We start from the raw sequence: 72,089 nt of genomic DNA, 5'->3' as shown, positions 1-72,089 counted from the left end.
TTTAAATTAAAAAAAAAAAAAAACACGTGATCAGGAAGCACGGCAAATGGCAAAGCAGGCCACGAGATCATACATTAGAGCAATCTGGCATTGAAATCAAAAATATATTATGAGAGCGACGTTGTAAATTTTTAAAATAAAAAATAAAAAATTAGTTAATAAATTATTTAAAAAGAAAAAACACAGCCCCCAATTCTCTGCCGTCCGCGTTAAAAGTTAAAATTGCAGCTCCCAACTTCAAAATTCTTGCCAAATAATACTCCAAATCTTCCACCAATCCAATAACATTGTGTTCTAAATATCTAAGACAATGATGTTTGTCAATATTTTCACTCCCGACATTTATTAAACTAATTAATTTGGAATTTAATCATGAGAAATAAAGTCTATAATGATAATATCAATCTCCACTGCGATACATCTAAAACCATTTGCATAGAAACTATATGCAAATTTTGCATTTGGATGGAAATTAGAAACTCTACTCTACTATTAAGAGTTTTCTAGTTTGGTGGCATTACACGATCTCCTTTATATCCTTATAAGAAGAAATATGTTTGAATTCTTCCTACAAAACTTATTATTATAACAATTGAATTGTAAAAAACAAGTTCAACTTCAATAATCTATAGGCATAATACTGTCCAAGTGCAAAAAGAAAAAGAATTAAAAAGTGAATTGAATTGAATTTTTCAATGACAATCGAGATTCTAATTTTTTTGTTAGAAAGACACCAATAGATCCCAATTTCAGAACTCAAAATTAGAAAGAACAGAGTATATCAATGATCAAATATATATATATATATATATATATATATATATGTGTGTGTGTGTGTGTGTGTGTGTGTGTGTGTGTGATGCAAAATTGATTTTTTTTTTTTTTTGAGAAACAAACACACACACACATATATATAGAAGAAGGGGATGAGATAAGGGAATACACTAACACGTCAAAACCAAAACTGCATGCAATGCAAAATTGATTTTTCTAAAAAACATAGAACTAAATTAAAGAATCATTTAATAACAATCCGATCTGTGAAATGGAGGAAATAGATAATTTGAAATGGATAGGACAAGAGGGTTTATTGTACATTCCTTCCAAAAAAAGGTTTTTGAAAACAGTGATGACATAGATAAAATGTTGTTAACAAAGAAGTTTCACAATTATTAAGTTAATAGACTGTGACAGGAAGATACAACTGATATTCCTGGATTCACCACTGTAAGTGATGGAATGTACAATAAAAACCCTCTTGTCCTCTCTATTTGAAAATTACTGACAAGAAAAGAATGGATACAGGCAACTCAGTATGTTCTCTCTTTAAGTAAGTCAAATAGAAAACATACATGATATCTTGAAACTGATCTGGGACTAGGAGCAAGAGGCACGGATTGGCAAAATAAAGATGAAGGCTTAACCCAGTTTAAGAAGAAGATTTCTTTGTAATATAAAATATGAATTTTGATAATTATGATAGTAATTAATAGATATTTATTATAATTGTACTTTTATGGATATTTATTATGATATATTTATGGTAATCATTATTAGATATTTATTGTGATTGTACTTATATATGGAACTATCTATTCTATTAATTAAAGAAAAAAAAATGATGTGGCAGGATTGAAATTTTTGGTTATATTTAGAAATTTTAACTTTTTAAAAGATAATAAATAAATTAATTTTTCTATTAGGGGTAATTATTGAGTACTCTCCCCTCTCATATAACTGTGAGTCTCACTAATTAAATTTATGGTAGGACACACAATTCATATGAAAGGGGAGAGTACGCATTTATGGTACTCTTAGAATATTCAATAATTTTCCGTCTATTAGATAAAAATGTACAAATTTTCAAAACTTTCCTTATTAATTTAAGCAATAGAGAAAGAATGGTATTGACTTTTTTTTTTTAAATAAAGTAAAGGTAAGATAAAATTTTATTTATTAATTTTAGAAAGAGAACTTCATTTTGTGACATACCAAAATTGAATAGAGGGCCAACAATTTGGATAGAGGGAGTAGAATATAGATTAATTTTGAGGACCCAAAAACTTAGGTGGCAAAATATTATAAGGTCAACCAAATGTAGATATTTATTATGATTTTATTTGTATACTGAACTATCTATCTTATTAATTAAAGAAAATATAATGTAACAAGATTCTAATTGAGAGTTTTTTTTTTTTTTTGGAACCGATTCTAATTGAGAGTTTAAATGTAGAATAAAATTTAAACTCAATTAATTAGAATATTGATGTGTTTCGTTGTGAGGCTTCAAAAACTTAGGTAGCAAAATGCTATATGGTTAACCAAAAGTCAAATATATTTGGTTTTAAGATAATTATTATTAGAAATTTATTTTAATTGTGTTTGTATATGAAATATAAAATATGAAATTTGATAATAATGGTAGTTATTGATAGGTATTTATTATGATTGTGCTTTTATAGACATTTATTAATGGGTAACGCTACAGGCAAAAAATATTTTATAACATTTTTACAAACCGTTAATGTAACTAACTTTTTATTGGTTCTCATTTGGACCTACCAGTAATGTCACTTTTTCATTGATTAATAACTACTCACCACATCAGTAGTTTGTAAAAAATTTCGTAATAGATTGAGTTTGTATCTCTAGCATTTTTCTTTATTAATTATGATAATTATTATTAATAGATATTTATCATAATAATTATTAGGTATTTATTATAGGATATTTATATGTTAATTATTAATAGATATTTATTATCACTATACTTGTATATGGAATTATCTATTTTATTAATTAAAGAAAGAGTAATGTTACAGACAAAAACTATTTTACAATATTTTTATAAATGGTTGATGTGACTATTATGAACCCAGTGGTTCCTAATGGGATGGGTAGGAATTATAGGGAAATTTCAAGGAAATTGACTTAATTCAAGGTAGTCACCCTCTATAGAGAAAGAAATAGATTAGAAGAGAAACATGCATTAATGCACTAAGCAATTGGTTTATTCTTCAATATGCAAAATGCTTTGGATTACAAGTAGAGGTGGCAAACTAAGCCCAAACCCATTTTCCCACCTAAACCCACCCACTCTAATTGAACCCAAACCCACCCAATTATTAGTTGGGTTAAATGGGCATCAACCCAATTAGACCGAACAATTATTGGGTTTCAACTAAAAACCCATTTAACCCAAAAACAATATACCCAAATTCAAACCAGCCCTTTCCATTTAAAAAAAAAAAAAAACCCTCAACCGTTTCACCGTTTCAGGGTTTTCATTTTCCTTCATTTTCTCTGCCTCCAAACACTTCTCTCCCTCGCTTGAAACAAATAAAAAAATAGAACCAAGCAATCGAAAATTTCATATAAATTTGAACAGCCCTGATCTGCCCGATGCAACTCCTCGAAGATAACGACGACTACGAGATTATCGATGGTGGCGATCCTGACTATATCTCTGAGCTGCCTGATGAGTGCTTGGCTTGTATATTTCAGTCTCTGAGCTCCGGTGAACAGAAACGCTGCTTTCTGGTTTGTCACTAGTGGTTTCAAATTGAAGGTCAGAGTCGCCACCGACTTTCTCTCAATGCACAATCGAATCTCTACCCGCTAATAGATTCTCTGTTTTCACGGTTCGATTCTATGATGAAGCTCGCTTTGAAATGCAATCGTAGATCTGCGAGTATTTGCGACGAGGCGCTTGTACTGATCTCGTTCAGGTGCCGGAACCTCACGCGTCTTAAGCTCCGCGTGTGTCGCAAATTGACCAACGTGGGGATGGAAGCCTTTGCGAAGAACGGCAAGGGCTTGAAGAAGCTCTTGTGTGATCGGGGATCTTTTCAAAGATCTTGTCCATTAGCAACACCGGCTAGCGCGCATGGTCCGCCATGGATTTCTGCCACACTAGAGAGATAGCTCTCTCTCCTTTCATTTTCCTTCATTGTCCTTGAAGAGTTCCTATTTGTTTCAAGGACAGTTACTTTAGAAATTCTAGGAAAGAGCTTGAAATGACATTTCTTTGTGTTTGTTGCATTGTTTGGTTGCCAAGAAAGTGAGAGAAAATAGAAAAGAAAATAATTTTTTATTTAGTTTTTTAATATAATTGCTGATATGGATGTACTTATTTGGAATTTTTAATCCCAAGAATGGAGACTAGAGAGAGTGGAAAAGGGAGTCCAAGAAAGTGTTGGGGTTTTCACTTTAATGGCATTTAGGTAATTTTGATAATTAAGTAATTGGGTAAGTTGGGGTTTACCCATATTAATTGGGTTGGGTTGAATTTGGGTTAGAAGCAATTAGTTAAATGGGTTTTAATGGGTAAATGAGTTTTATATACCCAACGCAATTATGTCCACCCCAAACTCACCCAAACCCACCCATTTGACACCCCTAATTACATTTATACAAGTTGCTTAACCAAATAATTAACTAACAACTTGTAACTAACTTGCCTCAACTTGTTGCAATTCTACAATTAACTAACTAGCTAAATGCAACATTACAACAATGATTATCTATATGCCTGTAGGGTTTCTAACGGTGGCAAATTTTTATTGGGTCTTATCTAAGTCCACCACTAATATCACTTTTTTACATATCAATAACTATTCACGACATCAATTGTCACGACCCAAATCCATGGAACATGAATTTAGATGCATGACTAATTTGTTGATCTTACATAACTCAATAAAAATAATTAATTTAAAATTTAAATAAAACTCCAAATAAACAATGCTCTTAATAAACCTCTTACAATATCTAAAATCTACAATTTAGAATAATCTCCAAAAGCTACAAAATCTAAAGTGAAATAAAAATAACTAAAAATCCTTAAAAGCTTCAAGCATTGTTGACGTTGCCTAAACTGCCTTGCTCTACCTTGCACCTTATGAAGTAATCCAAAGGTTCTGTTTGTCAACTAAACTTTAATCTGAAAATTATAATTGATGGGGTGAGCCACACATCTAGTAAGAAATTATATACAATACACAGCAAAATAGAGTCAAGCAAAATACGAGTATCTTAATTTCACAAACTCACTCAATAATATCATATATAGTTTTTTCAAAGCATATAATGAACCACTTAACACATATGTTATCAAATCTTAAATCCATTTGAAAACACATACAAATAATTGATTAGAGCACAATGTCACATATACATATATCACATATTCTCACATACAATCCTGTGAGTGGATACCAACATCTTACCCCTGTTGATAAAAGATCAACACTTATTCTCACATACAACCCTGTAAGCGGGTGTTTACACATACACCTGATCAATTCTAAAAACACTTTATTTGAGTCACATATCACAAAAGCAAAGTTTATACAAAATAGAATAATTTTCTCAATATTAAAAATTATTCCAAATATAGAGACATACTGAATATCACAATATTGAATTGAAACATAAATTAAAAGATGCTTGACTCTCTTAGGGAATGAATAAGAACTGAGGGGAATATATGGATATTTTACAATTCTTGAGTAAGTTTGGAAGCTCAATTTGCTAAAAGAAACGTTTTAAATACCATTTGGACAAATAAGAATATGACTTTGAAATAACTTGGTTTTAAACAAATTTAATAAACAAGAACCTTTTAGAAAACTTATTTTGAAACTCAATTATGTTCTGAAAATAGTTTAGTTTAGAACTCATCTTTTAAATGAGATTCGGACGTTCAAAACGTTATTTAGAATTCAAAGTTTCTCTTTAAAACATTATCTAAAGGTCAATGTTTCTCTTTCAATGATATAAAAATGTTTTTGATAAACTTTAGTAAACGTAAGCTTAAAACATAACTTTTGATAACCTTTGACATCTAAGAACCTAATAAATAAAATTGTGCATATTATGCATAATTACTTACAGCACTTGAATTACTCTGAAAGTCTAGCTGAAACACCTTTCAGATAGTCTCAAAATACTCTTAAATATGACCTATATTCAATCATGGAAATTACTTAATATCCTCCACAAAATATAAAGCTTATTGAACTATACAAATTGTTTCAAGAGACTTGTACTTTGATGAACCAATTAATAACATTGATGCAGGGAATCTCTGCCCAAAAAATGTTTCCTTGAATTTATCAAACCTTAAAGGCAGTAACCAATATATTGTAAACTCAGGATTTGATATATGCCCCAACAGAAAGTAAACCCTTATACATGATTTAAGCTTTATAATCTTGAATTTTGTTCTAGAATACAAGTTGTAGGGACCTTAGGATTTAATATATATATAACCCAAAGAAAACATAAAAGCCATGTACATAATCAAAATTTGTAATCTTTGGACTTATAGTTCCAAAGTAAAAAAAACGTTAAGCCCATCTAATCTATATAACCACCTGGAAACGTAAAAGCCATGTTTTTTCTTGAATTAGGATTTGCAATCTAGGAATTAATATGTATATAACCCAAAGAATAATGTAAAAGCATCTACACGAACTAAGGTTTAAAACCACGACTTTTGTCCTTGAATACCAATTATAGGCAACTTAACATTAGTGTAAACAATCCCTTTTTAAACAATCTACCCATCACTACCAATTCCATGATAAGTGTATAACCTTTTAATTCTTCGATTCTAACAAATGAGAAATCATACCTGGAATTCTTTGGTTGCCTCTTTAATTAACTCCAAGGAAAAATATACCTCCTAGCCTCCTTAATTAGTGATGAAACCCTTCTTATGGAAACCTTAATTTATTTTTTCCTCTACCTTATATTTAACACATCAGAGATGTGGGCTTAGTGGGGTAGTAGGCTGTAATTACTAACAAAAAGTACTTATGGCCCATCAACTATGTATATATATATAAATTTATATATAATAACCTCAAATAAAGATATGCCCTCATTACATCAAAAGTTTGTAAAATATTTTATAAAATAATTTGTGTATATAGCATTTTCCTTAAAGAAAATATAAAAATAAATATGATGTGGCAAGATTCTAATTGAGGATTTAAATATGGAATATCCTAAAGGTACTCCAAGTTTTACTACATACAACTTACAAACTATACAAACTAGTTAATGTATGTGGTTGGTGACCATCACTGTATGCAACTATCATGGTTTATGGAAAAATAGGCTAGTGCTTTCGTGGCATTATTTGTTTTTGGATAATCAAAATCAACATTCCAAGGACCACCACCTTGGAGAGTTTAATGTCCTCCATGATATGGGCATTAGTCCAATGCTCCCCACACTTCAAAATAACAATTTAATTGCTAACCTCTGCAACATTTACATGAAAGCGAGGTAGATGGTAAATTATTATGTCATCTATGGGAGAGAAAAAGAAGATGAAGACGTGAAAAACGGAGAGTAAGACTATGGACTTGTTTGGATAAGCTGGTTCAAAAGGTGCGTTTTAAAAACTAGCGTTCTTAAAACGTGCGTTTTAAAAACTCCATTTTAAAAACCACAGATAAGTGTTCGGTAAAAATGTGAAAATATGCATTTTCTATTTTTAAAGCCATATTAAGAGTTTAGATAAGTTGTTTAAAAATAGCTGTTTTGAGAGTAAATTCCAAAAAAGGGCTTAACTATTTTTTGAATGTTATATTGTCATTTTTCCTGTGATCAATGTTTTATTATTATTGAAAATATGTAATTAAGCTTAACAATTACATCAATAATAACAACAATAATGATGTTTTTGTTGTTGAAATTCATGGAGACAAGTTTATCAAATTTAAAATATTAAAAATAACTCATTACGAAAAAGATATTAAAATAGTTAGAAAAATAATTATATTAAAATGTTAGTTGCCAACAATATCAATACTAGACAATCCATTATAATAATAAAAAAGTTCTTATCCAAAAAATTAAAACCAAAACACCAAAACATAAATAATAAAAATATTGTTTACAACCCACAAATGGATCGAGCTATTTTGTGACGAACAAATTTCATCTCCACATCTTGTATATTTTCAACATTTTCCTGTCTACTACTACCTTCTCCTCTACTATTGTTTCTTGGTCTGTCCAAGTCATGTTCATCCCAATTGAATCCCTCATCTTCCCTATCATGTTTTCTGATAAAATTATGCAAAACACAAGTAGCAACTATAATGTTTCTTTGGTGCTTACTTTCATAAGGTGGCATTTGCTTCAAAATTTTCCATTTATTCTTCCACGCTCCAAAAGTTCGTTCAATTGCACTTCTAAGTGATGAGTGGACATAATTAAATCTCTCTTCTATGTGATTTCCTCGACTAGCTTGTCGAAAATCTAAAAGATGATACCTTTGTCCCTTATAAGGTGGCAAATATCCTTTCCTTAAGGGGTATTCAGCATCAACTAAATAATATTTTCCTAGTAAAAGAAAAAAATGTAAGATGTACATAAATAATATCCTTCATACATATTTAATATATAAAAATTTTATATACCTGGCGGTGGTTTTGGAAAGTTGACAGATTGTCGATGGATAGCATCTAAGAAAAAACGTGTATCATGTGCTGCACCCTCCCATCCAACCATAACAAATGTGAAAAATAAATCAAAATCGCATGCTGCCAACACATTAAAAGATGTCACACATTCTCTATTATAATATGGAGCTTTCTTGTTGTCTCCAACAACAACTTGGATATGAGTACCATCAATGGCACCAATGCAGTCCTAAAATAGAATATAAATTTTAGTTACTTAGGATATAATCCTAACAAATATTAGAAACAAATTAGAATGTATGAAATGAATATCTGAAAGTGTGGCATGTACAATGGATTCTTCTGTATATGTCTTGGAACTGCATTAAATGTAGGGTCAGAAGGCTTGAAGATATCCATTAACATTATGTTAAGGCATTTCAGAACTCTGAAAATTTCTGTGTATAGTCTCACCAGAATGTTAGAATCTTTCTTGAACCATCCTATAACAAGCCCCTTGTCCAAGAATTATTAAACATATACCTTCTGACTCTTCAAGCCTAATATGCCTTGTGTGCTGAAGTCCATATGTATGTTGTAAAACATTACAAAATTGAAGGAAAATATGTGGCTTCATTCTAAACATTTCGCTTCATTACGCGTCAAACAATCCATCAACCACATATAGCCAGTTTGTTCAGAATCTCTACAAGGTTGTTTATCAATATATTTCATATAATATATCACTACAACATGACATCTAGCAACAGCAAGATCATATAATTCATCATCATCATATTCATTGTTTTCCACATCATAAGAATGATCTTCATCACTATTATCAATATGATCATTGTAATCCATAGGAATATCACCTAAAATATTATAGCAACAAATTAGATAAATCACAATAAAGAAAATGAGTAAACATTTAAAATTATGTAACTGGATAAATTAGATAATTTTCATACATTTGTCTTTGTATTTGTGTTATTGTGGACTTGAAATGGCAAGGATTACTTACCATCACGTCAATTACCATCATGACTCACTGTGATCATGACACATGTTTATTTTTGGATACGTGTCATGATTGCAATGGATTTAGTGCACTAGAAGCATTGGACAAAAACCAAGCCCCCCTAATATATACATAACATTTATATTTCAAATTATATTCTTCATTATAACTGTTAAATTGTCCACACAAAAATATACTTGCTATTGTTTATATATTAAAAAGAAAAAGTCATTTCACTTTCCTTCAAATTTAGATCTCTTATTTAATGATAATTAATTTTATAATTTAACCAATATCTACCCAACTTATTCTTATTGGACTTTAAAAAAAATTAGAATACTCTAATGGTTTGAATGTAATTTCTTTTATGAACATTTGAATGTAATATGTTTTCTTTTATATATATATATATATGGGAGTGGTCAAGTAAACTAACTCGTGTTCGTATAGATCAATTTGAATAAATGGTTTTGCAAGTATGATAATAAGCCAATAGAAATTGTAAACACATCACCAACAAGCTCACCAAACCATGCACAAAATCAACACTGAAACAAAGAAAAAGCCAATGATTGGAACCTACCCACACCTTTTGAACTTATTACTCATCAATATACAGCTCCGTATCTAAAAAAAGCAAATCAAGAAAGCAAAGAAAGCCCAAACATGTTCTGTTTCATAATTTCTGACAGTATTTTGTTGGCACTTTTACCATCTGTTTGAATGAGCTTATTTTCAAGGGTTTATTTGTTTAAAAAATAAGTTGCATAAAAGTACAGCTATATCTTAAAAAATGAGGCTTAAAAAGTTGTTCCTAGCCAAATAAACAAAATAAGCAAAAACACAAGAGACCCTTGAATTGCAGAACGACCCTGAAATAGTGCTTTTTACATAATTGCCAAATTGGTGCTTATGTGCAACGCACTATTGTCTAATGAGGCCCAAAAGTGATTTTGGGAAAGGGTTACCAAATGCATGCTTGCACACACCAGCAGGTCTGTGCACTTAAGTACGCTTGACACTTCTACCAACACTGGGATAAAGGTGGCAAGAGAAGCAAGCCAAGCGACTATAATAGGGGGATAAGGTGGAAAAAGAAACAAGTCAAGAAACTATGGTAGTAGGAAATACTATATTTTCCTAAACCAATTTTTTTACTTCCCTTTTTTTTGTGGATTGGTAACCTTTTTGCTCCCCTTCTGTCCTTCACCTTAACAAATTTAAAATTAAATCAGAAAAAGCAAGGAGAGATTGGGGGGTGGGGGAGGACTGCTTCCTTTTCCTTCTCTTCTATCATTTCCTTTCACCCTCTTTCAGTTTGCATTAACAAAATAGAGTGTAAACAAAGCAGTTTTAGATCTCATTGCAACTTGGGGTACAACAATGACTAGCAAACAGTAGGCAGGTAAAAACAATGAACATAACTACTTTCATTCTTGTTCTTGTCAAAGCAAATTTCCTAATCGCACTAAGCTTTCTATCTAAATTGTTCACCCAGCTTTGAATAGCCCACCTACTGTGATTATTTCTAGCCCTCCAATTATCATACTTAGAGATGGAATACAGACTAAGACATCACAAATTGAGATGGAAAACCAGCACACCACTATAAGGGTCACGCATTTTATAACTTTATAATAGCCCAATCACCTCCATTTAAGAATGGATTTAATGAAATATTCTTTTCAACTGTAAATGTTAAGAACATTTCATCACTGAAAGTACCTATCCTTCAAACCAATAGAAAACTAATACTGCTGTCAATATCATATAACCTAGGGTCAGACTCATTGGAGGGACTTTAGGCAACTTATCTGATTCCCACTCATATTAGTCTCTGAAATGCATTCCTACACATATCAAAACAAGTGCACTAAACATGGACTGAAGTAAAAGAATGAAGTAGTTAATTTGTTCCTAGTAATAAGAGCCACAGAGGACTACTGCAGGCCTAGTACAATGCAAATATGTGAAAATTTGAAGTCTGACAAAGGAAGCAATAATTTGTGGTAACTTCTAGCCCAACGCCGAAATACCACTTGACCATTACTAAACTTACCAGTCCAAGCCCTTAAAGAGACCTTCACCCTTTGTAGCAGAAGTTTTAAAAATAGCCCATTGGCGGGTTTTTTATCTTGTGCAACTTTAAAGCCTCAGTAACAGCAGCAACTATCAACCTGAATGTTATATGGACTTTCCACGGTACAAATGTGACTGATTCATGCATTAAACAATCAAACATATTAGATAACCTCAGAACCTTTAAACAAATTCAGAAATTTCCATAAGATTCACTACAAAAGCACCATATAAAAAATTACCCTCCATGTAATACTCTATCTTCGTAATTCAAATACCCTAACAGCCCAACAAGTTAAAACACCCTAACAACAACATTATTCAAAGGATAAAACAACAATAGAATGAAAAATATCTTTCTTCCATAAAACATTATTCAAAGGATAAAACATAAAACACCCTAAGTGCCAAAGTAGTGCCCTCCTAACAATCTTGCCTCCTCTTGCAGAAACTGAAGTTGTAAATATGGTTCTTCCATCATGACAAACAATTCTCTCTTCTCTCGTTTCTGAAAAATAAGTGTTGCCATGAGGTAGAGCTCGGAACCCTTCTCAATGACATCTAAGGCGCACACGCGTTCCGTGACATTACGAATAGTACAACTTGGCTCCACTAAAAAAGTTGAGTTCCTTAACTCTACAACATCATAGATACGACTAAGCTGTTGTGTCAACTGTAATGTCGTTGCTCCTTTCTTCCCTTTGCTCTGTGTGGATGATGGTAAAACTCACTTCTTTCCTTTGTTTTGTGTTGGGTTAGGTGGTTGTGTGAGGTTAGGAGTCTCATCTTCATGAACGTCATCATCATCATTTGGAGAAGATGAGACATCAAAAGTATCACCTAACCCCTCCTTAGGTGTCTCAAGATCATCTAGTAACACACCTGAAGTGGGGGCCCATGCTAAATCTCCTATAGCCACAATGTCCTTAAACATAATGTCTAATAAGTCAACATTCTCCAAACCTTTCTCTCAAAATTTTGCAGCTTCAGGAACCTCCTACAATTTTGAATATTTTCATTAACAACTCAAATAGCATGGTTTATCTACTAATATAAAATATGTACAATGGGTTATACAAAACATACCATTAGTTTCCTCTCCCACCACTCATCAGTTGCAACTATTGTTCCTTTGGCTGCATCCCATTCCAATCCAGTTTCACTTCCCTTCAACTTATTCCAAAGTACCCCATCTTTCTTCAAACTATCCTATTTATGCTTATGCTTATACTTCGCCCTAGGATATTCCTTTCCAGTTTTCTTTTCAAAAGTTGCTATAATATTTGCCCAACCTTTTTTACTATAGTGGCTATTAGGTCGATTACCCTTAAATACCTCATCCACACAAGTTTCGCAAAACATAGTCATTACTCTTGATGGCCATTGAACTCTAACATTTGAGCTATTTTGGGATTGTTTGGTGTTGGGATTTGAAGTCTCCTTGTTCTTAACCATCTAAACAAAATATAGGTTTATTAATAACAATGTTCAACCAAATATGTAAAAATTCCAATGCTCTTAAAAACAATACTCTGTTATAGGTAAAACAATTTCACACGTAATAAACTAGTAATACATTTTAGTTAAAAATTAGTAACTGACAGAACTAGCAATAGAATAAGTCGGTGGTTGGAAACTTCTATTAAGTAAGAATATATAAATAAATTTTTTGGGTCAGAAATAAGATGATCTGAAGCTTCATAACTCATGACTGACCGGTGCTGCATGTGTTTGAGAACCATCTTGTTGTTTCTCATTGTTTTTGTAGATGGGCATGTGTGAACCAATCTTTGTTTTTTATTCTTTTTTTGGTTGAATCATAAAATTGAAAAGAAACAACAACACAATAAACTAGCTGCCCAAAGAAAAAGGCAAAAACAATGAGAAGGATTCCATAGACCAAAAAAAAAAAAAACTATTGAGAATTTACCCCACTTAGCAAGCGTGTGAGCATTCCCCTGCCTATTCATCATAGAAAGCTAAATTCTAATCTCGCCGCATTCTAAGTTCAGCTTAAGTGTAGGTTCAATTTAAAAGGCAACAAGAACAAATTGGATGAAACAAATGCCTAAATTTTTTAATGAATCATAAATTTAATTGATGATAGTAAAAAAAAAAACACATAAAAGCACTACAAACCACTCTTAAACTGCAAAAGCACATCATAACAACAACCTAAAATTTTCCATCAACCCCATCTATCTGAATATTTTTTTTTAAACACTTCACAACCAGTAAAGAAACAACAGCAGCAACAACAAATCACTTAGTCACGTAAGTTCTAATATTTTGCGTTTATTCAATCATTTAAACAAACATGCAAAAGCCCAAATCAATATAATTATTTCAGATATGGGTAATGGAGAATGTTTACCTGGAAATTGTGATGCAGAACAACAACAACAATCGGAGAGAGCAACTGAGCAATAACAAAGAAGAAATCAGTGAATATCGTGAAATTAATGAGGAGAGAACCAAGACTAATGAGATATGAGAATGTTTACCTAGAAATCGTGATACAGAACAACGATGGCAATCGGAGAGAGCAATTGAGCAATAACAGAGAAGAAAGAAGTGAATATCGTGAAATTGATGAGGAGAGAACCAAGACTGATTAGACATATATATATATATATATATATATATATATATATATATATATATATATATATATATATATATATGGAGAAGGGATAGGCTAGGATTTTGGTAAAATTTCCTGAACCGCACGAAGCAATTAGCGGAAACCCAATCGTCTCAACTGCGCAATGCTGAAAATGCAGTAGAAAATTTCATTTTCGGAATTGCGAAAATCTACAGAATTGAAAACGCAATCCCGCAGATATCGCCTAGCCAAACACAATCTCAGAATTGCGATTTGCGAAACGGCCATTCTATGCAATGTAAACGCCTAAAAGAAGGGCCCTATATATATATTCCATTTTCCCCTTTAATTAAAAGAGTTTTTAGGGAACTTTAATAAAAAAAAATTAATGCATTAAATTACTAATTTTTAGAGAATAATAATGACTTAACCATGAATGTTTTTTCAATTTTAGATCTAATACAAATCAATGTATGCTAGGTCAACAGGTTGAAAGCATTATGCAAAAATTAAAAAAAAATTAAAAAAAAAAAAACCAAGTTGAAAGGCTCATTTGGGTAAAATATGAGTATGTGTTCAAGTTTCACCTTAGGTGACCTTAAACAATGATATTCCATTCAATATTTTTATAGTTGAATGTGAATTTTTACAAAATTTAGAATATATTATAGTTTTATATTCTTCATGTTTACCAAATTTCAGGTTGATCAAAGATCAATAGCTCAATGTCATTAATCTTTTTTTTTTTTCTTTTTGAGAAATGCAATGTCATTAATCAATTGTTTAAGTTTAAGTTTTTATAATTTAATATAATGCATAAAAGATGAATTTATGAATCGAATGGTAAATAACATTCAATTGATATGAAAATTGGCATGCATGTTAAGAATATATAAAACATGTAATCCACTGGTTAATTTTTCAAAATATGAATTCAATAACAAGTTATTGAGTAATATAATATTACTTAAGATTATACCAGATGTAACTTGAACTCATCCAATATATATATATATATATATATATATATATATATATATATATATATATATATATACACACACATACATACATAATTTAGAATTTAATTGGTTTTCGACTTTTTAGTTTTTCCACCCAATAATTCACTTGCCATAAAAGTTAAAAACTTAGATGGACACGTGACGGAAAATTAGACTCCAATTGAAATTCAGTTTAGAATCTAATTGAATTTAGACTCTTTGATTTTTATAATCAATAATTCATTTGGTACAGAATTAAAAATAAAATGAAACATGTGTCTCAAAATCTAGAATCCAATTAAAATCTAGTTTTGGCTATATATATATATACAGTTGTATATCAAAATAATTCAAAGTATTGAAAACAGCAGTTGTTTATTGAATATACATCAAAGTACTTACAGTAGTAGTAGCAACAAGATTACAGTGAAGTACTTTGATGTATATTCAATAAACAACTGCTGTTTTCAATACTTTGAATTATTTTGATATACAACTGCTTGGCTGGTTCTACCGCCTTACTTTCAATTATTATTTACTTTGAATTAATTCTGCTATCTGTTGTGCTTCCGCCTTCTGCGCTGTCTTCATTCCCCCTTTATGGTATCAGAGCCATTCCCCCTTTATGGTGTCCGGTATGTCTTTCCATAATTCTTCAGAGACATCAAGAATTCGATTATTAAAGTAACTTCTCCAACATTCAACAAGAGCATAAGGATGTTTATGGGAAACATAAGCATTGCCTTCATACCATTGGCCTTGGTGAGTATATCCATTAATAAGAACAAGATGCTTGGAAGGTTGAACATTCATCCAATTATTCTTTTCCCATTTGGGTAAAGTACTCCAACATCGGATTGAAACATAAGGGGTTCTTTGCAACATACGCAGACCTTTTGGATAATATTAGGGAATTGGTTAATTTGATTATGACTCGTTAATTTGATGAGTGCGACAAAACCAAATTCAAACATTTGAGAAAAGCCAAAAAGGATCATCATCGAACCATCTTCATAATTAATCAAAAGGCCGGGGAAAGGATGGGTTTTTTCATGTACTACGAGACTGCTCCCAAAGTATTTTCCCCATTTCTTTTTCAGGTAGCCTCTGTTTGGGCCATCAGGTTCAACAATGGTAGGAGCAATTGAGACAAGAGTTTTGAAATATTTTAACCAAAGATCAAGATCTTTAGTCATAGCCTTGCTTTCAAAAAATACAAGTTTGTACTTCTGGAGGCAAGTTGGCAACAACACTTTTAAGCAAAGATTGATTTTTTTAAACTCAATCTAGCAAAATCAGTACCCATTATAGTCTTTCTATCCATTGAATGGATTTCCTCTTTGCCAAAGAGTTGACTAATCATGTGTGATTCACCATGATGGTTTTGAGCGTAAATAAGGCAATTAAAAAGTTGGTCGGCAAAGGCTGCATTTTCAGTATTAGGGTCAATAATTTGGGTAGCAAGGTTAACAAGATGAATTTCAAGTGCTCTCATGGTTTTGTTGAATAGTTTGTGGTGGTCTGAAGAATAGGCAGCTTGAAGATTGTCTAGAATGAATTTAATGGAATCTGGTAATTCACTATAGATTCCATTATGGAATCAAGTACGTGTTCAATACTTCTGTAAAGTTAACATGATATCACCATTTGGAATATGTCACCTCTGTAGGGACAAATTCTGAAGGGATGTTGCATTGCGGATTTTACTCCAGAAGATGCGCCTTCATGCATTACAAAGGGTATCAGTGCCAGGAACCTTTCGTCTTGAGGAAAGTCACGAGCGAGGTGCTTTCCCTTGTCCCTCTTCTCTGCCGAAGAAGTCATAATATTCCACTTAGTAGTGGTAGTATTAAATCTTATTTTGTCCTGCCAAGTAAGGGAGAGGATGTTAAGCCAGTTGGCCGTAGTTAATAGTATAATAGAATATTTTTTTGAAAAGTGTGAGTCAATAGTATCAAGAAAATTCTTTTGAAAAGTATGTTTCAAAAGCCAAAGTTCAATATGTAATAGTTGTGCCGGACAATGAATGTTGGAATGAGCATGATTGTATTGGAGAATATTGTGGAAAGAGAGTTGGAGAATAATTTTGTAGGAAGACATCATGCTACGGAGAGTTTTGGACCAATGCAAAGACTTGGTCAAAAGTCTCATGCCAAGAAGACTTTCATGAGTTTTAGCATCCGTAGGAATTATAGGAAGACCTTTAGTGAAGATATGCCTTTCACTAGGGATTTTGTCATCATGCAAGGAGTCAATAAAAGAGATATCCATATTATTATGGTATCTATCATCCATCAGGACACTGTGGCAATCGGCAATAATTGTCGGCAACAATTGAGTAGAGCTATCCTTTTGTTTAATAAAGTTAAGATGCTTATTATGGGCTTCACACTTATCACAAAATTTGAATTTTACTTTTTGTCCAAAAGGATCAGTAGTAATTCCATCATCCTCAGTAAGGAAAGGATACAAAGAGTTAATAAAAGGCAAACCAAGAATTACTTTATCAGTCATATTCTTAACAAGTACAGAGGGGATCTTAAAGCAAACATTATCATGGCAAACATGAGCATTATTTAATTCATATTTTATTTTCATTTTAGTTCCATTAGCAGAAACTAATCTTTCAGTAGATTTTTCAAAATATTTAGAAGGAATCAGTCCTTCTTGAATACAATTAACATCAGCACCAGAATCAATCATAGCAACGACATCAAAAGCATAATCATGAGCAACAACAATTTTGACTTTAGTGTACCATTTAGGCAGCATATGTTTAACAAGAGACAATTGATTATCAATCAAATTAATCAAGGTATGATCAGAAACATTACCAGAAGGAGAAACTTGTTGATCGGATTCTTCTCCGTCTTTTTGCTCATCATCATCAGATTGATGCTTGTCCATAGTTTTATCAATTTTTAGAATTAACAATTCTTGTTTAAGATGATCATTATCATGTTTAATAGTTTTAACATCATTTTTTAATTGGATTATTTCTTGTTTAACAGTTTTTATCTCATGTTGAAGATCATTAACAGTTATCTCATTTGATTTATTTTTACTAAATCTTTTCAGAGTTTCTTCAAAACTTATCGTAGAATTAGGTCTTTTAACCTTATCTTCTTTTGTTAAGTTTTTCAAAAACTTATCAAGATAATCTTTCTGCAAATTAGGATCTTCAATCTTACTTATCATTGTTAATAGTAAATCATCATTCTCTTTACTTTTGGTTAACATTTTAACAGATTTAATCACATTACAACAAGAATCTCTACAGCCAAGTTTAATATTAGGAGATTTAGAAACATCACTACGGGAGTGGTAATCAGAATCAGATGAGGAGGAAAAATCCTCTTCAAAGGAATCGATTGAAGCAGCGATTCAAAGAATACGAAATAATTCATTTTGATCACTATTATTAATGTTCAACAAGTTCAACTTATTTTTCAACTTACCAGCTTTTGGGTAGTATTCTTGAAATGGCCAAATTTGCCACGGTTAAAGCACTTACCTTTGCACGATCTCTGTTTATCATGTTTTCGAAAAGTAGATTTGTTTTTAGCATAAAAATCATTGGGTTTAACAAAGTGGGTTACGTGTCTTTTATACTTTTTATGGGAATAACTTTTGTAAACCTTATCATGTTTACTTTTTCCTTTTTGCCTGAAAGGGGCAATAGGAGGTAAACCATATTGTTCACAGAAATTACCCATTTCATATTTAGCTTTCTTTTTATCTTTTAACTGTTGTTTTAACCATTTTTCATCATTGCACATATTAATTCCAATTTTCTTAATAGTGCTGAAAATATCACCATAGGTTAAATTATCAAAGTCAATAGAATCATTTTTACCAATTAATTCATTTTTTACCTTATGATCAAAAATAGGAGGCAGACCGTCAATAAACTTCTCTTTCCAATAAGGCTTCGTAGAGTCCTTTCTGAGCATGACTCTGGAAGTAAATACATTTTGATACCATCTGTAATCAGACATAGTAGGACATCTCAAATTATTCAAATAATTAGAAATTCGAGACGAGATATTGGAAGGAGTACCAACAAAGTGTTTAAGAATGGTGTAAACCAGAGTATTAACACCATCAGGAACACCACGGTTAATATTTTGATCAAAAATAGGCATACCATCAGTATCTCTTTTAACAGCATGTTTAATAGATTCTCTGGATTCTTCTGTGAGATGTGAATCCCACCATCATCGCAAGACCGGTAAAACCAGATGCAAGCAAATCAACAATATCGGGATGATCAAAGTCATCATGGTTATTTATGTATGCAATACCAACCATAGACATATGAGCCATTTTGTTAATAATTTCTTGTTCGGACAAACCATCAATATTCAATTCATAAAGTTTATCGGCGAAACGAAAAGCGAGTTTGAGAAGATCTTTCTTCAAAGCTTGTACATCGGAGGAGTAGGTTTAGTATACCAATTTTTTGTAAAAGATGTGGGGTTGGGTTTTCCAACAAATCTTTTAATTTACGGTAAACTTATGTCATCATCAAAAGCATTTTTGGAAGATTTTGAAGATAATGAGTCGAGAATTTGTGTCGGCATCGAAACAACTTCTTTCTCATTTCTTGAAATAGCACGACGGCGCTTCTAGAACTAGAAGTTTGCTCGGTTTTAACTTTTAAATCGGACAAGCATTTTTTCAATCTTTTCAACGAGTTGATCCTTGGGAATTAACTAAATCAAAAGTCTTACTCTGAGAAGTTTTAAAATCAATATTTTTTCTTTGACTGGGTAAATCAATCAAAGGTTTCTCAGGTTTTGAAATAGAAGGTTTTTCATCAATTTTTTCTTCAATACGGTCAAGCTGTTGACCAATAATATGTAAAGATTCATTAGTAAAATTGTTTTGTTCAATAATGGCAAAAACAGGAGTTTTATCATCAGCAATTTTGAAAGGGGAGGCTTTCACCTCAGTGCTTTCTTTATCATTTTTGCAAGTAATCAAAACAGTTTCAAGGGGTGGGTGAGTGGATTTAACAACAGTTTTATCATGTTTAACAAAAGCAGACTTTTTTATTACGTTCAAGTAATTGGTATGAACCTCATTTCTTGAAACATAATGATTCTCAAGATAATCAAAAAACAAAATATGTTGTTTTAACAAATTCATTTTTTCTCTCCATTTCCTTTTGATTCTGTCTTTCTCAGATTGAGCAAAAGTACTTTGGTAATACTTTCTTTCATCACGGTTTGCTTTAGAAAAGAATTCATTACTTAAAGCAACCATATCAATTTGAAAAGTAGGGGTTTCAACATCCATATCCATCAAATTTATCACACGCAAATGTTTAAAAGGAGGAGGAGTTTCAATAGGTGGAAAATCAGATCCAGAAGGAGCTTCAGATTTTGCATCTTCTTCTTCTTCTTGGTCATCTTTTGGAAGAAATTCTAGTTTAGTTGAATAATAAGTATTGCTAACTTGGGAATTGTTGCTAGCTACTCCTTTTAGCTTTAAATCAAGTGGTTCAAAATTCTTTTTCAAAAATTCGTCAACATCAGCATTTCTTTTAACAATACTTTCAGATCCAACAAAGGACTTTCTTCCTTCATTGATTCTCAAAGGTTTGTGAGCAGGAAAACATTTGGTATCATCAAAGAATATTTTCACAGTTCCATCAGAATATTGTGCAATTTTAGTAAGATCAAGTTCATCAAAAACAGGTTTAACAGGTGGTGCAACTTGTTCCAAAGTCCATTCTTTGGGAAGAGTAATATCTTGCCATTGAATCATTTTAGGGACTTGGATCTTAGCATCAGGTGTGGAACATTGAATCAACATAGTTTTTCCAGCAGGATCACGTTCTCTAGACCGAGGAGTTAGCTGGGAATCAAGCAATCTATAAAAAATTCGATAAATAAGAGTAAAGGGTCTACTACCATCATCCATATCATAACCAGAAGTCAATATATTCAAAGTTAAAGCTTTAATAATATTAGGATCATCAAGAGCAAGAGCAAGATCAGGATAACAATCAAAATAAACAGGACCATCATACAAAGAAGCAGTAATCATGCCAAGAATGCTATCATTAAATTTCTTAAATCTAGCATCACGTAAACACATAAGCACAGAAGCATCAATTCCTTTTCTTGTTAAAGGTTTAACAGCAACTTGGACCAAACCAATGTGTAAATATTTAAGATTTTTCTTGGACAAAAACTCGTTAATATTTTTCTTGGAAAATAAACAACATTTTTCATGAGTTCTAGAAATAGAAAAAGTTTGTTCAACGGTTCGAGCTCTATATTCGGAGAAAATACTTTTTTTCGGTCAATTAAGATCGTAAACGGATTTAGTAGAAACTTTAGGGAATATTCCATTTTCTAAAATCTAGGTACTCACTTTCTCCAACAGTGAGGTCTTCTTCATTCACAATATCAGGAGGACAACCAGTCCTAGAGCTAACAGAGGAGTCGGATCTCCACATCCTATCAATATCTAACTTAGTTATAACACTCAATTATTATGTTTTTCTCACAACCGTTGCATTTCGTAACACATACCGGACATCAACCCTATTCCTCTCACGCCCTCACGCTCTCCTGGCTTCACGGGCCTTACTGTTCAGATCTGGAACTTTTTACAATGGCGGTGGCGCCAACGACGGTGAGATCGACAAAACAACGAAGTATCACAAGGTCAGGTAGACACGGACAGAAGATGAAAGACACAACAACACTATCGGCCAAGGAAAGAATGGCTCTGATACCATAAAGGGGGAAGGACGACAGCGCAGAAGGCGGAAGCACAACAGATAGCAGGATTAATTCAAAGTAAATAATAATTGAAAGTAAGGCGATAGAACCAGCCAAGCAGTTGTATAATTCTTTCCATAATCATGCCAAGAATCTTTTTCTAGGATTTCCCTTAGAACTCTCTCTAGGACCTCCTTAGATCAAGATATCTCACTACAAAGCTTGTAACTAGGAACCAGGACTAGCTTTCAAGCCTTGTACTATTTACCCAACCTGTTGATCACTGTAATCTTGTTGCTACTACTACTGTAAGTACTTTGATGTATATTCAATAAACAACTGCTGTTTTCAATATTTTGAATTATTTTGATATACAACTGCTTGGCTGGTTCTACCGCCTTACTTTCTACCAAGTTTGGCCGGTCGAAGTTGTAAGTTACATTTTATTTAATCAATCAAGTTGGTCGGCACTGCCGCCATAGTTATCCAATTATTTTGAGCATTATAACTATTTTGAATTATTTTTCATGGATATATCTCTCATTCCCCATATTTTGTTTTACATCCATTTCATGATAACTCTTCCATTTCCATTCATTTATTTCTTCACTTGTTACTATTTCATTATCTTCTTTTATCTCTATCATTGGTAGGTTGAGCCTCCTTCTTAACCATTCTGTTTATTATTCTGTGATCATTTGTTTAAACTAACCTTTACATCCCAGTTATCTACTTCTTCTTGTTTACGTTTTTTGCCCCAAAGTTTGTTGCAGATGTGTACTGTTGAGACTTGTGAGTCCAGATCTATGTTGTTTGTTAGCCCATTAAGTCCCGGTATCTTCCTAGTTTTGGTTTGGTCAGCACGTGTTAGCCGTGTGTTAGGCATTTAGGGTGGTCCCCATTTTGGAAGATTGTGGCATTAAGAGGTTATGTTTGCACGAGATTAGGCAGTTGTCTTGTTTGTATACCCTGTTTTAGATCTAAGGTTAGATCCAGAAGTTTGATGATAAAGGTGATTAGGTTGTGATTGTTTGTTTAAGCTTTTAACCCAGAACAATGAATAGGTTGTTTAGAAGTTACTCTTCTACCAGTTCTAGATGTTTCCAACCATCATCCCTTCCAGAGATTCCACAAGAAGCTAGAATTATCAATTCAAAATCTTATGAGTTATCAGATGTAAATCTAGACATAGGAGATTGGAATATCCCAAAAGTCCCCACCAACCAGATCTATAAGTCCTCATGGTCTTGGAAAAAGGCTTTCAAGACAGATTACCATGTCAAGACTATAGAAAAAGTTTACGGTATAAACAAGGAGTACGAGACATGCTACTTGTTAAACCCAGCCATCATAGTTGCCCATAGGAAGTAAGGTCATAACTTCCTACATATAAGTTTAGTCCAGGTCGAAGTTAAACCTCTCATCAGAAAAGGGTTGAACAATTCAATCCTTATGGCCCTTAGAGATACTCGTCATGTTAGGTTCAATGACAACCTCTTAGGAACCATAGAAACCAGTCTTAGCAGCGGACCAGTCCATTTCAATTGTTTCCCTGATTTCACCGTTCATATCCATGATAGCAATGTCATCAATGCTCTTACACTCAATATCAAGACCTATGGAACCCTCATGATGCATGGAACTAGCCAGATAGCCTTGATATAGAAAGTTTACTACAAGTGCATGAGAACAAACATGAATGTCCAAGCACTTGACAAAAGGAAAATGGGTGAGACAACTCTCATCCAAACCATTAATTCTAGAGCCAAGATTCAGGTTCCCAGAACCCTGCAATGGTTCGAGGTCACATTCCCTACTAGCTGGACTTGAGAGAATGAGAATCATCCTCTACATATCCAAAACCCAGCTCAGAATCCAAATCTAGATTTTGTCTAACACCTAGCCGATGGCACGGTTGGGCTAAGTTTCGATAGAACCAGACTAAGCACTCCTTTGGACTATGACTATAGAACACCTCTGGATGAATCATGGTTTAGATCCCCAATCAATTTACACCAACCCATTAGGCACTCACCTATCCTTCTTAGGGATAGACCTGCATCTCAATGTAGCTTAACCAGACCCTTGACACCATTCCCAAAGTCTAGAAGAGATTTAGGTTTAGAACTGCAGGGAGTCACAACCAAATCTCAGATTAGCACACCTTGCTACACAGCCAAACAGGATTCAGTTGTCGTTGAAGAGGACAACAGAGAACAATCCCCTTCATCTCCATTTGGGACTGACATGGAACAACCATTTCAGCAAGAACCCCGGTATCCTCCAATAGATCACCAGCTCATGGTTATCAGGAAAGAGTTCAATCTTGATCTAGTAGCCTTAGGTATCGAATTTGATTCTGAAGAAAACAAAGTCAAAAGAAAAACCTATAGAGCCAACCACACCAGAGAGCAAAAAATAGAAGTCTTGGAAGGATGGAAAGCATTCATGAAAGAGATATCTAGCAATGTCCCTTTCTTTTGAATACTTTGAAAACCATTTTGAATGGCACAAACAGTCTTGTGTCATCACCAAAGCTTGGACCAAAAAAGGACCAACAAAGTTGTCCGGCCAAGTCATCCACCCCTAGAAGCCATAACCTTTAAACACCGTAATAGTGATGTAGTAGCCTCCCCTTTCAAGGTTCCCACTGTTAAGGAAAAACTTGTCAAGAAAGTGATAGAGCAAAACAACTACACCAACTAGTGTTTAGATGTTATAGGAAAACAGCTTGATAGAATAGAAGATAGGATTGAGAACAAGGTTATCCTCCAGCCAAGAAACCCTAGCAAACCTATCCAAACCTTAGAGAAACCTCTAGTCAAGCTACCAACAACCAGGCACACAAGCCTCAGACCTAAGGACAAGACAGCCTTAAAAATTGTCGCCCGGAAACTAGAAGATCTAGTGAAGAAGGAACCAGTCACCCCTTCACCAGTTTCAACTAGTAAGAATCCCCAGGCTAATGTCTTAAGCACCATCCCTAGGAGCCCGACAGCCGTAGAAATTTTTACCCAAAAACTTGAGGAGCTAGCAAAAACGAAACCAATCATCTCTTCACCTAGAAAAACCCCACAACTCAAGGTTTTAGACATACGTGCAGCCTCTAGTAGTTATAGTCAAGCCTCCCAAGAGTCTGACAAAGAAATAGAACAACTAGAAAACCAGTTTCAGGATTTACAGGTAAAAAGACTTTACCAATCCAAAGTAAATCCAACCAGCCTAACCAAGAATTAGTATCCCAGACCAACACCCCCTAACCTCCAGTTTGAGGAAAGGAATGTTAGTAACTAGTTCTCTGTATCCTCTGGTAAACTCTATGAATGGAACATAGACATTTTATCAAAACAGGAAATCCTAAACAAGATCCAGCATATGACTATGGTAGCCAATAACTACCTGGACGAAGGTCGTCCTCACAAAGAAGTCATAGAAATGATGGCCTTAGGATTTATAGGAAAACTTTTGCAATTGTGGAATAACTGCCTAACAGAAGAATCTAACGAAGACATCAAGTGTGCAATCCAAAAAGATGAGGAAGGACTCCCTATCTTTGAAGATCCTCTAGGAAGTGGGATCCCTGATGGAGTCAATACCTTGATCTATACGATCATGAAACAATTCGTTGGAAAACCGAGCAACATCACATCTAGGATTTATGAACAATTGAGTAACCTTAGATGTAAAACCCTAAGAGACTACAGGTGGTATGAAGATGTCTTTACTACCCGAGTCATGCATAGGAGTGATTGCAACTCTCCATTTTGGAAGGAGAAGTTCATCAATGGCTTACCCACACTCTTTGGCCAGAAAGTCAAAGAAACCCTTTGCAACCCCTTAGGTGTCATAGATTATGATAACCTAACCTATGGAGATATCTCTAGCACCATTTGAAGTGAAGAAATGAAGATGTGCAGAGATTTGAAAATCCAAAGCCAAGTCAACAAAAATAAAGCCAAGTACGAAATAGGACATTTCTGTACATAGTATGGCTTACCTTCAGTTAAACCTTCCAAAAGGAAATTCAAATACAGAGGAAAGGAATCCTCCGAGAAATTCCATAGGAAGAAAACCAAATCCAAGTATTATAGAAAATAGAAGTACAAGACTGATGATTTCTATAAGAAAGGGAAATCTAAAAGAATAGGAAAACCCATTCCACAAGCATCAGGAAAATGCTTCAATTGTGGAAAAAGAGGTCATTTCAGAAAAGAGTGTAGAGTTAAGGCCAAATCCCTTATTAACACCCTTGTTAATGACCAGTCTAGTAAGAATGAGATCTTTAATTTGTTAAGACTTGCCACTCAGACAGTGAGTCATCCAATAGTTCTAATGACCAAGAAATCCAACAGTTGTACCAGACATCCTATGAAACCTCTAGAGCCTCCTCCAATACCTCTAGTGGCCCGAATGAACCTGTACCATGCAAAGATAGTTGTTGTAGGAACAAAACTATCAATGCTCTCACTAAGCAAGAAGAGCATCTTCTAAACCTTATTGAAGCAATAGAAGACCCAGTCATTAAAGCTCAGAAGCTTAGCCAATTTCACCAAACCTTAGTAAAAGAAATCAATAAACCTAAACTAAGGATCCAGCAACCCAACGTAGATTTAGAGAAAATCTACAATAAGTTCACCAAGTCCAAGAAGGAAGTTACAGTCAACGACCTTCAAAAGGAAGCTAAGGAGACAAAGTCAGAAATTAGAACCCTAAAGCAAGAACCAACCATTCTTAGGGTTGATGACTATCTCCTTAACCAAAGAGTCCAACAATTGGAAAATACTTCTCATCAAGGCAATGAGGAAGGTCCCTCATTTTAGAACCCTTCTGATGAAGAAGTAGATGAAACAGTTAACCCTACAGTTGATATGGCCCAAGAACCATCTAGTGAGAAGTTCTTAGATACCATCAGTAGGATTAACTTCTAGAAATGGCATTCCAAAGTCAGGATTGTCATTAGTAAAGATTTTGAATTCGAGGTCATAACCTTAATAGATTCAGATGCTGATCTCAACTACGTTCAAGAAGGAATCATTCCCTCTAAATACTTCAAAAAGACTACGGAGAGACTGACATTTGCAAATGGCGAAAAAATGCAAATTGAATTCAAACTCCCTAAAGCCCATATTTGTCAGGACAACATATGTTTCAAGACCACATTTGTCCTTGTCAAGAATATGACAGATAGAGTCATCTTAGGAAATCCTTTCTTGTGTATATTATATCCTTTCACAGTGGATAGTGAAGGTCTCACTACTCATCCATTTGGCCACAAGGTCAAATTTCAGTTTCTTAGAGGACCAGAACCTAGAGACATTAGCAGCCTTCAGGAAGTTTCTGTCTCCAAGACCCTGAACTTCATTAATGCCAAGACCCAACATCTTAAGCATCTCCAGGATGAGATTAGATACAAGAAAGTTGAGGAACAACTAACTTGTAAAACCTTCTAGGCTATGATCAGAAAGTTTGAAGAAAAACTTAAGCAGGAAGTCTACTCTGATCTACCCACAGCCTTTTGGCATAGAACGAGACACGAAGTCGTTCTCCCATATGTCAAAGATTTTAATGAAAATGACATCCCTGCCAAAGCTCGACCCTCCAAATGAACCAGGAACTCATGGATACTTGCAAAGCAGAGATAAGAGATCTCCTTAAGAAAGGAATCATCAGGAAATCTAGATTACCTTGGTCTTGCCCAGCCTTTTATGTCCAGAAAATCGCTGAGATTGAAAGAGGTGTTCCCAGATTAGTCATCAACTACAAGCCCCTTAACAAAGTCTTAGAATGGGTAAGGTACCTAATCCCCAAGAAAAAAGACTTAGTTAATAGGCTTAGTAGAGCAATGGTTTTCAGTAAGTTTGACATGAAGAGTGTTTTTTGGCAGATACAAATCAGAGAATCAAATAGGTATAAGATAGCCTTCACTACACCCTATGGATATTATGAATGGAATGTGATGCCATTTGGTCTAAAAAATGCACTATCTGAATTCCAAAATATCATGAATGAGATTTTCAATCCATTCTCCAACCATGCCATTGTCTACATTGATGATGTACTCCTCTTTTCATACTCCTTAGAACAACACCAGAAACATCTAAGAGCATTTCTCCATACCATCAAACTCAATGGTCTTGTTGTTTCAGCCCTAAAAGTCAAACTTTTCCAAACCAAAGTTCGATTCTTAGGTTTTAATATTCATCATGGAGTTATCAAACCCATAGATAGAGCTATCCAGTTTGCGGATAAGTTTCCAGATGAAATCCTAGATAAAACCCAGCTTCAGAGATTTCTAGGATCTCTCATTTACATTTCCAATTTCTATCAAGATCTCAGGCAGCAATGCAAACCCTTCTTTGATAGACTTCGAACAAATCCATCTCCTTGGACTCCAACCCATACAGCAATAGTCCAACAAATCAAAAAATATGTTAAGACCCTCCCTTGTTTAGGAATTCCCTCAGTCAACTCCTTCAAGATAATCCAAACAGATGCCTCTAACATAGGTTATGGTGGCATTCTCCTTCAGCGTGCTAGTTCTAATTCCCCTAAACAGATAGTTTGCTTTCATTTAGGAATATGGACTCACACCCAGATTAATTATAGTCCTATTAAGAAAGAAATATTCTCTATAGTACTATGCATCTCAAAATTTCAAAGTGATCTTTTGAATCAAAAGTTTTTAATAAGGATTGATTATAAATCTACAAAACATGTTTTGAAAAAAGATGTTCAAAATATTGCATCAAAACAAATTTTTGCGAGATGGCGAGCCATCCTTTCAGTTTTTGACTTTGACTTAGAATTCATTGAAGGTAGCCAGAACAACATCCCTAATTTCCTAACCCATGAATTTTTGCAAAGTCACAACCAGGATGTTCGGGAAGAAACCCGTACAACCCCAACCGCCAAAGTTGTCTAAGCAGCAAACCCCTAGTGGTACTAGTCAGGCAGAGAACCTTGACAAACTTGTACCAATCACCCTTAGCCAATTAGTCCCATTCTCCCCTAGTCAGGCAAAGAACCCTGGCCAATATACCCCAGCCTCACCATCAGCCATTGCCAATCATTATTTGGTTTCCACAATCCCAAAACCAAATTATGAACGGTCGCCCTATGGTCAACCCAGTTACAACTCAGCATTGGCTTCCCCAGCACCTAAGGCAATCAACCCCTACATTGTAGAAGAACCTTTTAGCCCTATCCAAACCCAAAAGCCTTCTTTCTATCCGACCAAGAAAGGACGATCTTCTTATGTTAAGAAATCTTTCGTCCAACATATCTTTTATATTGAACCCCACTTAGTTCATATATCAGATCCTCTTGCCTTAGCCATGGAAGTTCTACCACATGGATGGCATTTCTTACCAAAACATCTAGAGAAAAATATCAAGTTCTATAAGAGCATCCTCATCTAGGAAAAGTCTGTTCAAATAGAGAAAATCTTCAACAAAGGGGACCCCTCAATAGTCCTCTATCATAAGTTCATCATCACAGGTTTCATCAGCTGCAAAGATTGGGGCCAACATCCCTCCTTGTTAAAAACCCTCAAGAATTTCAAGTCTCCCACAGGTCCATAACTCCATTATAGTTATTATGACTACATGGACGCCTTTAAGAAAGTTCTCTTCTTTCAGAATCAGAACTACGACCATTCTTGGTTCTTGATGTTTAGCAAAGACTTATTTGGTTAGATTCCCTCATGGTTCCTCAAGTGGTGGGAGATGTTTGGGTCAATCCCTCAGATTTTCCCAGAACCCTTACTGAATGCCTTAAGATACTTTGGCTTAAGATATAAGGCTTCAAGTCATCGTTCCTAGTTTCCAGTAATTCTGCTTTTCTCTCAAAGGTACAAGATCCACTGGATTAGTAAGTGGGACTATAAAATTAATATCAATCTCTTGGAACGAGAATTTTTGGTAAAATGCTGGGACAGCCTTAGGATTGAACAAATCATCTATCAGGTCTATAAGGACTATCCTCCTCCAGTCCAGAAGCCCATTGCTCATAGTACAAGATCTCAGTCTAGCCTAGACTCCGTCCAGATCATTTGAAAATCTAGCAAAGAATTAAAAGATCTTGCCCAGTAACTAATTGTTCGATCAGAATAGCTAGAGTCAGAAGAAAAAGTTTCTCCTGCCTCCTCAGAAGCTTTAGTAAACCGCAATCCAATTGATCCCTTCCAGGATTCCCAGGATCCATATGACGGTTACAATTTGGATAGCGATTAAATTCTGGACAGCACCAGTCACCATCAGTAAACAATCAAAATTCCAGACAGGTTACAATTCAATGAATAGTATCGAACAAAAGTAGCCGTATAAAGACAGAAGACAGAACACTATTCATGAACAGTTCATGAAAAGTAATCGGCATCACTTTCCTGCACTACATTCCAGAATTGTTGATAGCTTTCAGTGGAAAAGATTTTCACTCATGGGTAAAAGCAATTCACCATTCTGGAATTTTAGCAAATTTCAGAAGAATCCGAAGCTCCCTTTGGCTATATAAGGCAGCCTTGTTTCCCTTCTGAAGCAGGTCTAATTTTAGGAAAAACTCCAAAATACCTCAAAAGTTCAATTGCAATCCCAATTACCTCACTCAGCTTTGCCTTCTCTTTACAACCCAGTACTTGTAATTAGATGGCACTTCACTACACTTGTATTAACCCAATTGGTTTTTACAACTGTAATCATATGGCCTTAGTCGGCCTTTTATCTTGTAATCATATGGCCTCAGTCGGCCTTTCCCATAGTCTATAACTTACCCCTTTTTTGGTATATATATATTCCTTCAAAGGAAAGGCATTTGAAAAAATTGTACAGTTGTACGACTTAAAATCGGTGGGGTATGCTGGTTATGGTTGATAATGAGACTAGATAATTACTGTATCTTAAATTTTAGTTTGTGAATATGAGCTCAGCAATTATATTTTGAGATACACTAACAACAGGCTGGGTGCTAGGAAAAATAAAGTGGGGTCCATTTTAAATTTTTTTTTTTTTAGGGTCCGATAATCAGCGTACAAAATACAGCATTACTGGAGTCATGATGTTGCCAATAAGGAAGGCAAGGTGATAATAAATATAGGGTTTCATCAATTCTGATTACTGTTGCTGACAAGGCGAATGATGCGTTTTGTTTTTATGCTTCGGTTGCAAGGAAAATATATCTTAAATGTTGAAAGGCCGCTAATATATATATATATATATATATGTGTGTGTGTGTGTGTGTGTGAAACTCACTATTAGAAACTTAAACTCCGGCATTTACCCCACACTCTACTAAAAGAGAGTAAAAGTGGTTGAATTATACTTTAGTTTTTTTTTTTTTTTTTTAAGAGAGAGTTTCAACTTATGATGTCTATTTTCAATGATAGTTTTATATCATTATGCCAAAATACTAATTGGTTTTTTGGTGTAAGTGGAGATTGAATCATAAATCTCCTATACCAAAATTCAATACATTTTAATTCTCTCTCTCTCTCTCTCTCTCTCTCTCTCTCTCTCTCTCTCTCTCTCTCTCTCTCTCTCTCTCTCAAAGCTTTTTTTTTTTTTTTTTTGAACTCGATCTCTATCAGAGATAATTTAACTATTCTACTTAAGTGCTTAGTTTTATTAGATGGTTCAAATTCCTGAATGGCGTGATTTCATTTGCAAGCATTAGAATCAACATGGTATTCAAAAGACGTACAGAGAACAAAATGACATAGTAGAAGAGAGACGCCAACAGAAAAATTAAAGGGCTAATGGATAAAGGAGAAAATGAAGAAAGACAATACAGACTGACATATTGCTGGAATTCTATGTTAATGGATATGGCTTAAGGGTTCGCAATTATTCCAAATGCGATTGTAGAAAGAACCATGGTAGCTCCATCCCGTTGCTCAAAGGGAACTGTGCTGCATCATTATCATAATAGAGGCTTTAGTCGTGGAAAAGAAAATGAATAAACAATACAAAGTCTTGAATCACAGTTATGGAAGGTATTTTTGGAGCCACATTTTTCTAGGGGGCAAATTACATATAATAAAATTCTTAAGTGAAAAAAAAAACGCTTAAAAGAAAATACTTTATTTCATAATTAATCTTTAACTCGACAAAATTGTGCTCTATTTTTTTCATGGTACTAATTAAAATCATTTCTAATTAACTATAACCTAATTTTTTGAGCAATCTCTCTCTCTCTCTCTCTCTCATATATATAGAGTCTGAATTTGATAAGGAAAAGATGTAAAATTTATATTTTACACTATCTAATAAGATATTGCCATATTAACATTTTACTTAAATTTCAATACATTTTACCACACCTAATAACATCTTAATAAATTCTCAATTTAGTTGGATTTATATATGAGTATTAGAATTGATTAGATATAGTTGTGCTTATTCTTAAATATGTGATAAGATAATATGGTATATTGAGATTGAAAGGGTAAAACATGAGTTTTACATCACATTCTTACAAAATTTAATCTCATATATATATATATATAAAACAATCACTAAAAAGATTATCTTTGGGAAGCCAAATTATACTATATTACTATTTATGATAGTATTTGAAATGCAAACTTCGAGCGGCAAGATTGCTAAATTATCCAAATTTGTGTTTCATTGAGGGCAACTGACTAGGTTGTTGGAGAACTTGGAGATGATTGGAAATGGTTCTAAAATTATATTCCTATTCATACAGCCCAGTTTCAACTGCTCAGTTAAATTTAGGGGGAAAAAGCATCTGGACCATGCATCAAACTAACTAGCCCAAATGCTTAATCAAGAGTAATTGAAACTTGTACAATATAGATTTTTGGAAGGGAAAAGTAAGTATTGATTTAATGGGAGGGAAAAGAAGCATTATCAAACAGAGAGCGGCAAACACATAAAACAGCATGCATGCATATCATCCCTCTTCCAGTCATATCCATTTGGTACTAAATAGTCGGATTTCAACAATACATGTGGAAAAAGAAAATGACATTTGAAGCCAAAGGTTCAGCTACCAATCACAGGATCTAACGACGAGCAACAACAGTCCTTGTCTACACAGACACACATCCATATCCAAAGAGAGAGAGAGAGAGAGAGAGAGATGAACTGTAATTGCTGTGAGTAACTAACTTGAAATGAAAGTTGCGTACTACTGCTACTACTGCAACCACTTTGACAAAAATCACCATTACAAACTCTCAGAGTTTGGCTCTTTGGTTAGTTGGGTTGATGTAACCGCAACCATATGCATATACAATAATACATGCATGCACATTGCACCATCCCAAAATTCAATTGATTTCTACCAGCAGCTATACACACAACCCTTTTTTCTTTTTTCTTCTTCAACAATAAAACCACGCTACCAACAGCATTATTATTTTGGCTATAATTTTTTCCTGTTTGGGCTAATTTTTATTGTTTTCATTTGAGCTTAATTTTTTTGTTTTTTTGTTTATGGGGTTAAAGATTATTTTTGGGAAGCCAAAATTATTTTTGTTGAATATGGAAGTCCGTTTATAAACCTTGAAGAGTTTTCTTTGAAAAGACACTTTCAGATTACTTTGGCTGATTCAAACGCTCGAAAATGTTGCCTTGGTTGTAAGTAGCTGTTAGGGACTAAAAAAAAAATCTTCTTTTTCCTCTTTACTCTGCAAAATTTTATAGAAGTTTTACTTTTTGCAATAGCCTCGATTGAGCAAGTATGACCTTGCTTGATTGGACTTACCATCTCTCTCCAACAGCTCTTGGTCAACAACTAAGCAACCTCTTCCAATGCTCAGCCCGAGATTTTGCCTGTATCTTGCTTGTACCTCGTTCAAGCAAATGTCGATATTTAGGAATTTTGTTTCTTGATCGTATTTTCGTACTTACACATCATATTTATCAGAGTGCCGATCACATATATTACCACCAATACCTGTATATACCTATATATAAAACAATTCCTAGGTCCACACACATCATAATAATTATCCTTTCGAACATAGAGCTACAATTAATGATGCATATAATTTGTCCTATTAGAGAGGTGCTATTTTCTTTATTTTAAGATTTTACTAACAAGGGCAAGGGACATTCAAGGGTTGAGATTCAGACTCCAAGAAAGAGTTTTACAAACATATATACTTAGATTAAGTTAAAGCAAAATTTTTATCTTGTATATAATTTTTAAAAAAAATTACTAGCAAGCAACATATGTAATGGTCTTCAATTCATATTACGGCCCATTAGAGCTGTTAGAAAAATTTTTTCTCAATAACCAAGGATAAGCAAATAATTGAGCCTTTAAGGAATTGGACATGTAGCTCATATTTATTTTGGACTCCCAATGTGGTGTGGGAGAGGCCAAAGGAATGCAGTGAATAACATATTATCCGGAGAGAAAAATGCATGGTTCTCAAATTAGACAACATAAACTTCAACACTCTAGATGGATAACCATAATCGAGGGCAATTCAATTAAGATGTGCAGAGAGAGAGAGAGAGAGTAAATATTCTGTATGACACTGTACAATAAAGAACATTATATAAACATAGTATGTGTAAAGAATAAGTAATATGATGTATTACAATATACTGGATCCAAGCCCAGTGGACAACTAACACTTTATAAATGGATGCATAAAAATAAAATAAAATAAATTAAGGCTGATTAGCCAGACTCATTTTATAAAAAAATAAAACCAAACACGTATATTGACTCTCTTCCCCTCCAAATTCTTTGTAGAACAATGATGGGATCTCAACTGCATCTCCACTTCAAACCCTACACATTTATTAATAAAATTTTAGGAAAATTCTAAACCAGAAACCAAAAGAAAAATTAAAGGGTTGATGAGGGAAAAGAGAAAATGAAGAAATGGCAATAAAGACTCACTGCTGGAATTCTATGTTGATGTATGAGGTTGAAGGTCTGGCAATCATCCTGAACGCAGTTTTAGAAAGAACAATGGTAGCACCATGCCGGGAAGGCCTAGAAACTGAACTAAGTGCACGATCAACGATCCTTATTTGAATTGTCTGTCCTGGAATGCAAGTTCTAGGGTGAGCCGCGCTTATGCACCGAACCAAATACTGCCTCCCACATGCAGCACCATTGTCCCATATCCCCTCACCGGCTGACGCGAACAGGTTGCTCGAAGGAAACTGTGTTGCATCGTTTCCATAGCAGGCCGTGGCTGTGTAAAAGAAAAAAAATTAATAAATCAAAGTTTTGAATAACAGTAATGGAAAGGAGTTACTTTTGTCCAGTGCCACTTACGTAAATATGGGGTTCTATAGTGGGCAGCTGTGCCAACATCAGCATGAGAGAATTGAGAGAGATAAACAAGCTCAAATGACAAAACTAAAAATAGGCTTTGAATGAAAAGTTGAATCTTGTACATTCCTGCAAAATAAAGAGAGAGAAAATTAAGGAAATTTGAGGAAAATCATGTCCTTTATATATAATTTGTTAATGCCAACTAGAATAGTCTCACAATTTGTTTAGAGGATGCAAAGTTAATTACTTAAAGTATTACGACCCAATAAGTCTAGAATGAGGTACGTAACTGACCCTGTGAAACCGAGTTTAATTAGAGGATTTTTATTTTTATTTTTTATTTATAATTATTGAATAAAATAGACGAATCAATAGTTTGAAATTTATTTCAGCAAAAAACTAGTTGGTACGTAGTATTTATCCAAAACAAAAGAAGTTTCCTTGATGCACGAAAAACGCGTAGTCATTACTTGCAAACAACGTCTACATAGACAAAGAAGTTTTGGGCATATAGCATTATTGTACATAAACATTCCTTTAAAGGAAAGATTTTTGAAAATTAACTGTACAAATCTACGGTTTAGATTTAGTGGAGTGTGCTGCTTATGTGGTTGATTTTATTTATTTGGTAAACAATAGGAATGAGTTAAGCAATTAAATTTTGAGATAAACAGAGGAGAGGCAGAGTGTTAGGAACAGAAATTAGGAGTTAGGACAATATTCTTTCGTACTTCTGTTACTTTCTCGAAGAGGTTCCTCCGGTATTCATTTATTTATTTCTTTATTTTTTAGTATGATAATTAGGAGTAGGAAATAGTGAAATACAACAATATTATTGGAATCATTGATGTTGCCGATAAGGAAAGAAGAGTATAAATATAGTTTTGGAATTATTTTGTTGACAATCGATTAGGCAAAGGATACGTTTTGTGTTTGATAGTTTACGCTTCGTTGCAAAAAAGATATATCTTTTTTTTTGAAAAGCAAAAAAGATATATCTTTTTTTTTGAAAAGCAAAAAAGATATATCTTAAATGTCAGCCCAAGTTGCTTTTATATATATATATATATATATATATATATATTGGGCTTTTGCCCTTATTTTGTAAAAATATTAACAATATGTTCCTATTTTTAAACTATTTAAGTCTATGTTTCTATTTTTAAAACTCAATTTTAACAAAATCAAGTTTGGTATAAAACTCGATATCCTTAAAATCAAGTTATATGTAAATTTTTAATTGAAACTCGACTTTAGCAAAGTCAAATTTCACTTAAATTTTTTTAAAAAAATTAAGTGGCAAAATATGCATAGAACTTGACATTGTTAATGTCAAATTCCACTTGTAACTCGATTTTTTTAAAAATTGAGTACTAAAAAAGGGACACAAACCTAAAGAGTTTCAAAATAAAAACATTGTGCTAAATTTTTTACAAAATAAGAGCAAAAGCCCAATATCCCCTATATATATATATATATATATATATATATATATATATATATATATATATATATATATATATATTCAAAATATGAACCGAAGTTGCTCAATATTGACATGCATAAGGGAAATAGGAATGGGTGGGTACGATATTTCTTGAAAAATTAGAGTAGCATGGGATATGATAATTATTTAATTAATATTTTTTAGATATGTGGGGAATAGAAATGTGATAAGGCTACATTGCCATGTGTCATACCCGAGGCTAAGGAGGCCACTGCAGCACCAAGGAGATCACGTCCTCGAACGGTAAGGCCACTTCAAGGGCATGTTATCAGAGGAGGTCATATTGAAGAGAAGAAGCTTCGGGGAAAAGGTTAGCCCTAATTGAAGGGACGGTGGCTACCACCACATGTAATACTTCCCACCAAATCTCCTGCCCGCATTAATGTGGAGAAGACCCCTGAACAGTGCTGCCTTGATTGCAACTTACAAAGGGTTTGGGAAGGTATTTGATAGGATAAGCACTCAAGTGGTAGCCTAGGCGACCAACAACTGGAGGGCCAAAATCATCTAAAGGGGGCTATATAATGGAAGAGACCCTCCAAAGGAAGGGGATCAAAAAATTTTATGGAGAAGACGTTGTAGCAACTAGAACGGAAATTGTTTCCCAATCTAAAAGAAATATATTTAAGAACTACACTCTTCGGATTTTAGCCGAAGAGTGATTTTTTTCGCATACAGCTTAATTTTCTTTACTTTCATACTATCCTTAATCTACTGTGTGCGTTGGTCCTTCCATTGAACCCCAACTTGTAAGCCCACTCTTTATAAATTAATTGTGCTGGGCTCTTTGGGCCCTAGTCCTGTTGCTTTTTGGGCTTAGGATCCAAAACTCACCCTTACAAGATATATTCTTAGATATTTTTTAACTTAATATTTTTATTTTATACTTTAATATTTTTTAGAGAAGTAGGTTTTAAAATTAAATAACAACAATAAAATGCTTGAAATAAACCTATCTAAAATTAATTTAAAGACAGTCATAAATAGCAAAGAAGTACAATGACGCCCATAAAATTTTGTCTAATGTACAAACACTACAAAGAAGTTGGTTTTTTTCAAAGGTCCAAATCCTTGAAAAAAAAGTATATGATTCCACATTTTTTTTATTCAGCAAAAAAAAAATGTTGGGAGATAAACATCTTAATTGGGGAGAGATTTGTTGAGTAGTTAATATAACATATAGAGACACACTTAACCGAACCCAATGGGTATGAGCTCAACTATGTTATATTAACCACTCATTCTTTTCATCATTATTCAATATGAAATTCTAGTCACATGTGCACACCCAACAATCTCTCCCTCACATGTGAGTTTCTACCTCTTTATAGGCTTCAAGACCTCTTCGTGGGCTATGAACAAGTCCTATTCGCTCCCTTTTTCCTTGTAGGCATTTTCTTCATTAATGTGTCATCCATAAGCTTACATTCACCATCCATGAGAACATTGTGTTAGCTGCAAAAGAGACCTCGATAACCTTAACTTCTTTGCCCGCACACCACCATGAGCTTTGGTACCATTTATTAGGGAGATAAATACCTTGGGGAGAGACACTTTGAATTGTTAATATAATATATAAAGACACACATAACTCAAAAGACCTAAGCCTAATAGGTATGAGCTCATTATGTTATATTAACTACTCATTCTTCTCATCATTATTTAAAAAGTGGGACTTTACTTACATGTATACACCCAACAATCTCCTTCTCATGTGTGGGTTTTTACCTTGTTGTGGGCTTCAAAAACCTCTCCATGTGCCATTAACAAATCCTACTCATTCTACCTTGACTTATGGGCTTTTTCTTTATCATCAATGCATCATCCATGGGCCTCTCATACACTATTCGTCAGAACCATGTGTCAACCTTGCAAAAGGGACCTTGATAACCTTGACCTCTTTGCTTGCACACCATCATGAGCTCTAAAAACCACATATTGGGGAGATAAGTATTTGTGGGAGAGACTCATTGGGTAGTTAATATAATATATATAGACACATACAACTAAAAAGCCTAAGCCTTATGATTATGAATTTTTTTTTTTCATCAAGAATGTGTCTTGTTTTGGTTTTTTTCCATTTACTTTATCATATTTAACATATTATATAGTTGTTAGAGTAATGAAAACTCACTAATTAGCTTTTTTGTCCACGAGGCTTGAGATGGACAAACCCTGCAACAAAGAGCTATCAAGAAGTTTTTATAGTTGTATATTTGAATGAAAGACTTTCCTGATTTTTTTTCTAATCTAACTAATGATAATGTTATTAATCCTGCATTACTTGATTCTAAGTTTATAAATGATATGGCACAGAACATTAAACTAGGATTTGAAGAAAACGGCACATCAAAATAAACAGTATCAATTATTTATTTATTTATAATCCAATAGTTACAATGGAAAAATAGAATTTGAACCATGAACAAATGTTATAAACATATTTGAAAGTGGCAATTAATTAAACTACAAAACTCTTAGTGATGATATCAAAATATTTATTTTCAATGGACAAACAGAAACGGTCGGAGTCGAATTCACAAAACATTGGTTGTTAGGCAAAGTAATAATTCAGTTAAGGAATAATCATGATATTAATATGCTTGCTGTCGGTGGATGTTCACGCGTGATGTCAGTGCAGGCGAGCTAGTAAAGCCAGAAACAAAACTCCAATAGTCGACAGTGAGCAAGTAATGAAAAGACAAACAGTCTTTACGCGGTTCGGCGGATCTCACGTTAAGCAGCTCTGCCACTGCATGCGAACGTACATGGAAATCACATGCCGCGGGAGGCCCTGCTGGTGCTGTGTTGAATGGGAATAAAAAGATTGGCAGTGGGTATCCACTGGGAGCCTATGATAAGCCCTCCCTAGCTAGTACTGCATCTTCTTCATCTTTGTAGTGAGTATTTTTACCCCAACTTAAACAATAAGCAAAAGAAGAGAAATCAATTTTCAGTTTAGGCAACTTCTATATATATATATATTGGACTAGTCTGTATAAGGCTATGAGTTTTTTTTTTTTGTTGGTTAAATCTATTATATTTAAATAGATTGTTTGGTTTTTAATTAGAGGAAATGTTAATAGAAGCCTTAAGAGGTAAGGGCATTAGTTTAGAATTATTTTTAAAAATATTTTATAGGAAAATAATAAAATAATTAATTTTTCTAACAATTTTTTATATTTTTAATAAAAATAATACTAAAATTTTCTTATAATTTATTAATAATTGTTTTGAGAGCGCCCGTTAACCTAATACCTTAATTCGCCCTTTGACCTTAGGTTACTAAGTTTATCAAGACGAATGCCAAGCCATTTGACGGCCGAGATGAACTCAAAATCTGTCAAAGACTTGATAGCCATTGACGTACCCAATCATACGCTCTTTAAACTCCTCTTCACTACTTTACAACGATATGATGTGCAGCGAAGACCGACATAGAAAAACAGACAAACAGACATTGACCTTTAACTGAAACTCACGTGACAACCCAATCAGATGTCGCCACGACATCAATTCCAATGTTGGAGGACCCCACATTTAGACCACCGCGTATTTGGGTCCCACAAAACCCGCTTTTTAGTTTTTGAACTCGCCTCTCTTGCCCTCTCAGCTTCCAAGTACCAACTCCCCCAACCCCTCTCAGTTTTTGAGTTTCTTATCTCTGTCTCCTCATTCTGTCAGAGAGAGAGAGAGACAGAGAAACAGAGAGAGAGAGAGAGAGAGAGAGAGCCATTTGAAATTGAAACCCACCCAGCTCCCCACATTGTGGTCTCTTTCTTTCTCTATCTTTCTGGGCTTTTCATGCGAGTATCCCAGGTTTGTGTACGTGTGTGTGTGTGTGTGTGTGTGAGTGTCTTGTGTATTCATTATTTACGTTCCTTTAATATGTTGTGTGTTTTAGTTTGGTTTTGTTAAATTAAAGGAACATAATGCCAATGCAAAACAGCACAGTTTTTACGTCTTTCAGAGTTTTGTTTAATGGAAACATAAAAATCTCATGGTTGTTACATTTTTCTTTTGCATTTCTTTCTTTTGAATCTGATGCAAAACAACATCTTAAGACTTCAATTTCTTTTTCTGCCGTGCTTTCCCCTCAGCATTGTGTCTTCTGTTTTTCTTATTGGTTTCTTCTCAACCAAATGCTGCATTGAAGTTCTTCTTGATGTACATTATTTGGTTTGTATGAGTTTTCTTATTATCCTTAGTAAAGCATTCATTTCCCCTTTAAAAAAAAATGTCAGCTTATATTTGGAGCCATTTTTAATAGTTTATGTATTATGTTATCATCAATCATCAATGGTAATAAAAAGGATGGCCAAGAGCCTTGTCACTTGTCACTCAACTCATATCTTATGGCGTTTTCAAAACTATTGAAGTATTAATAAATAAATAAATAAATAATGGTAATAAAAAGGGTGTGGAAAGCTTTTTGAGAGTCTGTTTGGGTTCAGAACATTTGCATGAGGATTTTTCCTCAAAATTTGTACGAGTAATATTATTGACTATTAAGCTCTAGTTTGGTTTTTTTTATATGCTATGCAATCTCTGTGCATAGTGTGAGTTTACTTTTATTAATGTAACTTTAGGACATCATCCATGATTTTTGGAATTCTTAATTATATAATGCTTTGTATTATGAACTATGGATTATGTCTCAGCTGCTAGTATTTTTGTACATATGTATTTACTTAGAAAGATCATCAATACCACTGAACAGATTTTCATTTTCATTTTCTTCTTCATTTTTTTTTTTTCTCCCGGGGGAGGGGGTTAAAAGATTGTTGTTGAAGTATAAACTTTTAATTTGTTCTTAGTTTCTTTTACAGTTGGATCATGAAGATCTCACAGGGGATGTTGGTTTATTAACCTCTCCCCTTTCCCCCTTTGTTAGTCTGTTTGCAACTAATTGAACTTGGTTATATTCACTGATTCAGTTTGTATAGCTTCTATGTATTCTAATGAATAGATCTCTAGAAACTTGTGTAGTATGTCTTTGTAAGTTACCAGTTGATCATTCTAAGTTCTATAGTTTCCTGCATCAGCAATGGGAAACATCAGAACTCCGTTCAAGGGGATAATTAAAGATATCAAAGGAAGGGCTGCATGCTATAAGGAAGATTGGGAACTTTGCTCAGGCATTAGGTAATTGTTTTTTTTTTTTTTTTTTTTTTGGAAACAGATCATATAGTGGGAATTCCATATTCCAATAATAAGCCTACTTTCACAACAAATTTCACTGTTTTTTTTTACAACCACTGAGTTAGCAGGTTGTGATTGATGTACAGTAAAAATTGTGTCATAGACTCATATAAAAGTGATATTACACCAACTATAATTTGGCACCTTAATAGGTTGTAAAAAAAAAAAGCTGTGAAATTTGTTTGCATTACTCATATTTTTTTTATATATAAATCATGTAATCTATGTCAGGATATTGGCTCCAACGACCTATATCTTCTTTGCTTCTGCTCTCCCAGTTATTGCCTTTGGGGAACAACTGAGTAGGGATACAGGTACATTACTTTTTGTCTCTCCTTAAATTGAACTTCTAAAGAGGTACAGAGGAATATTATTGCAATGTCTAAAAACTTCATTGGTTTACTTGAATTTGAGCCTTATCTCAGATGGAAGCTTAAGCACAGTGGAAACATTAGCTTCTACTGCTCTTTGTGGAATCATCCACTCGATTATTGGTGGACAGCCTTTGTTGATTTTAGGAGTTGCAGAGCCCACGGTTATAATGTACACTTATTTGTACAAGTTCTGTAAAGGACAACCAGAGTTGGGGAGCAAGCTGTATTTAGCTTGGGCTGGGTGGTATGGGAGTCAATGTCATATTTTCTGGATTATTCAGTGTTTAACAAAATTCTGAATTAGCATAAGTGTTACAAATCTTTACTAGTGTACCTATATTACAGGGTTTGTGTCTGGACAGCACTCCTGCTGTTTCTTCTTGCAATATTCAATGCATGTTCCATCATCACTAGATTTACAAGGATAGTGGCGGAACTTTTTGGAATGTTAATTGCTGTTCTTTTCATGCAAGAGGCTGTCAAGGTATAAATTAATTTTGCAGAGAAAAAAAATTGTGGATTTAGCAAAAGCAGATACTAATTGTGACAATTGTCAAATCACAGGGATTGATCAGTGAATTCAGTATTCCCAAAGCTGAAAATACCGCATTGGAAAAGTATAAATTCCAGTGGCTGTATTTAAATGGGTTACTTGCCATCATTTTCTCACTTGGTCTACTTTTCACTGCACTTAAGAGCAGAAAAGCAAGATCATGGAGATACGGCACAGGTAAATAAACTGAAATTCAGTGACTTTGTCAATTTACAAAAGCCTGTCCACATTGGGACTAATTTTGTTCCCTCTTTTACTATTTTATGGTTTCGGATACAGGGTGGTTGAGAGGAATCATTGCAGACTATGGGGTTCTCCTTATGGTCTTGTTCTGGTCAGCATTGGCTTTAGCTGTACCCAGTAAAGTTCCGGATGGAGTTCCTAGAAGGCTCTTTTGTCCACTTCCCTGGGAATCTGCATCGTTGTACCATTGGACAGTGATCAAGGTACTAAATTTCTGATGAATAGTTTGTTTTTTCTGTTCTACTTCCAATGATTACATGCCACTCCATAGTATATTTTACACAGCATCCTAGAATTCCCAGGTTGGGATGTGAGTTTTTTTTTTTTTTAATGTTCTATGGCTGCTTGGAATGGCTTTAAACAACTCTCCTATTAGGTATGCACTCTGCTCTTCCCAAAATTATTGTATGGGGGATCTATTTATCTGATACATTTAATAATCTAACATGTTGATAAATTGAACTAACTATACACTGAATTATCTATCTTATACACTCAAGTTGCAGGATATATGACCTAATTTATCTACTTCATACACTGAAATTTCAGGATATGGGAAAGGTCCCACTTTCGTACATTTTTGCCGCCTTTGTACCAGCCATTATGATAGCAGGTCTATACTTCTTTGACCACAGTGTAGCTTCTCAGATGGCACAACAGAAGGAGTTTAACCTCCAAAAACCTTCTGCATACCATTATGATATCTTCTTGCTTGGAATAATGGTATGTCCCTGGATTTAGAGCTGTTTATTTTTTTGGCTGAATTTTCTATTTGTAATTCAAAGTTATTCATTCGTAAGACTTGATGCTCAATGTTGTTGTTCAGACTTTGATTTGTGGGTTGCTTGGACTTCCTCCTTCGAATGGGGTACTCCCGCAGTCCCCAATGCACACTAAGAGTCTGGCAGTTCTCAAGAGACAGGTAGGTTATGCAATGTATTTGACTGCTATTATCAAGACCACTGATTTAGATTTGTAAATGATATGGGCATGATTTGCAGGTGATCCGAAAGAAGATGGTGAAGCATGCCAAGGAATGTATCAAACATCATGCGAGCAACTCTGAAATCTATGGAAAGATGGAAGCTGTATTCATGGAAATGGAAACAGCTCCAACTGTAATCTCTCTCTCTCTCTCCCCCTCTCTCTCTCTGCGCAACGCACTCTCTTAACTCTAATAAGCATAGCGTAAATTTTCTTGCAGACCAAAGAGTTGGAGATCTTGAAGGAGGCTGTAATGAAAGCTGATGATGGGGGAGATGCAAAGGGCAAATTTGATCCAGAGAAATACATTGATGCTTATCTGCCTGTCCGGGTTAATGAACAAAGAATGAGCAACTTGTTTCAGTCCCTCCTTGTGGGCGTATCAATATGTGCTATCTCTGTAATCAAAATGATACCTACCTCAGTTCTTTGGGGATACTTTGCCTACATGGCCATTGATAGTCTCCCAGGAAATCAGTTCTGGGAAAGGATCTTGCTCCTCTTCATCACTCCCGAACGGCGTTACAAGTAAGTCATCTTATCAGTGGTTCATAACCTTGGTTAAACAAAATGTTGTGGTTTAGTCTATTTCATTTTTTGAGACAGCAGTATGCCTGTTGGAAATTTTATGTGCCAATTTCTTATACATAGCAATACATGCTAGTTTTTTAGAGAAGGTGACTCAATTGCCTGTCAGCTAAACTGAAATCAAAGAAACAGATATTATAATCTCTCTCATGTGAACTAATAAACTTGAATGAAACACAAAAATGTGATGGTGGTATAAACTCCCATGTGGTGTCTGAGGCTCTGAGCACCTTTTGAGTGAAATAAATTGTGCCTTTCTTAAAAGTGTATGTTGCCTATACTTTTGTTTAGAATCATAATCTTGTGGTGATATTGTGTCGGGCAGAGTCTTGGAAGGCTCTCATGCTTCGTTTGTGGAGTCGGTACCATTCAAGTGCATTGCTACATTTACACTCTTCCAAATTGTATATTTTCTGGTCTGTTTCGGTGTGACATGGATACCTATAGCTGGAATTTTGTTTCCATTGCCATTCTTCCTTCTCGTAAGCATAAGACAACACCTACTTCCCAAGCTGTTCGAGCCTTACTATCTTCAGGAACTAGATGCTTCTGAGTATGAGGAAATCGCTGGTGCCCCACAGCGTACCCGAAGTCTCTCAATTGCGGTATGTATACTCTCGTGGTTTATTTATCTGTGGACCAGCTTACTAATCCATTCTAGCTTTGAAATGATGATAAAATTACTACATAATGTTAATCAATGAGTTTAAAATTTAGCAAGAAATATGGTATCTGACAAAAAGTGTGAGCAGGGAAAAGAACTACCTGGTCATTCTGGTAGCGAGGCTGGGGAGGGTTCAGAAGAATTCTATGATCCTGAGATTTTGGATAAGATGACAACCAATAGAGGGGAGGTCAAACTTAGAACTGTAAGCTTCAGTGAAGACAAGTACTTTCAGGTAACTAACCAAAACATACTCTTTAAGGTTTCAACATATTTATGGTAAATATAGTTTCATCCATTATTAAGTTACAAATGTCATGGTTTACAGGTTTACCCAGATGATGCCCGAGTATAATGAGAGCTGCTATTTTTTTGATTTACTCTGCTCGGACAATGATGATCTTGAGTATGATCCTCTGAAGAAGTGACGATATTTGCTGTCTTCTTCTTTAGAAACAGCTAATGACAAATGATATCATATAATATACTATGAGAGAGAGAGAGAGACCAAAAAAGAATGGAAAATATGTGGAAGAAATAGAGAGAAGCTAGAAAGTTGGGGAAGCCATTAGAATGTATACTGTGAGATTTCATAGCCATTCATTCATTTGCTCATAATTATACTAGCAAAACTATAGCAAATTTCCTCCTTTATGTAATTTGATTTGTGACTACTAGATTTTTTATTGGTTCTTTTATTAAATTTTGTTATTTACTCCAAGTGTGTACAGAGATAGTTAAGCTAGAAATCAGATCAAGTGTTAGAGAACTTAGCACTATGCAGTGTGCTCCAATCTTTTTTAGTTATTCCTGTGTCATTTTAATGTATCAGACTTGAAACTTGATAATAAATTAATCTTTGCCATGAGTGCAGTTATGGGGTATTTTGGTTTTGCCCTGCATTAAATTTCTTAATGGTGTAATTGCTTTGTTTTGGTGAAAGCTAAAGAAAATCAGGAGAGAGGAAGGAAGAATAGAGAACAGGAAGGAAGAAAGAATACCGAATTGTAACAAAATGAATTCAGTCACATCGATACTTTACAGCTCTGTACAGTTCTGGTATTCTTACATGAAAATAGAGCAAAACTAGCCTAATCACTCAACCAGCTGCATAACTTCCCTCAACAAACCAGTAACAAACTTAACTTACAGCTACAGATATAACCAATGACATTGACAAACTCCTGTTCAGTATAGCTTAATTTTCAGATTTTTTTTTTAAAAAAAAGGCCGTTTTAAAAAGTTGTACATTGAAGAAGTGAGATTGCAAAAAGCCATACTTGAAAAAGTGTGGTTTCAAAACGGGACGCCAAATGGTGTGTTAATAATATACAGATACGAAATACAGCTTGTAGTACAATACAATTGTTGAATATGACTTGTAGCTTATCTCAATACAACCTGTAGTATAATAGTACTGCATCATATCCACCTTCAAACGGATGGGACAAAGGAAGCCATGAGTTAGTTTCTTAACTCCAAAAACGAGTTCATGGAAGAGCTTTCTTGAATATTAGCAAGCTGATCTGTGCTTAAGAGTTGAGACAAATAGCACCTGTAAATCCTCGAGAAGCACGTGTTCACAAACAAAATGGAAGTCCTCCTTGATGTGTTTTGTGCAAGCATGAAACATGGAGTTAGAGGCAATGGCTAAGGCAGATAAATATCACATTATAACTAGGGAACATGATGAAGATAGACTCATGAATCTTTCAAAAGCATTCAAATTTAGCATAGTTCAATTGCAGAGGAGGCCAACACACAATATTCAGCCTCTGTAGAAGGCTGAGAAACTATTGGTTGTTTCCTAGCAGACCAGGTGACTTATTGCAAAGAACTACAACAAACTCAGAGGTAGATCAATAATTGGAAGGGCCACCAGCCCGATCCGCATCAGTATAGCTTGAAAGAGTTTATGGTCCAGGAGATAAATGAAGACCATGAATGAGAGTACCTTGCACACATCATAGAATCCTTCTTAAACGGCGATGAGGTGAACATTTGTGGAGAATTGTATGAATTAGTAGGTTTTCTGTACAAAAAATGAGAGGTCAAGATGGGAGGATGTGAGATATTGCAAAGCTCCAACCATGCTTCAATAAGTACTGGGATCAGATAAGGCAGTACCATCATGAGCAGTGAGATGTGCAGCAAGACAACTTGGTGTATTACATGGCTTGAAATTGTCCATATTGTAATGCTGAAGCACGCCAAAGGCATACGTTGTTTGAGTAACATAAAATCCTGAGGAAGTAGAGTCAATTTGCAGACCAAGGTCATAAAGTTCAAAAACATAACTCAATTTTTGTTGAATGAGATCAGTGAGGAGTTTAGTCATTGCCTGTGACCACAATATCATCAACATAGAGTAGTAAAAAGAGAATGGTAGAGTGATAACAGGAGTTCAGTCGTGAACCTCTTAAATCAAGTTTGTGGTTCTTATTTAAGACCATATATTAACTTATGCAAACAACATTGATGGTTCATGGTTATGAATATGGGACGAACATAGTCAAGTGGTTGAGACATGTAAACGTCTGTTAAAATTGCAAGGCATACTACAGGGCAGAGTAGCATGAGTCAAGCTACAGGTGTAGCAGGTGATGCATCTGCTGCTTAGATGAAGTGCACTGGTCAAGCCACTAGAGTGGTAGGTAGTGCAGCATTTGCTGATAAGCAGTGCCTTGATCAAGCCACACAACGTGCACCAAGACATGATCAGATTAGGCAATGCCACATCATGAATTCTTCATGCAAGAGCACTGAAGGCTTAGATTCCGAGATTTTAGGAAGTAGTTAGTCATATTGACACGTGTATGTTTTAGAAGTTTCAAAACTGCTTTTGGCGCCAATTTAGAGTGTTAGTTATGCTTACTGTGTATATAAAAACAGAGCATGATGTATTTTACTCGTTCATTCCATTCTTGTAATCTTCTTCCAATCAATGAAATGCTCCCAATTTTATTTAGATCTCTCTCAGTTCTTTACATGGTATCAGAGTGGCTAGCACAGATTACACTGATTTCCTAGCTTTATTTTGGTTCCAGAAATTTTCTTCCGTTCCAAACAGAGATTTTCCTGAGAAAAATTCTTTGATTTTCTTTACTGATAATCTTCTTAGGAGAATTTCTTTCTTCCTCTTCAATTTCATTGAAAGTTTCATTCAAGATTTGAAGATCGTTCATGGCTTCTGCTGAGGGCAGTGATCACTCTGATCCAACGCACACTCAATCCACGCGACCAGTCTCCAATTCCAATACAGAGACCAATTCTCCCAATCCATTTCTGCTAAGTGCAAGTGAGAATCCAGGTAATATCTTGGTTACTCAGCCATTGTTTGGAATGAGGAACTATCAATCTTGGTTTGGGGCTATGGTTTTAGCACTCACAGCCAAGAAAAAGATAGGCTTCGTGAGTGGCAAAATCGAGAAACCTGATATTGATTCTCCCTTGTACGAAGATTGGGAAAGCTGTAACACAATGGTGCTTTCTTGGTTGATCAACTCTATGCATGTAGATGTTTCAAGCAGCATCATGTATTGTGAGACTGCAAGAGAGATGTGGCTTGAGTTGCAGCGAGTGTTTTCTCAGGGAAATGGACCAAAAATTTATAATCTTCAACCAGAAATCTCACAGATAACTCAGAGTCAATTGTCTATGACTGAATATAACTCTAAGTTCGAGAAGCTTTGGGATCAATTGCTCCATTATGAACCTTTACCAGCTTGTACTTGTGGAGCAATGAAAATTCTGAGTGTTGCTCATGAGAAGTCCTATGTAATGAGGTTTTTGATAGGGCTCAACGAGAATTTTAAGATTGTAAGGAGCCATATTCTCATGCTTGAGCCATTTCCATTAATGAGCAAAGTGTATGCTTTGATTCTCCAAGAAGAATCTCACAAAGGCATTGGTCATGGTACTGCCTTCAAACCTAAGCCTGATTCAGTGGCAATGTATGCAACCGCCAAAGGGAATTTTGGTAGCAAAGGTGGCCCTAAGAAGGAGAGGCCCTTATGCACTCATTGTAACATGCTTGGGCACACAGTGGACAAGTGTTACAAGCTTCATGGCTATCCACTAGAATACAAGTACAAAGGGAAGTCAACTGCCAATGCTTATCAAGTCTCTTATCCACAAGGAGCTATTGAGGTTTCTTCATTTGCATCTGCTCAGTGTCCTATTACTAAGGCACAATGTGAGCAGTTGCTTGCTCTTTTCAATTCTAGAGCTGATCAAGGTCAAAATCATCATGTTGCATCTATTAGTACAAGTGGAGGTGTCTCTGGTTTGACTACTGAAGCTTATGGTGTGCCTTCTGCAACTGGTGTGACTTCCACCTCACTATCCCCATTAGTTAATGTCAATTCCAATTTCATTGACACTGTATCAGGTACTAATTCAAGCCTATCCTTCAAACCTACCTTCCAACACTCTATTTTTTCTACCAAAGTAGTTGATAAAGAGTTTTTTCATACCACTGATTGGGTCATAGACACAGGAGCTACTGACCATATGGTGCATTCCATCACTTGCTTCACTTCCAACACTACTACCTTGAATACTCATGTTAACTTGCCAAATGGTGAGGTAGCTTTAGTCACACATATTGGCACTGTGAAGATTTCAGATTAACTTACCCTTTACAATGTATTGTGTGATCCATCATTTAGTTTTAACCTCAGTTCTGTCAGTCAGTTAGCCAAATCCACTTCCTGATGTCTTATATTCTTTGGGAACTTGTGCTTTATCCAGGACCTTGCTCATTGGAGCACACTTGGTCTGGGTAAGGAATGCAATGGACTCTACTTGTTGGAAATGGGCAACTCTACTTCACATTCCATTTCTGCTTCTATATTTGCGTCACACCCTTTTGTATATAGCACTCATGTATGGCATTCTAGATTAGGACATTTGTCCAATGCCAAATTAGTTTCAATTAAGAATAATGGTGTCCCACTTTGTACTTCAATTGAGGACTTTGTGAAGTGTCCACTTGCAAAACGAAAACGTTTACCTTTCAATAAAAGTTCTCAATTTTCTGTTGTTTGTTTTGATTTGATACATTGTGACTTGTGGGGACCTTTTTCAATGTCTACCATTGATAATTGCAAGTATTTCTTAACAATTGTGGATGATTGCTCAAGGTGAACTTGGGTTCATTTGTTAAAACATAAGTCTCAAACCCAATCTGTTTTAGAAGGATTTTGTACTATGGTGAAGACTTAATTTTCTAAAAAGGTTAAAACCATAAGGTTTGATAATGGTACAAAATTTTTCATTAGAGATTTCTTTGCTAAGAAAGGTATTTGTCATCAATTGAGTTGTGTTGAAACACCTCAACAAAATGATGTTGTTGAGAGAAAACATCAACACATCTTGAATGTTGCTAGGGCTCTCATTTTCAATAAAATTTACCTTTATATCAATGGGGTCATGTTGTTCTTACAGCTGTTTACTTGATCAATGGAATACCCTCTTCAATTTTTTCCAATCAGATTCATTTTGAAATTTTGTTTGGTAAGCCACCTAGTTATACACATTTTAGAGTTTTTGACTGTTTGTGTTTTGCTTCTACACTTTTCAATCACAGGACAAAATTTGCTCCTAGGGCAAAGAAATGTCTTCTTGGGGTATCCTTTTGGGGTAAAAGGGTATAAGGTCCTTCATTTGTCTACTCACAATGTGTTTATCTCTACGGATGTTGTTTTTTATGAACATTCTTTTCCTTTTGCATCTGTTACCACTAATGCTGCTAATCCTTTTACTCCTTCTGAGGTTGTTGTTGCTCCCTCTTCTTCAGCAGGTAATGATTCATTTGTCACTCCCATTTGTATACCTAACTTTGTTCCTAATACTACTGCCTTATTTCCTTCTTCTTCTTCTTCTTCTTCTTCTTCTCCTGATCTCACTTTTGTTGACACTACTTCTCCTTTGTTGGCTGCTGATTTTTGTCCTAGTCCTGGTCAGGTTTTTTCTCTTGATGTTGACTCTTCTCCACCAGTTGTACCAGCACCTCCAATGCCTCTCAGGAAGTCAGCTAGGGACACTAGACCTCCTGCTTACTTGCAGGACTATGCCTATACTGCATTTGCTCCTGGTGCTCCTTATGACCTTGCATAGTGCCTCACCTACTCTCATTTGGAGCCTAGTTACCAATCTTACTTGTTGACAATTGGTTCTAGTCCTCAGGAACCTTAGAGCTTCTCCTAAGCAGTTCAAGATCCTTTTTGGAGAGCTACCTTGGACAAAGAAATTTAGGCTCTTGAGAATAATCACACTTGGGATGTGACTACTTTACCTCCCGATAAATCACCCATTGGATGCAAGTGGGTCTACAAAGTCAAATTCAATCCTGATGGCAGTGTCGAGAGGTATAAAGCCAAATTAGTGGCTAAGGGTTATACCCAAAGAGAAGGCCTTGATTTTCTAAAAACGTTCTCTCAAGTTGCTAAAACTGTTTCAATGAGAGTTTTAATTGCTCTGGCTGTTGCTAGGCCCTGGCCTTTACAGCAATTGGACATAAATAATACTTTCCTCCATGGGGATTTGGATGAGGAGGTTTATATGACTTTGCCTCCTGGTTTTCACAGTAAGGGAGAGAGTTCAGTCACTTCTTCAGTTTCTTCACCAGCCACTCCGAAGGTGTGTAAGTTAGTAAAATCCCTTTATGGTTTAAGGCAAGCTTCTAAGTAGTAGTACACTAAATTGTTAGCAACAATCACATAGCTTGGTTTTGTTTAGTCTCAGGCAGATCATTCCTTATTTGTTTATAACAAAGGATCTTTGTTCACTGCATTGCTAGTCTATGTAGATGACATGATCATCACAGGTAATGATCCTAATTGTGTTGCTTCTCTAAAGTAAATTTTAGATCAAAGGTTTGGGATTAAAGACTTGGGATCACTCAAGTATTTCTTGTGTTTGGAAATTGCAAGAAACAAGACTGGCATCAGTTTGACTCAAAGGAAATATGCTCTTTTAAGTACTTAAAGAAATTGGAATGACAGGTTGCAAACCAGTTCAAACACCAATGGAACAACAATTGAAGTTGTCCAAAGGTAGTGGAGATTTGATTTCAAATCCTGGGCAGTACAAAAGGCTTATTGGGAAGTTGATGTATCTGACTTTAAGCAAGCCAAACATCATATATGCAGTATATAGGCTCAGCCAATTTTTGGCACAACCTAGAGTACCACATATGAAGGCTGCTACCAGGATACTTCAATCTATTAAAGGCACACCTGGACAATGTGTTTTCTTCCCCATGAATTCTGATTTGCACTTAAAGGCCTATTGTGATGTGGATTGGGCAAGGTGCCCTGACACAAGGAAGTCTTTGACAAGCTATTGTGTGTTTTTGGGTGATGCCTTTGTGTCTTGGAGATCTAAGAAGCAAAGCATAGTGTCTAGATCAAGTGCAGAAGCAAAGTATAGGGCAATGGCCACAACTACATGTGAATTGAATTGGATTTTACAGTTGCTGCAAGACTTGCATGTTAAACATGACAAATTTGTGTTGATGTACTGTGACAACCAGGCGGCACTTCACATAGTAGCAAATCCAGTGTTTCATGAGAGGTCCAAGCACATAGAAGTTGATTGTCATATTGTGAGGAATAAAATCATTGATGGTACACTTAAAACCTTCTATGTTTCAACTAAAAATCAATTAGCAGATGTCTTTACAAAAGCATTAGGGGTTGAAAGCTATTTGGGATTGATCACTAGGTTGGGTGTCATCAATATTTTGGCTCATGTTGTGGAATATCCTCACTCCTCTAAGCCAAGTCAAAAGGCAAGAACTGTGCTCTTAAGGGGGAGTGTTAAAATTGCAGGGCATACTACAAGGCAGAATAGCATGAGTCAAGCTACAGGTGTAGCAGGTGATGCATCTGCTGTTGAGATGAAGTGCACTGGTCAAGCCACTAGAGTGGTAGGTAGTGTAGCATTTGCTGATAAGCAATGCCTTGATCAAGCCACACAGCGTGCACCAAGACATGATCAGATTAGGCCAGAAGTCTTGGAAGTCATTGAGGCAATGCCACATCATGAATTCTTCATGCAAGAGCACTGAAGGCTTAGATTCCGAGATTTTAGGAAGTAGTTAGTCATATTGACGCATGTATGTTCTAGAAGTTTCAAAACTGCTTTTGGCGCCAATTTAGAGTGTTAGTTATGCTTACTGTGTATATAAAAACAGAGCAGATGTATTTTATTCATTCATTCCATTCTTGTAATCTTCTTCCAATCAATGAAATGCTCCCAATTTTATTTAGATCTCTCTCAGTTTTTTACAACGTCCACACAAAGTATCCCGTGTATGAAAGCATTACTCACATCAAGTTAAGGACAGGTCCATTTGAGAGTGATAGAAAACGATAGAATTAAACTTAGGAGGTAACAACGAAGTGCCTTGATGTTGTAAGGATGGAAATTTATCATCCATGGCACTGCACCGCCATGGAAATTTTGAGGAAACATTGAATGTAGGTGGTTCAGTAATAATAGTATAATCAATATGGGCCTTGAAGCACAATTTTGGTTTAGAAATACCACTCGTTGATTTGGTTTGCATTTGATAAGTGTTAGAGACATAGATTTGGATGTGTAGGAGGTTATATGGCAGGTGCAGTCACTAATTGTGAAAACGAATCAACTTGATGAGGTATAGAATTTGGAACAGAAAGTGTTATATAAAGCCTCTAATCAAGCTCAAATATATTGCAATGAGATGAAATCTCTCCTCTACATCATCTGTAGCCCATGAAATGAAAAAACATTTTTCTCCCTAAAGTCAAATTTATATATTACCAAAGGCTTACTAAATTAAATGACAATAAGGCTTACTAAATAGCTTAAGTAAAACTTCATTGACTTGAAAGGAGAGCTGTCCATGGAGAGGAAAACAACAATAAGCCAACATCAACACTTCAACAAATCTACTTTTCTTCTACCATAAGAGTAGTGTAGTTCATGTAAATTTCCTTGATGCTATTTACTTTAATACAAGTAAGAGTAGAGTAATTTAGTTCTTGGGTGTGTGTATCAAGATCTTACTTTTGTATCATGTTCTTCAATTATTGTAAGTTTCTTCAATTCCTCAGTTTTTGAATCTATTTGCGTTGAATTTATTATTCTTATGGTATTTTTCAATATCTTCTTATTTTAAAAGTCTTCTTAATTGAAGCAATAATAAACACCTAAGAAGCATGGGCACGAACAGGGTTAGATACTACAACACGGTAATTTTTGAAAAAAATATGACATATTACGGTGGGACTTGTCTATTAAATAATTATTAATTATAATTTTATTTTTATTTTCGATATATTATTAAGCATTTATTTTTATATAATGTTAAATATATATCAAATCAATATCAATATATATATATATAAGCAGAGACCTCATGCAGCAGAAGTGCATGAGGTTCTGTCATGTGGCGCTTTGTATGAGTACTTTTTCGTTTAGCCTTTCACCTTCAATCTTCTTATCAATGATTAGTTAAAGGCTTAAAGCCATAAATGTAGAAAATTAAGAGATTTGGTTCTACTTCTTTTTCCAACTTCTTAAACTCTTTCACTTTTAATTTCATTAATTGAAGAAATGAAAGTTTTTCTCCATTCAATGTTAGTTTTCATGTTCTTTTATATATTCCAGTTTCACAAAATATCAAAAGGCCAAAAGAAAAATAGGACTGGAGAGATAGAGAGACAAAGAGTTAGAAATTAGTGTCTAAAAGAGTATGAAATTGTCTTTGGTTTCAGGTGCATATGCTCTAAACTCCTTAACAACACTATCAAAGTTTGATACATTGCTTTCGTAACATTAAGGGTTTCTAAAAGGTATGTGTTTTTTGTTTTTATTTATATTTTTGGAAAGTGTTTAATCTTTGTAAGTGATTAAGGTACTCAGATGTAAGTAAAATTAAATGTAAGATACGAAATAGTATAAGTTTATATTTTCCTGTTCAATTATTGTTTTATTTTTAATCTCTTGGCATGTATATTTAGTTTTAAGAATTAGAAACTATAAACCTTAAATCTTAGATGTTTAGCCTTCAAAATTTCATATGTTTTCTTTTAAAAAAAATAAAAGGAAATAATAAGAAAAATTATTTTGGAAACAATCAAATGTAAGAACTAAATATACATGTACACCAAATCAAACAGAAAATGGCATATAGTGACATTTTTAGACTCTAATTAATTATGATTACTTATGCATATATCGTGTTACAATTTTTTTTTTCCATTCATTATTTTAGTGACGTATAATATATAATCGAAATTAATTTTCCAAACATTATAACACATATAAGTATTATAAAATAACTAATAATGAACACGCGCATCACGCGGGACATCCACTAGTTAAGAGTAATAATGGATAATAAAGCAATTCCATGACCATTAAAAGATGTTAATTTAGAAATTAAAATACAAACTAAGAATAAAGATATTTATTAATTTTCAAATGCGCTATTACTATTCAAAGTAGGAATGCTCTCTCTGTTTTGTGAAAGGGTATTCAATTTCTATTGTTCTTATTACCCGACCGTATCCTTCATTTTTCTTTTCTTTTTTAAAAGAACACTACTAGGACACACATGTAAATAATAAATGGGTCTTTACTCATAAAACTTATTTATATAATTAAACGGGTTAATGAGTTTGAATCAAACGTTGCCTCCAACTCGTAGCTTAGGAAAGTATATTTTTTGAGAAGTGATTATGTCCACAACTTTTTAACAACACTTTCACAGTAAATTATAAGTGGTAAGTTATTAAGGTTCTAATTTGAATCTACTACTGAAATTATTTTTTTGTCCATCAGTATTAAGTTACCATTTAAGATTTATTGTGAAAATGTTATGGATATAAAATTTACCATATTTTAAGGGGTAAAATTTAGCTACAAAATTGATTATAGACTAAGACTATAACCTTACTTAATATATTTTTATTAGAGGTGAATTTTGACAAATCCATCATTGGATTACATCTTTTTCTTCTATCTTCCATGCTTATAAAATTTCTATAAAAGTAAAAAACAATAGTTATGTCATCAATAAATTGTTTAAATTGTAAGTTTTTGTAATTTAAAATTATGCATAAAATATAAAATTATAGATCATATAGTAAATAATATCCAATTAATTTTTTGTAATTTAAAATTATGTTTGAAATATAAAGTTATAGATCATATAGTAAATAATATCTCATTAACACAAAATTTGATATGTGTATTAAAAGTGTAAAAAACATGCAATTCAATAGTTAGATTTTCAAAATATATAATAATACTTATTTTATTGAGTAAGATTGTAATTTTAGACTACAACTAGTTTTGTAACTAAATTTTGTTCTTTTTTAAGTGACAATGTACTCTCAAGTTAATGGCTTGTAGCCAGCTGTGAAAAAAAAAAGGGTATATCTTTAAGAATATTTATATTCTTTTTATTAAGTATATCAAAAAAAAATTCTACATATATTAAATAGAAGGTATAAAAACTGATTTAAAATTGCACTAAACTTTTGGATTTTTTAGTAAATATGATTATATATTTATTTTAGTTATTTTTATAATTTTTATAATTTTTAAATTATTAATAAATTAATTATTACATCACCGGCTCAATCATCAGTTCAACCCCAATCTACTCAAAGAACCGAAAACCAATATTTTTTCAATTCTTAGTCTAGTCCAATTTTTAAAACCATAATTAATACAACTCCATGCAACACACACTTATCCATCCCACTTAATCTAAGGTACTACAATTTAATCATTGATAAAACACCAAGTTTGGTCCCAGTTTTTATTTTTTTTTATTGGCTAAAATGCAAAACTAACCCTCTAACTTTTTTCAAATCTCATTTCAGTCCTTTAACTTTGTTTTTGTTCATTTCAGTCATTTAACTTTGCTTTGTTCATTTCAGTTCTCTAAGTTTCAGATTTATTCAATTAAGGTCATTCCGTTAACTTTTTTAAAAACAATTTGAAAATAAAAATCTAAAAAATATTTTTCAATCATTAATTGAATTTTTTTAATTTAAAAATTTTGAAGAAAAATTTATAAAATTGAAAAATTAACCACAACATATAACAAAAGTTGATGGAAAAGCCTTAATTGAATAAACTTGTAAGTCAGAGGACTAAAATGAATAAAAGCATAGTCAGAGGACTGAAATGAAATCTGAAAAAACTTAGAGGGTCAATTTTGCATTTTGCCCTTTTTTATTTTAGTAATTACGTAAGCTTCAAGTGTGATAATGGTGCACACCATGTGTCACGTAAGTGTTTTTTGTAAATGAGTTGACGGTAGAGACTAACTTGATAGCAAGTTAAAAATAATATAAACCAAATTTACTATTGGGAAAATGTGAGGAAGAGATCAAAACTAATTCCAAAATGTGGAGACCATAATGATATTTTACCCATTTAGACCTAAAATAATTATTGTCTCTTCAGAACTTGATAAAAGCAGGACCCTATCCAGCCCTGGGTTTGCTGTAAATTGTAAAAATCACGTTTCCTTTAAGAATGGATATGACAATTTGAAATAAGTATTGAGTATTGATCATCCGAACCTGTTCTTTTTTTCTTTTTCTTTTTTGGAAAATTACATAAAATACCAGAATTTTTTATATAATGTTTCATTTACGTCTCAGATTTATAATTTTGCCAATTGAAGTCCTAAATTCATGATATCATTCAATTTTAAGCCTAATATGTCCTATATTCATGTTTGTTATTTTTGGGCAGGGAGTGAAGAAAAAAAAGGAAACCATTCAATTTGAAGCCTAATCCATCTCTCCTGATGGCACAGAACACGCAATCAGGGAGATTATTAGACAAGGAACCTCAAAAAGAATTACAGAAGAAGCCCCAGTTGGCAAGGCAATGGGCTGACTAGTTCCAAGTTCCAATCTCTAATCCAAAACAAAAATGAATTTACACAACAAACCTCTTCTTTGTAATCATCTCTGTCACCTCCAAGTTCTTTCCATACAGTTCATTCACATTCTCTAGCAGAAAAGAAGTTTTGTGTTTAGTGTGTGTGTGTGTATACATATTTCTTATGGTATCACTCTTAATATCTATCCCAAAAGCTCAAAATGCTCAGTTCACGCGGTATTGTGGAACCACTTTTTATAAGTCCAGTTGCTGGTATCACTCTTATGTGGCGTTTGGTACGGGGAATCCACATTACTCTTGGCATCTAGATTCCTAGGAATGTGATTTCTAGGAATCACATTCCTAGGAATGTAGCTATTCCTATATTTGATTTCATTGGGAGATTCCTAGGAATGTGAGATGATAATATTTGGTGTATTCCCAGGAATCTTAAATGAATTATTTGTTTTTTCCATTTTGTCCTTAGATTTGAATGTGAAGTACCAAGCCCATTAAAAAAAAATCTTCCTTTAAATAAATAATGAAAAAATATATATAAACTATTAATTAGTCCTTTAAAAAAATATCTTACTCTAAATAGATAGATCAAAAACATTATATAAACTATCAATTAGCAACACATTCATTAAAACTGTGATCTAACATTTCAAAATGACAAGAATAATACAAAAATAACTATTAGCAGAGTTATTTATCCTGTTTATGTTGTTTTGGCGGGAAAAGATAAAGACAAGAGAGAAGATATTGATAATTTGTTTTATAGTTTATCTTAATTGCTTAAATGATAAGGAAAAAGGGTTAAAATTGTCAATTTATAAAAAATACAATTTCTTTTAAGTTTAGGAATCTGGATTCCCACCTGTTTTAAAGGGAATCCACATTCCTACTGAGAGGGGTTTAAGGATTCCCCTGGCATCTGATTCCCTAGCGTAATTTGCAACCAAACATGGGAATCTTTAAACATTCCTGGGAATCCTAAAACATTACCCCATACCAAACGCCACCTTAGAGGCTTAACCGAACAGAAAAAAAAGAGTCTGGCTTTTTCAACTGCCAATTCCATTATCACTAACAAGAACAAGATGATCACCATCTCTAATAAGTTCTATTTCTTCAACTTGAGCTCCTTCTTTTGTTAAAACTTTATTTGGTAAGAACCCAAATTTTTTGGCACCAATATCAAGTAGTTCTTGAAGTGAATCTGGCAGAAGCACAAGCTTTCCAGCAACTTCACCTTTCTCGGGGCAACTAAGAGTCACCCTAGCCGGGTAGCTGCTCACACTCTGAGTACTACGAAAACTGCCTCCTGATGGGATAGGGTCTCCTCCACCTGCATTTTTTTAAAGATTTTTCACAAAGTCAGTAAAAGTGTGATTACTAATATCGAAAGTTAAGTTTTTCCAATATACTAATTATCAGAAACATCAACTGCTGGTATTCAAGGTTAGGAAATGAACTGCTAGGGCTAAGAAATGCCCTCTAGTTCCCCAAGCTGAGTGGGACTACATTCATACAGTAAGCTGTGGATAAAAATCTAGCACATGCATATGACACTACAGAAATAAGTGAAATTGCACTTTTTTTCTTTTCTTGTTGGGAAGGGGAGGGGGGAGTTGGATTTGAACCTGAGACATGGGAATTGAAATGTACAGGGTGCCGGAAAATGTGCCACTCAGACTACAAGCCTGTTCTATAGAAGTGCATTCTTAAGGATATGGTTATTGATTACTATTATTGCTTGACCAAAAAAAAAAAAAACAATTGAGTGTGCTGAAATTGAATCAGAAATCAAACAAAATGACTATTTTGAATCTTTGTAAATCAAGTTTGACTCAGTTCATTTTGCCGTAAAGTGCTTCATTTAGTTATTGCTATTAAATCAAATTGAAAAAACAAAAAACTAGAAGGCTTTCCTGATACCTTCTCTATTGATTAATTACCAAAAAAGGAAAAATCTTAATTGACAGTTTATGCTTGTAATTTCAAGCATGCAATTCTTCTTTCTTCATCACTTTTTAAGTTTGCATATAATCTTGACATGTTCACAGCCACCTAACTTAATCACACCAATGTATGACTGCCAAATCATCAAAATTTGGAAGTTGAATACAAATTTCCGAGGTATATTAAAAAGAATATATGCAAAATAGAGATGCGTGCTCACCAGCTTTAGCAGCTGACATGACCCCAATAAGTGAATTGTGAAAATTGTTAGGCCTTCGCCTTGGACGATTTTCTGACCATCTCACTTCCCGGGGAGGTGGAGTGCTTTCATGGTGATATGGGGGCATCATGGGCTCACTCTGGTACTTGCTAGGGAATGACACATTTGACTTCATTCTAAGCGGGATAGTTGGTGGTTTCCTGACCTCTTCTGGCTTGGTCTGGAATAAGTCCTTTATGTCTTCATGACCTTGATGATCTGCCAAAGCCCTAGGGGTCCATCCATTGAAATCTGGCTTATCAATTTCAGCTCCTTGGTCCAACAGGAACTTAACTATTTCAGTATTTCCTTCACATACTGCTGCATGAAGAGCTGTACTCCCATTGCTCTTAGGCATTGTTACGTCCCCACAGTATTTTACAATGTCCTTGAGCAATTCTAAGTTGTTTTGCTCCACAGCAGTGCATGCAAAAAGACCCACATCACCAGAAGATATCTCTGCCCTGTTGTCCATGAGAATTTTAATCAAGGATTCATGCCCCCCCAACATTGCTTCCCATAAGGGAACATTTCCTTCTGAATCTGCAAAGATAGCAGTTAACAATTCGAGCCAATTTATGAAGCAAATAGGCGATGTTTGCATTGATATGAACTCAACTCAATTAGACCTTGCTTCCATGTAATTAATTGAAGTCAGCTACAGGTATTATTTTGTCTAGGTTCTACATTCATCCATATTCTGTATAAAGATCAGCTAATAACATCACTCACTCAAATGATTAATAGTAAAATTAAGTTTAGGCTAGCTCCTAAATTGGTCTCTTGACCATGAAAACTTTTAGTTTAAATTCTTGAGTTTTACAACACATCAATGTGCCCTTTCCATCAACATCAAATAGAATTTTCTGTTAACTCACCCAAAAACGATGTCGTTTTGAATCAAAAAATAGAGAGAGAGAGAGAGAGAGAGAGGAAAAAAAACATTGTTGTTGAGCAGATCAATAGTGAAAATGTGACAGACTATATCCAAAGGGGGCACATTGACATCATTGTAATAGTTGATGGTGTTAATTGAAAGTTCTAGCAGTTGAAGGACCAATTTAAAAATAAACCCTAAACTTGAAGGTGTATGTGCATTTTAGTCTAAACTTAACCATGTTAAAGACCTTGATTATGGCTTTAAATGAGCTGAACCGAATGGAGTATTAAAAGTTTAGAATTAATTTTAATTTTGAACACAAGCAAAGTTTGATTTTATCACTGAGTAAGATGACATGTTCAAGTTTGATTCATTTTCTTGTCAAACAAGCTTATACTTGTTTATGCTCTACTTGATTAACTTATTATTTTCCCATATATAGTAAATACCACGGCTAAAATATTTTACTGTTTCACAAATCTAAACTAATTATTAATAACTAAAATTATAATTTAAATTATAGTGTTAATTATATAGAATGATTTTTTTATGAACTTATAATAATTAGATTCACTAGTCTTGTATTATTACATAATTTTTACTACGAAATGAACTATTTATTTTATCAATAATATACACATAATAATTTGATATTTTAGGAACTTATATACAACTATTTCTACAATCCAATCTCAAGTCAATATAAGTATGCTTGAAAAATAAATCAGATGCAACCTGGTTAACAACCCTCCATCCATGACACAATATTAAAAACTTAACGAGGGTACATGTTATGTACAATTTTCAAAACATGCATTTTTCTTTTATAAGTCTAACTAGTGAAACTTATAAATGTGCCAAGAGGACAGCAGCTAAATGCTTTGAACAATATGCATAAAATAAAAGAGGGGAAAAAAACATAAATTCAGGTTTCTATTTATAGCCACTTCCAAGTGTGCTCAAATGGGAATTTGCCTTTTATACTCTTGCTAGAGCAAAAGTCACCCCTGTAAGAGAGAGAAATCTGTGCTTCTCCAACAAATACAAATTAAAACAGAATTCTGGCCATCCCAATTTCCAAAATAAATATTAACAAAGTATAACATCAACGAACCTAGAAAGAACTCAGAGGTAATTTACAATTATAGATAAAAGGAGCTGTGGGGAGTGCAGCAGAAGATAAAGGGATACAAAAAGTTCACACAATAGTGTTGGTGGATTCATATTTCGTCATGCAATAAAAATTACCTCTGATGTTAGGATCTGCTCCATACTCTAGAAGTAGAACTACACAATGCTCATTTCCTTTAGATGCTGCAATATGCTGTTGCAACAAAAAGCAAAGTAACCTCAGTCTCTAATTCAAATATCATCTCTAGCAGAAAATATGTGCATCAAAAAAGATTATTTGCACACCAGTGCAGTCCGTCCACCATCATCCACTTCATTTGGATCTGAACCACGCTTCAGCAACTGATGCAACAATAAATCATCATCTCTATTTGCTGCAAAGCATAAACTAAGAGGCAAATCCATTCTGCCCCGTGCCAGCATGTTCTCTGTATCTGCCAGAACTTCTTCCATAAATGGATTCTGTATATTTTTCAAATGCTGCATCAATGACAAATTAGTCTATGAATAAGACAAATAATCCTCTACTTGAACCATATAGCTATAACTTATTTAAACATAAATTATTTTATATATTTTATGAGACTAAATCTTAGAATATAGCTGTTCTTTATTGTTAAAAAAAAATTATTACAATGTTATGTGCTGTAAACATTTAACCTTTTTTTTTTTTTGAGGTAGTTTCAACATTTAACTTCATAACAAAGAACTACAGTTACTATATAACTACAAAGTGTTGACTTTATGATATCTATGAGCAAACTTACCCCTGATTTTCCACTTAAATTTTAGTTTGATAGAGATGGTTTTGTGATTGAGAACAGGTCAACCAATCAAGTAGTGCAAAGGGCACTAAGAAGGATGGGCTGTATGCACTTGTTAGAGAATCGAAAAATGGTTTGTGTGGAGGAGAATTTGCGAATGTTGAATTCACTTGGTATTTAGCCAACTTTGGGAATCATGAACAATCTACCTGCCCCTAAATGCCAAAGCAAAATGGTTCTACAGAATGTAAGTATCGAAACATCACAGAACTAGGACTCACAATGATGTTCCATGCACACCTACCATCAAAATTCTGGACTAAGTGATCAATCGCCTACCCTATCCAACACTTGGTATGGACTCTCCATTTCAAAGACTCTATGGCAAACAACCTAACTACTCGTCATAGCATGTGTTAGGCTACAAATGCTTCCCCTATCTTGGGGATTACAGAAATAACAAACTGGAGCCCAAGTCTCTCCCATGTGCCTTCATTGGTCACAGTATCGAACATAAAGGTTACAAATGCTACTATCCACCTAGAGGATGCATCTACATTTTGACCATGTTGTGTTTGGTTAAACGACCTTGCCATTTTTTGCACCGACACAACTGTATGGCAACCTTGATGGGGAGCTCATTTCATTCACAAATTGGGAGGCAACCTCAATCAACAAAACTATTGCCTTATGCATCCCTTATATCAGGATTCTCACCACCTGCCACAAATATTATAACAAGTTGCTCACCAACAGTTGACACACCTCCTACTATGACAACTCCAAGGTACCTTAATTTTCATGTAGCAAGGGTTACTCATAATATACCTATTGTACCAAAATCCATCATCTTTGCCAAATGTCAGCCTAGATGGGTTGCTGCTATGGATGAAAAAAGTCACTGCCCTAAATTCAAATCTGGACCTAATGGCACTGGCACATCACCCTGACATGAATGCCCTTGGGTGTATATGGGTTTACAAAGCAAAATTGAAACAAGATGGCTCCTTGGAACGTATCAAAGCTCAGTTGGTGGCTAAGAGGTTTAGCCAAGTTGATAGTATCGATTTTTTAGAAACATTTCTCCTTGTACTGGAAGTTGTCAAAGGCAGGGATATTTAGCATTTGTCTTGTCCTCAACTCGCATCAACTGGTTCATCTCTCAGTTGGGACATGAGTTCTCCATCAAGGTCTTGTGTTTTCTTCATCACTTTCTAGGCGTTACCCAACATAGCCTGTTTTTATGTCAAACCAGTATGCTGAGGATATCTTAGAACTTGCTTTCATGCAGATGTGCAAACCCATTATTACTCCAGTGCCTGAGAAAGGCAGACATTTCCCATCTACTGATGAGCCTTATCCTGATCCTGATCCTTATAGTTATCAAATCCTTGTGGGAGCACTTCAATACCCCAAGTTCACTGGACCTGATCCATCCTATGGTATCAACTTAGCTCTCTAATTCATTCATGACCCTATAGTGGCTCACTACAAGACATTTAAGTGCATAATGTGCTAATGTCTGTGGCATTACTTGGGATCACCATCCTAGCCTCAAGCACACTTGATCTGTATGGCTTCTATGATATGAATTGGTGTGGGTGCCCTACCACTAGGAGATCAAAAAAAACTCTGTACGTTCTTAGGCAGCAACTGTATCTCATGGGATGCCAAGAAGTACTCCATAGTAGCTTGGTCAAGTGCAGAAGCCGAATACTGATCCATGGCCTCCACTATTGCAAAACTTCTTTGGCTATGATTCATTCTTTGTGACCTTGGTATCCCTCTTTCACATTCCCCAATCATACATTGTGATAATCTCAATGCCTTACAAATGATTATCAATCCTGTCTTCCATGGTCACACAAAGCATGTTGAATTAGATTATCACTTTGGTCGTGAAAATGGCTCTCGGTGCCCTTGAAACATGATACGTCCTTTCCAAACTCCAAAGCAGACATATTCACAAAGCCTCTGTCCAAGGTTTTATTTTTTGAATTTACGTACCAAACTAGGCCTTATCCTTGATCCTTGACCCCGTTTGGGGGGGAGTGAAAACATAGAAGACATATCTGTTGCAAATCCCACATCTGCCACAGATATCTATAACAAATACCACATGTGATGCAGATTCTCCTCAACTCTCGGCAATGCACAAATGAAACCCTCCATGACTCTTGCTCATGATTTTTGGTTTAACAGCTATTATCCTCAGTAATAGCTACCACAAAATGTGCCTAAATTTGTGCTTAGATTACTCCATAATTTACACTACTGCTCATGCACCTATTCACAATGCAGTCGTAGTGCATTGTAAATAACCCACTGTTTGGCTTGTAATCCATCTATAAATGCAATTTACAAAGTTCTCTCTACCTTATCTTGAGATAAAGTTCCTCAATTTGTCTTTAGAAATTTCTAAAAATGATCAATATTATAAAAAGATTATTTTCATACAAACTAAAATCGGGGGAAAAAAAATAAAGGATTCTGAAGAGATAAAGAAAATCTTAATAAATAACATGAGCCAAAGATTACAACTGAAATAATCCCTCCCCCCCACCCCCCCAAAAAAAATAAAAGAAAAGAGAGAGAAGGAAAGGGAAGCTACTAGTGGAACAACTTTTACAGACCTGAAGAAGATTGTTCATGATTATTGTCCCATCTCCAACATGTGCCTGAACAATATTTAAAAAAGCAGTACGGTTCAAACGCAGCAGCTGACACAATCGTTTGGTCCGAACTGTAAACAGTTGAGGCCTGTAACAGAGCATGCCTATCTCACCAACAACATCTCCTGTCTTAGCCTCACCAACAGTCTGTAATCATCCATTTCAAAGAGCATATTCAGTTCCTAGCACCCCAGTGAAGAGCAATAGTGAAAAAAAAAATTATTAAAAAAAAAAAAAAGATTTCTATCAGTATACTTACCTGCTCTAATCCATTCTTTTGCACAATTAATTCCTGAGAGAAAGAAAATTTAATGACAAAGTCAACTGAAGGATAGAGAAAGGAAAAACTTTTTTTAAAAGGGTGGTCTGTTTTCCAAGAGGAATAAATTATCCAGTTACACTGAAAATATTGTGCACCAGAATCAAATTCATTTAAGTTTAGCAATTCCACTATGCATGTAGAACAATAATTCATAAAAAGTTCTTACCACAGCACCAGTAACCAGTAAATAAAAGTCTGTGGGTGCTTCATTCTGCAAAATTACATCTTCCTTGGGAGGAAAATATTCAGCCTTCATCTCAGAGACCTTCAATAGGAAAGTTCAAAAAGATGGATGTAAAACAAGTGTGAAAATTATAAAAGCAACCTGTTGGCTGTAGGTGTTTGGATATGCATGCTTTAAAGTCTTGAAGCAAGATATAGTTTTCTTGTTATATCTGAAAACATTAAGAGGAAAAAGAAAAAAAGAGCTCAGTTTTATCTTCTTAATGCTGTTTAATTCACAACAGGCATTTTTTGCATCATAAAGACAACATACAAAACTCATGTTTCTCAACCTTCAGCTCCAACAAACATAAAATTCCATGATCTTTTTCTTAATTTTATATGCAAAAAAAAACTATTAACACTCGTTTTCCATCTAACAGAGGAAACACAGGGAAAGGCCTATTGATGCTCCATCCAAATACAACCAAGGATTATGAAATAAAGTTAAAGAGTGTTACCAGTTGGAAAAGTAAGTCATGTGATACCCCACGAAACAAGTAGAGGTTGTCAACAAGTGGATAGAAGAGAAAGTGTGAGATACTAGATTGAATGGCTTTAGGAAGGGAATCAAGAATCTCTTGCTGATGCAGCCCTTCTGAATTAGTTCTGTACTTCAAACACAAATTATCAATCATCTGCTCTTGTAGGCGAATAGGTAGGTGGTTCCTTTGTGCAAAACTCGAGGCTGCTTGAATAGTGTCTCTCTAGAATTGCATGTAATTTGTAAGTAAGACCAAGAAAACAAACAAAATGAAAAATTCAAAAGTGCTCAAGTATGGATGGTCAAATAATTGAAAAGTCCAAAAGAGTGACTTAATTTCATTATATGAGAAGCGCATAATGCTCTGGAAATTCAAAACAAACTTATATGCCCCTCCTAGTGTCACAATCAAAGTTACAAGACAATGCAATAGAAACTAGAAAGTAAAAGCAGCAGATATAATTATATAAACAATTTGTCTGTGGTATTTATTGGAATTATTGAATGTCATCAAGTAGCTTTAATTTGTAAAAGAAAAACAAGGATGGGTATTATTCAGTTTCTAGATGAAGACAGAAGCTGACCAGATACACATGTGAGGTAATCAAGAGAATCGCTTGTCTAATTTAAGCACATCCCAGAAATCCAAATTTCTGACAAACACCATCCAGAAAGGAAGTCCAAGCTCCTAGGAAAAATGGCATGCAAATGAAGGGAATGCTGAAATAAGTATTAAACAGCATTTACTCACAAATTGCCTTGTTCGACTGGTCCCATGGACAACCAAGTTTGTCATATTTCCAATTAAATATGATGTTAGACCAAGGTTAAAGAGCATGTAGAAGATGTCGAATACCATCTCCTTGGTATTTGTGGCATGCAAATCACCATAGCCTGTGGTTGTAAGAGTGGTTATGGACCAGTACATTGAGGTCACATATCGAACCCATATACTCTGGTCATGAAAGTTGTTCAGAGTAAGTGCAATCCATGTACGACTTGGGTTTGAATTACGGGCAGCAATAAGATAGAAGCAGCAGGCAGCAGCATGAACTGCGAAGAGAGTAACCTACAAGGCATCACAAGCATGATAAGATGCATCAGTATTGAAAAGTATCCACTCTTTAATGACAATTACAAAATGTTATTGACAGATACTCACAAATATAAGTTTTGAGCATCGAACCCAAAAGTAGTTAAAGTTCCTGTCTTTTTCCAATCTGAAATGACAAAAGAAAAGTAGAATTTCCTGATAAAAGACTACGAATACAAAATTTGGGGAAGACAAAGAAGGGAAACAAATTTATAATAATGACATGAGCTAATTGTTTTTCTTTATGGAACAGAGGTGAAAACAAAATTGTTTCCACTTATGTTATGATTTGCTGGCATTGCTTTGCACTGGCGATACATATTATGTTAGATAACCGGAAATGTATTCCAAGAGCAACTTCAGACAAACTAAATGCATAGATACATAATTATGAAGGAAGTTGTGTCTGATCTTATTAGCCATCATGGAATTTGTTCTCAAAGGAAACGAGCAATGCTGTATCCTCCTTACATTTAACAAGATGAAATGAAATAACTTATACTAAATTTTTAAGAAGTTAGTGCATCACAAACATTATTACAATATATATATAATCATTTTGAAATTGGTTGCAAATTAAAACAGCTAAAACAGATACAATAATAAATATGAGGTTATTTACCTGGAAAACATTTTGCTGACTCTACGGAGACGCCATAGGCGGAGCAAATTGAAGTAGCCATATGCCTGAAGAGAAGAGGGCAATATTCTCCGAGCAAGTTCAGAAGGAATTGTAGAGATGACATCAAACGCCAACCATGTCCTCGTGTACCTCCATGCAATCTGCTTTGGGTTGTCGACGAGAAGATAAGATGTTTTGTCAAGGTATGCAACAAAGAAGGTCAATACAATGTCAATGGCGAAAAACCCATTCACAACATTATCGGTTATAGCCAGAGGTCCATTTATTTTTTGCCCAAGGAATCCAAATTCAAATGGAGATACCCAAGCCGTGTAGAACACTAGCAACACCAGATATGTCTCCCAAAGCCTGCAATATTTTAATCATCAAACAAACAAACAAACAAACGTGACGTGAAATATAACACATATTCAATAAAAACACAACTGATAGCTACGATTGGCAAGTGCCTTCCGCCAAAGCAAAAGCAAAAGGGTCGTAAATAAGACTGTCTACCAATCACCTCTCTCTCTCTCAAGAGCTCGCAGAAGCGGAATCATATCATAATAAAAGAAAAGAGAGGAGAATGAACCTGTATTGGGGATCAAAAGGGGAGATGATGAAGCGGCGTAGTTTGACACGACGCGTGGTGCGGGCGATGTTGCCAAGAGGAGGAAGAATACCGGCATTGAGGCTGTAATGGCTGATATCAACCTCTCTGGGAGTGAGAACTGGCTGATCCTCTGCCTCTGCTTTGCTATCTCTTCCTCGTTCCACCACGCAAATTGTTGGTCCTAACCGCTTCTTCCTGTGTATCAGCCTCCACATTTTCATCAATGTTCAGGTATTTATTCAATCCCTTTTCTTTTTATTCTTAATTCTACCTTCCTCTTCCTCTCTCTCTCTCTCTCTCGCGCTCCAAACATCACATTGCCAGTTGTTGTGTTGCAACAATAAACATCAAATCTATTTAACTGTTTTTCTCTCTCTCTCTCTCTCTCTCTCTTCCCTCCAGATTCCTTATTTCGTACTTAACACTGTTTTACACTCATACCTTATGTTTAGGAGTTCAACAAATTAATGGAATGCGAAAGGGAACGACGACTTCTAGAAGCACGTAAAACTCTCCCATTTTGCCGCAATTATTTTACGAGGCAGATTGTAATTAGCTACAAATAAATTTCACATAAATCTATTATTTTTTTAAAAAAATTTTATAATATTTTACCCTGTTATAAAATTTTTGAAAAAAAGTGACTGGGGACTTTTTTTTTTTCTTTTTCTTTTTTTAAATAAAAGATTTGAAGATAAAGGCTTTTATTTATATATATAAGATAAAGGTCCGGTTTCTGATTTGTGGTTTAAGTATCATACTCATTTATTTCACTTTTTTAAATGAGAAGATCATTTATTTTCACTTGAGATAAAGGAGTCCATTCAAGTGAAAAGATAAAGGCATGTTATGTGTTTTAACTATTAAGAAATCGTCCTTTTTAAGGTATTAATTAGATTTTTAAAAGAAATTTTAAGAAACTTTTATTAATTAGATAGATTAGATATATAAATATAACCGTGTATAAAGTCGAATGATAAAAGTATGTTTTGTGTTTTAAAGAAATCATCTTCTTATTTTTTTTCACTTGAAATAAATAAAATTTATTTATTAGATCTAATCGTGTATAAAATGTTACACTCACACCATTTAAAATTTTAAGTAATGTGACATGACAATAAATATATTATTAAGGAGGTGTTACGTCCACAATATTTTCACAATATTTTCAAAACTTAAATTATTTTTTTTCCATCTATAACAATCAACAATAACCTACCATTTAGGATTTGTTATAAAAATGTTATAGACATAATATTTCTCTATTATTATCAGAAAAATAAAATGAATCAATTTCAACGGAGAGATCTTGAAATATTTTCTCTCAATTTTAAAAGAATGGATACAAATGAGTGAGATGGATTTAGATTCCTAGATGGATTAGCCCAACTTCATTCTGTTTCAAAAAAAAAAAAAAAAAAAAAAGGGAATTGTTTGTTTCTATCTTTTCACTTCGGTAAGTCACTCTCCTTTGGCCTCTAAAGTTGCCTTGCGAATTTGGAGATTTTCGTTTTGGTGGTTTGAAATTTGAAGTATTAGGCTAATTAGCTCCTTATTTTAAGGCAAACAATTAACGGGACAAATAAACTATAAACGGATACATTTTACAATTAAAAGGAAGAAAAAATAGTTAATTAAAATAAAATTTTCATTATAACAGATTAAAAAAAAAAAGGCTACATGATGATACAAATATCCATTAGCACCTTCTCAAAAAGAAATCGATTAGCATGCACAATTTTTACTACATAACCAAAATATACATTATATCATATATTTATCACATATATTATTGTATATTGTATACTTTATACATCATATCATATATTATTGTATATTGTATTTCCTTATCTCATCTCCATTTCCCTATATGTGTGTGTGTTTATCAAATATTAAAAAAAAAATAACTAATTTAAAACCTCTGGCACAACAAACACACACACATCATGTACTTATAGAAGTTGCTACCTAATAAGTAATGAACTATTCATAATGTTATGTAAATTGTTAATAAATTTGAATTATTTTTAGCTAGAAAAACAGAAGACATTAGAAAGAAAAAAAAATTCGAACTCTTTACTCTCTTTTCTTCTAATTTTAGGTATAGAATTAGATATATAATTGAGTTTCTATTTTTCATTTATATTGGACTTCTGATATTTTGCATTCAATTAACTTACTTGACATAAAATTTTCAAAAATTAGATGAGACATATGGCAAAAATTACAACTCAGATTTTAAATCTAATTGAATATTCTTTCAATTTTGGTTATATATATATGATAGGCTTGTGCATTGCACACTTAATTTTTAAATTTTTTTATATTTTAGAACAAAATTTAACTACAAAATTGGCTGTGGCCTTACTCTATATCTTCTTATTAGAGGTGAAGTTTGACAAATCGATCATTAGATTACATTTTCTTCTTATATCCTCTATACTTGCAAATTTTCTATAAAATTGAAAATTAATAGCTATGTCATCAATAAATTAATTAGATTGCAAGTTTTTTGTAATTTAAAGTTATGCATAAAATATAATATTATGGATCTTATAGTAAATAATATCTAATTAGCACAAAAGTTGACACATGTATTAAAGGGCATAAAGAACATGCAATCCGTCGGTTGGATTTTTTAAATATGTACTAATATTAATGATATTGAGTAGGGTTGTAACCTTAGGCTACAACCTTTGGTAGCTAAACTTTGTTCTTAATATTATTATTATTATGATGCATGAAAACTCATAACTCATAAGTATTGATATTTGAAGTATTGGATCAAAGTAATAGTTTAACAAAAACATAATCATAATCAAGGAAAAAAAATTGTTATTGTTGCTAATCAATAGACATTATTAGTGAAACAATGAATAAAATGTTATTTATATTATTTGAGTGAATAGTATTACATAAAAGGTCCA

General features: G+C 34.1%; 2 protein-coding genes, 2 long non-coding RNA genes and 1 pseudogene across 4 annotated transcripts; 1 reads left to right on the top strand and 4 right to left on the bottom strand.

Annotated features, from left to right (window-relative positions):
- Nucleotides 1–11,920: 11,920 nt before the first annotated feature.
- Nucleotides 11,921–18,664, bottom strand: LOC142622948 (L10-interacting MYB domain-containing protein-like; annotated as a pseudogene).
- A 15,687-nt stretch (nucleotides 18,665–34,351) lies between these two features.
- On the bottom strand, nucleotides 34,352–35,037 carry LOC142622369 (uncharacterized). Its single transcript, XR_012841895.1, has 2 exons — nucleotides 34,737–35,037; nucleotides 34,352–34,625 (listed from the first exon to the last, which is right to left on the bottom strand). It is a non-coding gene; the product is annotated as an uncharacterized LOC142622369 (long non-coding RNA).
- LOC142622370 (uncharacterized) lies at nucleotides 35,028–35,472 on the bottom strand. The gene is made up of 3 exons (XR_012841896.1): nucleotides 35,338–35,472; nucleotides 35,121–35,246; nucleotides 35,028–35,037 (listed from the first exon to the last, which is right to left on the bottom strand). It is a non-coding gene; the product is annotated as an uncharacterized LOC142622370 (long non-coding RNA).
- A 4,849-nt stretch (nucleotides 35,473–40,321) lies between these two features.
- On the top strand, nucleotides 40,322–46,119 carry LOC142622712 (putative boron transporter 7). Its single transcript, XM_075796239.1, has 14 exons — nucleotides 40,322–40,446; nucleotides 41,673–41,772; nucleotides 42,061–42,143; nucleotides 42,255–42,447; nucleotides 42,549–42,687; nucleotides 42,768–42,933; nucleotides 43,036–43,202; nucleotides 43,549–43,722; nucleotides 43,826–43,921; nucleotides 44,001–44,117; nucleotides 44,204–44,511; nucleotides 44,897–45,176; nucleotides 45,324–45,470; nucleotides 45,564–46,119. The coding sequence occupies exons 2-14, from the start codon at nucleotides 41,675–41,677 to the stop codon at nucleotides 45,588–45,590; spliced, it is 1,995 nt and encodes a 664-aa protein (XP_075652354.1). The 5' UTR covers nucleotides 40,322–40,446; nucleotides 41,673–41,674; the 3' UTR covers nucleotides 45,591–46,119.
- A 12,259-nt stretch (nucleotides 46,120–58,378) lies between these two features.
- On the bottom strand, nucleotides 58,379–69,549 carry LOC142640488 (potassium channel AKT1-like). The gene is made up of 13 exons (XM_075814616.1): nucleotides 69,142–69,549; nucleotides 68,550–68,918; nucleotides 67,997–68,054; nucleotides 67,586–67,903; nucleotides 66,812–67,057; nucleotides 66,295–66,393; nucleotides 66,066–66,098; nucleotides 65,768–65,953; nucleotides 62,656–62,850; nucleotides 62,488–62,563; nucleotides 60,321–60,902; nucleotides 59,161–59,486; nucleotides 58,379–58,416 (listed from the first exon to the last, which is right to left on the bottom strand). The coding sequence occupies exons 1-12, from the start codon at nucleotides 69,381–69,383 to the stop codon at nucleotides 59,203–59,205; spliced, it is 2,688 nt and encodes an 895-aa protein (XP_075670731.1). The 5' UTR covers nucleotides 69,384–69,549; the 3' UTR covers nucleotides 58,379–58,416; nucleotides 59,161–59,202.
- Between the last annotated feature and the right edge of the window lie 2,540 nt (nucleotides 69,550–72,089).

Source organism: Castanea sativa, chromosome 1 (genome assembly GCF_040712315.1).
Source record: "Castanea sativa cultivar Marrone di Chiusa Pesio chromosome 1, ASM4071231v1".
NCBI classification, from domain to species: domain Eukaryota; kingdom Viridiplantae; phylum Streptophyta; class Magnoliopsida; order Fagales; family Fagaceae; genus Castanea; species Castanea sativa.
The sequence above is the reverse complement of the archived record's forward strand: the minus strand, read 5'-3'. Positions and strand labels throughout refer to the sequence as shown.

Coding starts and splice junctions, on each gene's coding strand:
- LOC142622712 (XM_075796239.1), top strand. CDS start 41,675: ATGGGAAACATCAGAACTCCGTTCAAGGGGATAATTAAAGATATCAAA. Junction 41,773..42,060: donor GAACTTTGCTCAGGCATTAG/GTAATTGTTTTT, acceptor AATCTATGTCAG/GATATTGGCTCCAACGACCT. Junction 44,118..44,203: donor AAATGGAAACAGCTCCAACT/GTAATCTCTCTC, acceptor ATTTTCTTGCAG/ACCAAAGAGTTGGAGATCTT.
- LOC142640488 (XM_075814616.1), bottom strand. CDS start 69,383: ATGAAAATGTGGAGGCTGATACACAGGAAGAAGCGGTTAGGACCAACA. Junction 67,058..67,585: donor CCAGTCGAACAAGGCAATTT/GTGAGTAAATGC, acceptor ATGCAATTCTAG/AGAGACACTATTCAAGCAGC. Junction 62,851..65,767: donor TCATGAACAATCTTCTTCAG/GTCTGTAAAAGT, acceptor TCATTGATGCAG/CATTTGAAAAATATACAGAA.